The sequence below is a fragment of the Cucumis melo genome, chromosome 12 (genome assembly GCF_025177605.1).
Source record: "Cucumis melo cultivar AY chromosome 12, USDA_Cmelo_AY_1.0, whole genome shotgun sequence".
Taxonomy (NCBI): Eukaryota; Viridiplantae; Streptophyta; class Magnoliopsida; order Cucurbitales; family Cucurbitaceae; genus Cucumis; species Cucumis melo.
In genome coordinates, this window is record NC_066868.1 from 18777253 (window position 1) to 18838570 (window position 61318).

At 33.7% G+C, this 61318-nt stretch overlaps 4 protein-coding genes and 1 long non-coding RNA gene across 18 annotated transcripts; 1 reads left to right on the forward strand and 4 right to left on the reverse strand.

The window, feature by feature from the left end:
- Positions 1–15564: 15564 nt before the first annotated feature.
- On the reverse strand, positions 15565–19949 carry LOC127144516 (uncharacterized). 3 transcript variants are annotated; one of them, XR_007816271.1, is made up of 9 exons: positions 18203–19949; positions 17947–18018; positions 17703–17816; positions 17564–17625; positions 16886–16943; positions 16706–16762; positions 16464–16569; positions 16083–16131; positions 15565–15817 (listed from the first exon to the last, which is right to left on the reverse strand). It is a non-coding gene; the product is annotated as an uncharacterized LOC127144516 (long non-coding RNA). The 3 variants fall into 3 exon arrangements; XR_007816273.1 differs by having other exon boundaries at positions 16083–16159; XR_007816272.1 differs by lacking the exon at positions 16083–16131.
- Positions 19950–21485: 1536 nt separating this feature from the next.
- On the reverse strand, positions 21486–25224 carry LOC103503156 (lectin-like). Its single transcript, XM_008467308.3, has 3 exons — positions 24871–25224; positions 22790–22908; positions 21486–21932 (listed from the first exon to the last, which is right to left on the reverse strand). Exons 1-3 carry the CDS (start codon positions 25159–25161, stop codon positions 21563–21565), a joined length of 780 nt encoding a protein of 259 aa, XP_008465530.2. The 5' UTR covers positions 25162–25224; the 3' UTR covers positions 21486–21562.
- Positions 25225–34219: 8995 nt separating this feature from the next.
- LOC103504396 (protein PHLOEM PROTEIN 2-LIKE A9) lies at positions 34220–35870 on the reverse strand. Its single transcript, XM_051080618.1, has 3 exons — positions 35725–35870; positions 34886–34974; positions 34220–34744 (listed from the first exon to the last, which is right to left on the reverse strand). Exons 1-3 carry the CDS (start codon positions 35782–35784, stop codon positions 34354–34356), a joined length of 540 nt encoding a protein of 179 aa, XP_050936575.1. The 5' UTR covers positions 35785–35870; the 3' UTR covers positions 34220–34353.
- A 4638-nt stretch (positions 35871–40508) lies between these two features.
- Positions 40509–41186, forward strand: LOC127144162 (secreted RxLR effector protein 161-like). The gene has a single exon (XM_051079731.1). It carries the CDS (start codon positions 40509–40511, stop codon positions 41184–41186), a length of 678 nt encoding a protein of 225 aa, XP_050935688.1.
- Positions 41187–50053: 8867 nt separating this feature from the next.
- LOC107991641 (putative transferase At4g12130, mitochondrial) lies at positions 50054–53775 on the reverse strand. 12 transcript variants are annotated; one of them, XR_007816282.1, is made up of 6 exons: positions 53576–53755; positions 53399–53458; positions 52901–53037; positions 51659–51688; positions 51306–51358; positions 50054–50261 (listed from the first exon to the last, which is right to left on the reverse strand). XR_007816282.1 is itself a non-coding variant. In XM_051080619.1 (4 exons), exons 1-4 carry the CDS (start codon positions 53581–53583, stop codon positions 52458–52460), a joined length of 228 nt encoding a protein of 75 aa, XP_050936576.1. In that variant the 5' UTR covers positions 53584–53754; the 3' UTR covers positions 51720–52457. The 12 variants fall into 12 exon arrangements, 1 of the variants encoding a protein (XP_050936576.1); XR_007816281.1 differs by having other exon boundaries at positions 51306–51353; positions 52912–53037; positions 53576–53754; XR_001763856.2 differs by having other exon boundaries at positions 52912–53037; positions 53576–53753.
- Between the last annotated feature and the right edge of the window lie 7543 nt (positions 53776–61318).

Genomic DNA, 61318 nt, shown 5'->3' on the forward strand with positions numbered 1-61318 from the left:
TCTAAACGATCGTGTACCAAAATAATTAAAAAAATCGTGTACCAAATTAAAAAAAAATCATTTAGATTTGGGTCCCCAAATATAAACGATCGTCTAACAAAATTGAACGATGGAATTGAAAAACTCATATCTAAACGATCGTGTATAAATTGTAGCCATAAACGATCACGTTGTAGCCATATCTAAATGATCGCGTAAAAACTATAATCATATCTAAACAATCGCTTATAAATTATAGTCATATCTAAACGATCGTATTGTAGCAATGATCGCGTATAAATTGTAGCAATATCTAAATAATCAATAACCAAATCTAAACGATGGCAAATATATTAGACACGCGTTGTTGATGGTGTAGTTCAAGGACATTTTTGTTATTTTATATGGTGGGTCTCTGAACTATTTCCATTTTTGAAATTGTTCTATAGAGGATAAATATTTTGTCGCTTTTTTATATTTTTGAAAAGACCCCTTTAAATTATAAAAAAAGAGTCATAACCAAGTTTTCTTTCTTTATCTATATATATATATATATATATATACACACACACACGAAGTACTATAACATTGGAATGTCTAAGGAAATTTTTTTTTTACTAAATAATAAAAAGTTTTAGAATAAAATTTTTAAATCCACACTTTGGTGTACATTTTAGGTAAATTCATATATTGCCATGTGATTTGGTGTTTATTTGGAAATTACCAAATATCTTTTTATATTTAATTTAAAATTTTAAGCGACAATTTGCTTTTCCTTTATTTTTCATAGTCTCTCTCACTAAGTCTTATACCCCTCTTCTAAACAAAAAAGCACCTACACCATCTCTATCTCCCTCTTTCTCTCCCTCAGCTACACACCGATGAAAAAAGAGGGCAACGCCGACCAGCGACGCATCAAGTGCCAAAGAAAATGACGGATTGTTGGTCTCAGTCAACCATAGGTAGCACAATAGTCAAGATGACAAAAGAAGCTTATCTAGACGGGTGGGTCTAGGTAGTGACTTTCGATTCCGAAAAAAAGGTAAGAAAGAAAAAGAATATGCTAAAGCAACCAACGACCAACACTCCATGGCTCATGCAACGAAACCCACATGTTGTGAAAAGAGATTTGGGAGCTGAAGCCAACAAAATGAAAATGCAGAAGAAGAAAAAAAAATCTAAGACGCAACAAGTTTGAAGATGATAAAAAAATAAAATAATAAAGAATGGGACAATGGAGTCGAAATATATATGAAATTCTCAAGTCCCATTTTAAACCAAATTTTCTCAACTAAAATCTTCAGATTGTTTGGTTGCTAAATTTAAGTTGGAGGTTTGAGATTTCATTCCCGAGTGTTTGTGCAAAATTAAAAGCTTAATTGGTGAAATCCTATCGATTTTTTTTTTTTTTTTTTTAACTAAGATAGGCAACTCTTAAATTATCTCACTGGAAGTCAGAAACTCTATCACAAATGTCAAGAAAGTACTAAAAGCTAAAATTGAATTAAAGCCAATAAATTTGGTCTGAACTCTTTACCCTAAATTCTACTCTAAAGTTAAAATTTGGCATGTTTCAAATTTTATGTTAAATCAAATTTTGAATGAAAACAAAAATCATATTCCAAATTCAAGCAAAGTTTTGGGTATAAACCTGGACCCAAGGATTCCTAAATCTTTTAAGGAACTCAAGAAGTGAATAGAGACCGAGTTTACTTGGGAAAAAATTGTTTAAGTCCGGACGTCTTAAAAGAAAATTTGGAGGGAAATTTTAATAAAGTTTGGTGGTTGTTAAATGGTATGATTGTTATGTCATTGTTTTAGTGTCGTGGTTAAGATGACATGGTAGCCTTGAGTAAGGAAATGATGAAGAAAATTGACTAAGTATTATGTTAGGCGGACATCAAGAAGTGCTAGGCGTTTAAAGGTTAGACTAGGCGACAAAGGTTGTCTAAATAACCTCTAACGACAATGTTATGTGGCAATAGATATGCTAAGCGTTTTGCATGATGAAAGGCAACCAAAGGGGCTTGGAAAACCTCTTAAGAGAGTGGTGTTTAGGTGGTTTTGTTGGAACTAGGCGGTCAACAAAGGCATGACAAGAGAACCTCTAAGGTGTTGTATGCTTGGCAGCCAAGAATTGTCAAGATAACATCTAAGGAGAAGACTATGTCGCCCATTAAGGCATGTTAGGCATTATTGTGATGTGTTTCTATGTGACCAAGGTAGCATGTTAGGCGAGAAGAGGTTAGTATGAGGTGTGAAGAGGTTAGTAGGTGGTGTAAAATGACAAGTAGGAGATGTAAAGAGGTTAGTAGGAGGTGTAATTAAAGTGGCAAGTAGAAGGTGTTAAGAGTTTATCCATACAAGTAGAAGGAGTCAAGTGGTTAGCCATGCAAGTAGAAGGTGTCAATTAGAAGACATGCAAGGGTTCCTATAAATAGGTCATTTTCAATCGACTAAAGCTTCCTTCTACTTGTGCGTTTTCTCTCAAACTAGTTCCAAAAGTTTTCATTTTGAGTCTAGTTTATTGAGGAGTGCTATTAGATTAAAACGTACCAAGAAGATATTCAATCAATTTGAAGAAAAATCAAAAGGTCATTTTCAGAAGCTATATAACGCATTTCTTGGAATCTAGGGCTGAAAATTTGAGGTAGGATAGTTAGGACATTACTAAGTAAGTTTGCAGAAGGATGTATCCTGATTTGAGTTCAAGATTTTCAGTTATTAAGCTCTAAAGTCAAGATTAGATTATAGATGGGAAATAGGCAATTTGGGCAAGTTTGAGTGTAGGTCAAGCGTCAGGACATAATGGTTGTGTTGCATATAAAGAGAGGAAAATAGGCTATTTTTCAAGATTTTAACGTGCGAGGGCCATGGCTAGCACACAGCCAAGTGTCACAATCGTAACTTCTCAACACGATTGTGCGACACTTGCTTAGCTCAATCAGCAAGTCAGCCGTTCGAAAATCGGAATCCGCGGACAAACTCGCGGTATGACGTAGCCTCCCTCCCCGTTCTTGGGTAATCTGCATCCACGCTTCAAAGTCTTCGACAGGTCTTCCGCTGGTTACCTCCACGAGGGCTTCTTCCGCTTCACCAGGAATTTATGTATCTCCCTCGTGGGCCTTCTACAAGTCCTTACTCTGTCAGCAAGGGCTTCCTCGGCTTCTCCGTCTTCCTCCAGGTCCAGGTTGACAGATAATCATACGGCGCTGTTGCACCGTCAATTGGAAGCTTGGTCCTCCCCTCGAACTCGAGAGGGCATCGCTTTTGATCTCCCCTCTCCTCCATCGGCCTTGAAGCTTCTTCTAGGCACATTAGAGCGATGTTGGCCATCTGTTCACATTCTTCTCCAACTCGGTGGACTTGAGGGCGGTCCCCTAGATAAGGGCCATCAGCGACGGGCGGCAATACAGAATGCCTCTTATCTTCAATCTCAAACGGACTTCTCTTGATCAGCGAGTCGGTCTGAGCACTATAACCGAATTGGGTTACCTTCAGCAGTTGAACCCAATTCTCTTGTCTGCCATCAACACAATGATGCAGGTGTTCTGCGAGCACACAGCTGAGTTGCTCGGCTTCGACTTCAGAAGTCTTGGTCGCATCGACGACCCCAAGACTTGGCCCCTCGATCATGGCTTGCTTCGAACCATTAAAGGCGACCCGACACTCGAGGTTCTCGCTCCACTGAGTGTCTTCTTCTCTCGACGACCCACCTTGGTGGAACTCCCCCACATGAATCAGCGCGCTCACCTGACCCTGCACAGAACAACACTTTCCTCCCTTGGCATCAGTAAGACCCAGCGGCACCACGGGAAACTCGTATGCTTCATGCCTAGTGACACAATTTTTCTCGAGTCCCTTTGCCTTCGTTGTTCTTACTCGATATTGCCTCGGTCGGTCGTCTGACTTTGGGAGATGCTTCACTCCACGTCGGCAGTCCACCCGCCTCGTGAGCATGGGGAGTGGACCTTTACGCCGGACCGTGAGCTTACTCTGGGTACGACGGTCAACACACTGTTGTGGGCTTCTGTCCTTCTTCTTCAAGGAAAGGACGCGGGCTCCATACGGAGCTTGTACAGGTAGACTGCACCCTGTACTCGATAACATCTCTGATGGTTTTCGAAGTTTTGTTAACTCCGACGGCGCCATGCGATAAGCATTCTTCGCATGCGCGTTTGCCTCTGATGGCGACTCTACCCCATGGTCGGTTCTCCTCCGCATCGACGAGGACTTGGGCCATCTACTTGGCATCACACCATGGCACTTCTCTGGGACATACAGAATGTCCTTAGGGACTGTCTCCCCCGACTTTTCCAACGCCCCAAGCAGGATCTCCACAGATGGTGGTTCCTCTTGGGCGCGACTCTCGTCTAGTTGCATGGCCGATAACATTTTAAACCCGTTGGGTAGACGAATCTCTGCTGGCACTACCGTGGGGAAAGATCCGGTAATCGCTAGACAATTGGCTGAGGGCATTGGAATAACTTGATGTTCAAGGAGGAACTCCATCCCCAGTACTACATCAAAGTCGTCCATCTTTACAACCACAAGGTCTACGGGGCCTTTCCATCCTCCCAACCTTATCGTCGTTCGCTTCACTAATCCGACGATAGGTAGGGCAATGGAATTCACGGCCTTCATCTTTCCTGAATCCTTCTCCCAATGGAGCCTTAGACGTCTAGCTTCCGCCTCAGTTATGAAGTTATGGGTTGCACCAGAATCAACCATTGTGCTCTTGGTCTGTTTTTGGTTGACCCAGGTGTCAACATACATTAGGCCCTTTTTTGTTGGTACGTGTCTCTCCCCTGACTTTTTCTGAAGAGATGACATGTACCTTATGGCCCCAATCCGAGTCTTTTCGCCCCCTTCTATCGGGTCCGCTTCATCTTCGGCTTGATTTGGCTTGTCACCTGAGTCCGCGATTAAAGAGGCCTGAAATGCATGAAAGTCAACTTTATTAGGGCATTCTCTTGCCAAATGGGGCCCTTGACATATGAAACAACTGAGGGGACGCTTGGTTGGACTTCGATCATTCGGCCTCCGCCATGTATTTTCGGTGGTTGACTGGTAAGGTTTACGGTCCTTACCAGAACGTTTGTCTCCCCCGACAGCTTTGGGAGAGCTCGGGCGACTATCCCTGTTTCTTCTTGGTGAGGAACTTGGGTTACGTCTCGCATCTTGAGAGTCACTTGTCAGATCGAACAACCGTTCGGCTGCTGCATATGCTGACGTGAGGTCTTGGACCCTTTGTTCATACAACTTGGCCCTCGCCCACGGTTTCAGCCCTTCGACAAAATAGAAAACTTTGTCTTTCTCTGACATATCCCGGATGTCTAGCATTAACCCTACGAAGTGTTTCACGTACTCTCGAATCTCGCCAGTGTGTCTTAGATCGCCCAATTTTCGCCGAGCCAGGATTTCCACATTCTCGGGAAAAAATTGCGAGCGGAGTTCTCTCTTCAGGGCGTCCCACGTATCTACAGTGCAACGTCCTTCCTGTATGTCTACGTATCGGGACCTCCACCACAACTTTGCATCTTCAGACAGATGCATCGTTGCCAACGTCACTTTGGCTTCTTCGGCGACAGTGTTTGTAGCCTTGAAGTACTGTTCAAGGTCGAAAATGTAGTTCTCCAGGGCCTTTGCTCTCTTGCCCCACAGAAAGGCTTTGGTTCTGGGACTTTTACTTTGCTAACCGAAATTGCTCCTCCAGCTGGAGCTTGGCTTGCCATTGCTCGCATCGTGAGACTCAGTCTTGCGTTCACGTCTGCGATTTCATTCTTAACGACATCGAGGGTGACTCTAAAATCCTTCGACATGCCGTTTATCATCTCTAATAGTGTCTTCTGAGCGTTATCAAGCTCGCCGACACGTTCTTCCATGTGGGCAGCAAAGCCTGAGGAACTCTCCCCACGCTCGTAGTTAATAGTTCTTCTGGCGTTGGTGTTTTCTTCTAGATCGTCAACCCTTGCCAACAACTCTTGTATTGGAAACCCTTCGACACGGCCAGCTACTGCATCGATCATGTTAGCTTTCTCAGAAATTTTGTCGACACGGGACTCCAAGTAGCGGATGGAGTCGGGAACTTCGACTAGGTAGAGCATCTGCTCTTCTATCTCTACTAGTCGGTCTCTCTGGGCCTTGCCCGATGGATTCGACGACGACATGTTTCGGTATAATCGTCAATTAGCCAATTTGGCTCTGATACCACTTGTCACAATCGTAACTTCTCAACACGATTGTGCGGCACTTGCTTAGCTCAATCAGCAAGTCAGCCGTTCGAAAATCGGAATCCGCGAACAAACTCGCGGTATGACGTAGCCTCCCTCCCCGTTCTTGGAAAAATGTTTTTTTTATAAAACGGGAGAGAGAAAGTAAATAGTTGAAAACGTCATAAAGAAAGCATTGAAGACTGTCAATTGCAAGGAAAATAACTCAGCATGCAAAGAGTGCGACAAGGCTTGGGCGGGGGTCGGACTATTCATGTACCCCCTATAGTACATATTGAGAATTTTGGCCTTGGCAGGCTTGCATATGAAAAAGCCGAAATGTCACACTGTGACTCGACGACACCTAAACGAAAGAATTAACCTAAACTACTTTCAGGACATAAAAATAAAGTGATTTGGGGGTATTCGGGCATACGGCCAACGGTAAATAATACCTTGGACAATTATGCCCCTGACACCAAGCGGCGTGGGGCGCGTACCTAGGCCATACGGCAAGTCATGCGCGATGATACACCTAGCATGTGACCAACCATGCGCAAAAGGCACAGATGTGAGCGAGGCATGCGACTATGACACGCATGACACGCTTAGTTGTGAGGTTAGCATGTGGCGAGACCCTTAGGGCTCTGCACGCGCATGCCAAACCTGGCACCCATGCTCGCATGCCAACCATGCCAAAATGTCATTTTTGGGGTATTTTTATATTTTTGTAATTTTTTAGCAATGTTTGGATGTTCTCTGAACCTAAGAGGTTAATTTGGATTTAAATATCATTAGTTTAAGTGAAGAAGAGATTGAAAAAATTTATAGGTCAAGGATTTAGCTTTTATCTTTGAGTGACAAAATGAATTTCAAACATAAATTTCTACATGTATTTGCTCTAAAGCATGTAATTTATATAAAGTTTTTATTGAGCATGAATTGTTGAGGTGTATTTCTGGCTAGCAATAAGAAATGAGTTTGTAAAAGTTTTAGCAAGGCATGATTTATGGTTTGAGATTTGCTTAGTGCAAGAGGTTCATTAGCTTACTGAGATATTGTTTTCTAAGCTTGTGATTCTACAAATGTTTTAACCTATACCAAGTTATCTTTTTACAACTACAACCCTACGGAATAGGATATTAGATGCGGAGGAATTCTGAGATTAGGACATCTATCTTTAAGGATTTGACGTAGGGACGCCTATCTTTGAGGTAAAGTTGGGGATGCCCATCTCTGAGGGGCGTAGTATCAAGCTTATTATGCTATCTGAGTAGAGGATTATATTAGATTTGGTATTGATTAGCTCCGTCATCTCCTGAGGATTTGATATCTAGTATAGATGAGGAAAAACTTGAGATTTAGAAATTGTTTCTATAAACGTTTTACTGAGTTTATTTGTCTAAATGTTTTATACTACACTTATTTTCAAAATCTAGTCACTCACTGGGCTTTTTAACTCACTTTTTCAAAATTGTTTCCCACTTTCCAAATAGAGATCGTGTTTCCAAGACTTGATATGTTGCTGTCATTTATGCTAATGGATTTCGTCTCTTCTTCAGTATGTTGTTGGGTCATTTGTACTTTTATGTATATACAGTCTTGTAAATATGCCTAGGTTATATTGAATTTTAAGTTGTGGGTAGTGAGAGTTGGTTCTTGTAACTAAGGAATCTATGGTCTGCATTATTAGTTTATTTAAGACTGAGAGTATCTTATTAAATGGATTGTACTTGAGTTCTTCCATTACGTCTTTCTCTAGAGTTGTGTTATTTTCTTTCGCCTGAATCTTAAGTAAATGGGTTAAAGGTTAAGGTCATCAGGTATCGTTGAGAGAAGAACGATGTTGGTTGACTTCACGTTGCCTCTCGGATGGAGAGGAGGTGGTCAAGAAAGGGGTGTGACAATTAGTTTATATCTGAGAGATATCCAAAGATTTGTGGCAACCCTACAGGGGTATATTTCTTGTGCATAGAGGTCTTGTGATGAGGGTGTTCAGTAGATGCTTAGAGTATCCATTATTGTGACTAGGTAGAGATGAGGGACTCTATTGGATGCCTAGATTTTCCATTTCATAGTAGTCATTATGAGATAAGGCACTATTGATGGCTACATTCGTCTTGTAGAGTACAAAGGTTCAGGGTATAGTAAGTAAAAGTGAAATGTTTGAGATAACTATTTAAATTTAAGAATTATGTATTTTCTTTGCTTAAATTGTATATGATAAAGTTTTTTTGTGAGGCCCAAATTTGGAATAGAAGGGTTATTTTGGAAAGTAGGCATTTTGGGAGTTCGGTTGAAGTTAGGCGATGCGATGATAAATTTTGCAATGAAAATTAGCGACACAAGCATAGTAGGCGTTTTGGTGTTGTAACGCAAGTTGAACTCATGCAAGGAAAGTTAAGAATTTCGAGGAAATGTCGAATCTTGATTTGATAGTTAATTCCATGTTGGGTTTAGATTAAGCATTGTGTGGAAAGCTAAGTAAACTGACACTTGTAAAGTGATAAGTAGAAGCTATCGAGCTAAGACAACTTGAGAATGACTAATCGAACTTAGGATTAAAATAAATAGGATTGAAGGATCTGAAGAAAGTGTTGTTATTCAGAATTTATTGAGTGTTGACCTGCTAAGGAAGTCATTAGGTGAGAAGAAAGAAACTTGAAGTAGTCGTTTAGAGGAAGGAAGAAAGGAAGGAAATTTAGTGTTTTGTGAGTGGTTTTCTAAAAGAAAGAATAGTGTTTGGAAGTATTCTTTCTGAGTCTTTATGTTATTGTGAAACTCTTAATATGCATTGTAATATTGATGATGTTTATACTTCATTATCAAAAAGAAAGTTTGTAAACTAATGTTTGATGTTTGATGATTTTATGTTAAGTATGCGAGTAAATCATTCGCCTTATTCCTATAATGAGTTAGCTGTTATGTGAACATAATGAGTAAAGGCAACCATGGGGTGCAAGGACCACATGACATAAGAAGCTGGCTAATGTCCGTTGCAAAGAGCGTATTGAGTTAGCAGCCTGAGCAACGAGAAATGAACCGAAAAATTCTCTAAGGGATGTTAGTGAAATGAATCCCAGTAGTCTATGCATGTGAATAGTTCATGTTTTTTCGAAAGGAATAAGTAGAGGCTAATGTGTGGTTTGTATGATTTTAAATGAGACGTTGGAAGCCTGTTTATGAAAATGAATTTATTTTACTCGAAAGGATTTCTAAGATCTCACTCACTAAGTATTTGACTTATATTTTTAGTTTCCCTTTCCCAAGTTACAAGGCACTGAGGTCAAGTTAAGAAGGGTAAGGCGAGTTGCTATGCATTGAGTGTGAAGCTGTGCTAGACGTTGGAAGCTTTATTTTTATAGTTGTTTGTACTTAAGAAGGCTTGTATTATGTATTTGGAATGCATGGTGTTAAGTAATAAAGAGAAGTTGTTTGTTCTATCTTGCGTTATTAAGTTGTGTTAAGATTGATTGTTGAGTTAAATCCACTTACTAGATTTTTAGCGTGTTATCTCAAGGAGGTATGCGTTGAATGTCTAAGCGGTCATGCCTCCACAAGTATCACACGAAGTGATCTTGGGGCAAAAGGTGACTTGTTTACTACTCATTGATTTGATAAGCATGTTTGATTTAAAAGTTAGTCACTCACTAAACTTTAGCTCACTCTTTTCCAAAAACATTTTCTTACTTTCTAGGTAAAGATCGTGGACCGGACGCATGACTTCATCTACCTATCTGCTAGTGTACTTTGAGTTTCATACTAGTATGTGTTGTTCTAGTAGTACTTTTAGTCTATTCACAAGTTTAGTGTAATAATGCTAGTTGTGGGTTGTACAGGATTAAACTTGGAGTTGTATGAACTTTTGTTTGTAGATGTTGTATATATGTCTATATTAGACTTGTCATTGTTATTGTATGGTTTGGGCTACACTTCGTGTTTATATAAAGTTCATTCATATTTTCATTGTGTTGTATATTTAATGTTTAGTTTAGTCTTAGTCCTAGCAGGGCCAACAGGTATCGTTAGAAGGAGAATGCCATATGTTGGCTTCACACCATCTCTCGAGCTAAAAGGATGTGGTCTAGGAGGGGGTGCGACACTGGTGCCGCGATGCCAAGCCACCATGCTTCAGACCTGAGATAATATTTTACTACAGTACTATGGTGCTACTGACTTTCACGCACCATCAACGTGCATGGAGGCGCACGCCTCTCCAAGCAAGCCGACTTCAATTGACTATTTAAGCAATTTTTCACTTGTAAAATTCATTCCTTCACTTCATTTTCTTAAACAAATACACATTAGTTGGGCTAGTTCTCTTATAATTCTCTCTCAATTCCACCAATAAAATTCTCTTTTTCTATTCATAAAAAATTATCTCGTTTTCTTCAATTTCTTCTAGAAGCTATTTTGAGGTAAATGAAGAAGTAACATACTTTCTTTAGCACTGGAAATTTTAGCAATTCTTTCTTGAAAATCAAGTTTACATGGTTTATTGAATTATTCCAATTTTGCTTTTACATGAGTTCTTGTTTGATTGATTTGATCACCCATGATAGCATCAACTTTGTTTAATATTTAATGGCTCGCTAAGCATGATTCTTTAGGCAAGATTGATTAAGAATCGTTGAATTTATCTCAAGCATGTCTTTTCTTTTGATCTTAATTTCTTGAATTTTCAATTTAATGTCGGTTCGGTTGGCAACCAACATCTATGATAGTGTTATTAAAGGGCTTCAATGTTTGTTGGGCTTTAATATCGATTGGCAATCGACATCTATGGTAGTGTTATTAAAGGGTTTTAATGTTGGTTGAACTTTATTACAGAGACAACAATGTTGGTTTAAAATCAACATCATAGATCCCTAATAATGTCAGTTTAAAACAGACATTAAAGTCTTGTTTTCTGGGTCCGTTTTTACATATTTTTTTTATTAAATTGTTGCATTATTGTCTATCTTTTATGATGCCAAATTTTAAAGATCAACATTGTTTGTTTCGGGCTATATCAAAAAATGTTTGTCATTGTATATTGTTATAAATATAAAAACATTTTGTTTACACTCTAGCTAGAATGCCTACTACTCCATCCAACACCTGTATATTATCAATAAACACATCATCCAACACCTATATATTATCAATTAACATATTATATCCAACACTATAATATCAAATACTCCAAATCTTCCAATATATCCACCTATATATAATCACATATCAATAAACGAATGCCTATTACTCCATGGAAAACCAATAATATTACTATTTCTCACTACAAAAATTAGGTGATCACGCGATGCATAAAGGTGTCAAAATAAATAACAAAACGCATTGGGACAGGCTCACCTAACGCCATAAGCAATGTCAGAAATAGAGTCAGGAATAATGCATTGGAGGAGGCAACCCCAATGCGCAAACGAGATGACGACGACAATGACTTTCTCTCAACATGCACTTTGTCGATTGATTCAAAATGTGTCGGGAAGGATACTTTCAACATCTAGTCAATGCATCGGCAACAAATTGTTGCTGATGTCGCCCTTTACGTCGGTCGTATGGAACGTCTGATGCTATGTCGGAGGACATTTGCTCGACGCGGCGTCGGGATAGGCGATCATGCTCTACGCACCAACAATATCAGGAAAAATATTTTATTATATTTTTAAATTTTTGTTATTTAATTTTTTTTTTGTAATCTATTGGGTTCTAATTCAATTTAAATTTAATCAAATTATGAAAACTACTAACGTATAATTAATAAAAAATTATTAAAATAGAAAATCATATTTATATTAAAATTAAATCCAATACTTAAAAAGTACACATGTGTAGGTTCAGAAATTACATGAAAAATAAAAAATAAAAACTAATTCTCCTAATCACTGCGGACACCAGTTTCCCAAAGGCTCCCAACCTATAATGACATGAAAGTAAATTTAGATACATATCACCTATAAGAAATTAAAGAACTTAAAAGTTGAAAAATATGTACCGCAATGAAATCAAGGTCCTCTCTTTGCTCGGGCATTTTCTTGTTTTATCAGGGTACTTTCTTCCATTCGTTGCTTAAGCAACTCTGACGTTCTTCATTATTCTTCAATTAATTGTTGGCTGCTGTCAAGACAAGCTTTTAGTTCGCTAACCTCCCTGGCGTGCATCTCTTGCTCATATAATAAAAACGAAGAACTACCAACAGTCTTTCAGGACTTTGGCCTAAGGTTCTAACCAAGACATTTTGAGTAACCCGGTCGTCTATCCAAAATTGCCTCGTATTTCTCGTCCCCAAGAGTGGTTGAGAACCCTCTGGGGTGGGCTAGGATTGGAGTTGAGGGGTTCCAGTCGATTTGCGACCACTAGAGAGGAAAATGTAAAGAATAGGGAATCATCAAGGGTGAGTTCTCTTATCCATTTCTTCTTATTCTAAAGATCATGCTTAGGTTAGGATGAATGATTTTTATCGATTAGCTAAATGTATGTTTCGTTGGTTATTTTTGTTTGTGTGAAAACTGATTTTTGTGTTGCATGATAATCACACGCTTCCGCAAAAATTTGATTCTCTTCCCCAACTATCAATCACTTTGGGCTTCAAATTAGTGTACGAAATGAAACTTTTCCCTTTCAAACTTCGAACAAAAATTTCCAACCGCTTGGTTCCCTCCACTTTATGCACTTTTGCGTGTTTAAATAAAATGAGCAATTTTTTTGCTTTGGATTGGCTCTACCATCGAAGTGTTGAGACTTTGGAGGTAGGTACCTCAACAGGTATTCTTAGGTTGTCGATTTGTTGGTATTCAACTTGGAGTACATAAAAGAAGTTTGTGACGACTCTCTACAGTTGACTCTTATGAAGCTTGTGATAATATCCTGTAGTTATCGGATCGACAAGGAGGTGACAGAAGTGGATTATTAATTGTTGGTTTTCCTCTAACATAGTCTACCCTTTATCATTAGCCTTGACAATGGGAATTTGACTTGACTCAATAGTTTGTGGAGCCTTCACCTGATCTCTTAAAGCAATGATTTTATATGAAATCTCGCTTTTCAACAACTTTGATTAAAAGAGTTATCTTCCTCCCCATTTCTATGATGTCTGCCTTGGCTGTTGCATCTACCACCATGAAAGACTACATCAAGGTGTGATTCTTTCTTGATCAGAAGTAGGTTGTTTCTCTTATAATGATCCCACTTAAGAAGATTTTGCCAACTGTTCCTAGATTTCCATTTCAATGACAAAGTCTTGTTCACACTCATGTAGCTTTGAGTGACTATGAGGGACAAGTCCTATGTAAGTGTCGTTTGTGATAGTAGCTTTAGATGTGGCTTTCTTTGGTGTCATTTGTTAATTGGGATGATGAAACATGCCAATTTTTTCACACAAGCTTTCCAAAGAAACATGTTTTGTGGAGTTGAACTTGTGTTTTTGTTTATTTGATCTGATGTGGTTTGATGTTTAATATTAGAGCTATAGTTGACTTACTTTTTGTACCTCAACTCTTCTCCTATTTCACCACTTATTCATTAAATCTCTCATCTTATAGGAAGTAATGATCTAGACATTACAACGAGTCCACACAATGAAAATCGCATAAATTAAAGCTAAAACAAGCAAGAACGAGCCAAAACAAGGTGGAGTGGTATTTTCGTAATTTTTCAGAAGCTAGTGCTTCCCCAGCACTGCAGCCTCGAAAAGGCAATAGCTGCAAAATGGAGCAACTTTGTGGCACACAACTCAGGCTGTGGCACTTGTGTGATCAACTATCAAGCATCATGATGTTCCAAACTCCGATGGAAAATAAACGTGTCGCAACCTTTTAGCCGACCTTTTGACTCATTTAAGCCTAATTTTGCCTTGTAATCAAATAATAGCACTTATTTTTTCATTTTTTACTCAAACTACTCTCAATTGCATTTTAAATCCTCTCTACAAATTAATAAAAATTCTCTCAAATTTCTTCCTTGTTCAATTCTTTGGGGCTACATTGATGCCTATGGGCAACGACTAAGGTAACTTTTTTGGGAAATGGGTGTTTTTGTAATTTTCTTTAAGAATGCATCTTTAATTGCTTTTTAAATCGATCTTTGGGTAATTTCCTTTCTTGCTTGTGATAAAGAATTCTTTTCTTTTGTTCGTTTGATCACCGAACAATTCTAAAATTAAACTTTAATTTTAGAGGCACCAAGCACAATCTTTGAAACCTGATTGTTCAAACATTGTTGATTAAATATAATTTTTAGCATGTCTATCCTTTTAATTTGTCTTCAATTTTCAATTTGAAATTTGTCCAAATAGATTTCTCTTTAGATGGAGGCATTCTTTGCGTTAGAAAGTTTCGTCATGATGCCTTGGATCTTTATGCAATTTTAAATGACTGTGAAAATGACTTAAGATGAAAGTATGGTCTTTGAAATTACAATAAATTTTGATGTATTTCATCATTCATTGTCGCAGGACAATTGGTTCAAAAACCAATTGGGTGAGGGTTAATTTAATTAGGAAAGCATTTATTGTACAATAACACCCAATTCCCATTTTCACTAATCGAGAGAATTAATATTCTGTTGTTGTGGCAGTCTTAATTTCAAAAACATCTTTAAAAAAATCATTTAATTACTTTTCTTTACATTCTTGTTTGATTACCATCGAAATTCCCCCCCACGTTGTATGAATTTCCTTGATTCTTGAAATTTTTTCATTTTCTTTTCCTTTGTATCGAGAATAATTGTGTAAAATCTATTCTCGAAGTCGTTGTGGTTTGATCCTGTTGGAGATTTTGTCTAAAAGATTTTTGGGAATATCTTTAACTAAATATTCTTGATTAATGAATGAAATATATCTTTGATTAATTAATTAATTAAAGGATAAAAGATTTTCACTACAAGATATCTGGCCTTTAATGTCGGTTTAAAACCGACATTAAAGGCCTTTAATGTCACTTGGCGACCGACATCTTTGCGAGCGTTATTAAAGGGCTTTAATGTCGGTTTATAACCGACATTAAAGGCCTTCAATGTCGGTTATAAACCGACATTTTTGAAGGTGTTATTGAAGGCCTTTAATGTCGGTTCATCTTTAATGTCGGTGGATAACCGACATTAAATATGTCTTTAATGTCGCTTATGATACATCTTTAATGTCGTTTTTCCACCGACATTAAAGATGTCTTTAATTTTTTTTTAACCGACATTAAAGCTGTCTTTAATGTCGTTTTGAAACCGACATTAACGATGTCTTTAATGTCGTTTCTTCAAATTTATTTTTATTAAATCCTTGCATTATTGTCCATTTTGTATGACACCAAATAGTTAAAAATGAAATCTTTTACTTGTACATATACAAAATAAAATCTTAATAATGTGTACATTTATATACAACTTGCTCCAAACACAAATAAATTATGAAGTTTAATTATTACACTGATCATCATTTGGGGAAAAAAAAGAAAGAAAGAAAGAAAAAGAATATATTGAGAGAGCAATAACTAAAACTGCAACTAATAGTAAACTAGAACGCTTCACAAATGACCAACTTCAAGATCTTTGTCACAAAGATGAGGGTCTGGCTAATTGTACTCACTTGCAACTATTTCTTCTATTGCAGTCATTTGTTTAGTGATAGCTCCCTGTAAAAGACATCAAGAAGGTTCAATTAAGTAACAATGTTATGACTTAGTTGCTAGTAGAAATATTCACATTTGATTACTAATTAATAAAGTAAAGGGTTGGTTACCAAACATAACTTTTGAAACAACACCACCAAAAAAAAAATTGTTAAACCAAGTGCAACCACATAACCGTCTTACCAAGATAATATTGTAACTTGTTCATTCAAGTCTTCCTAAAAAACAAATTGAGAAACATGCTAAGATAAACTTTTTTGTATAATACCTTCAATTCCAAACAGTTGACTGAAGCTTGAACTTGAACCATCAATTTCCTACATATTATTTGGTGCTTGTGATTTGCTTGATTACATAGATAAGAGAACAATATATCTCTTGGTTAATGTTCTTATGGCTAAACAACAATTATTACAATAGAGCCATCAAAAACAAGAATCTGATTTGAACAACATAACCACATTACAAAGCAAAACAGCAAACAAAGCATACTCCTAAACTCAATGTCACGTTGCATTTGCTGAATATCCATAAGATAATCAAACAAAACATAATTTCATAAATTTCTTAGCATAGTCATACGAATTTACTCATAATTGAAGCCTTTGGTAATGTCCTACAATACATTAACGTTAGAAAATATTGTTACCTCTATCTCTGTTCATTATCAGATTTCCTAAACTCAATGTCACGCTGCCTTTGCTGAAGCAAAAAATATATACAAATATACAATTGCAAGTCCTTGCAGCCGAAACCTACATAATTCAGTAAACATCACAAACAAAACAAAAATGTAAAAAATAGAAACCAGCTTATTTAACAATTGAAAAATAAAATGAATGGGCTCAAAGAATAGGTAAAGAGATATAAAACAAAGGCGAAGGAGATTACATTGTTGAAATATTTCAAAGGATTGGGCCATAGGTCCTCTTTAATTATCTCAGCTACCTGCATTTAAGCCAAAAAACCAAGCACGTAAGTACAAACCAAAAAAACTAATAGATAAAACGTTGTTGCATTTACAAGCCAAGCGTTTATATTATTATGGGGCAGAAAGATGTTCAGACTTACTTCATCATGAAGCTCAGTGATATCCTTTTGATCGGTTTCACCAAACCAACTGAAGAAGCTGCATACATCAATATTGATGAACAATAGCGAGCAAATATGTTAAATTTAAATTAAACCAGATACCACAAAAGGAAGAGAAAAGTGGAGGACGGTGTTACTAACTTTGACTTTTCGATTTGACAAAGAAAATTCATTGAGGATATGAAAGAATAAATCATTGTAGTAGGATAAGAGCTCAACAGTGAAGCATAACATCAGCACGTATTGGAAAATCAGAAGTTTCTTCCTTAAATACCTTTTAATATCTAATTAAACTTTATGTTGAATACACGGATTTAAAAACTTTTCACATCAGAAATGTATGAGAAAAATAAATAGTACACCACCCTTTTCACATCTTTCTGCTTAGCCCTGCGGTTGAGCTGAAGAGATTATTTTTTAAAATTAATCGTAATTGTTGGCTTATTAACCATCATAGTAAATCTTTACCACACAATTGAAGAAGGTAAAGCATTAGTTGAAAGGGCAGCACGTTTTAAATGTGTTAAACGTTTACAGCTTCAATTAAGGAAATTTCAAGCACAGTTTCCTAGAAGTACCAAGGTCATTGTCAAACCTTCAGGTCCTATGACTTTGTTCAAGATGGATGGAATAAAAAAGGAAGGGGTAAGGAATTACCTGTCTTCAGTCAGCGGTCGTTTCTTCCCTTTCTTCTCACCATTAACTCCGTTTGAGGCACCCTATAAAGATTACCATCAGTCATTAATCTGATCAAATGAACACTTGGAATTATTGTTTTGATAGAAATAACAGTTACCGAGCCATCCTTCCACTTGATTGTTGTTCCAGTAATTTTAATTGCTCAATCTTCAAAGAATGTATATGTCTTCTCTAGCTTTCTATCTTCAAAATAAGGATTCTCATTGAAACTCTGTAAATTTAAGGAGTTCAGTGACAGATCATCATCACATTCTGCAATTGAAGGAGGATACCAAATAGGCCAAAAAAGTAGCATATGAATGATGAAAATGAGTAAATCAACCAAGTTAGCTGAAGCTTACAAACATGATGGAATAGCCCATCTTTACATCCTTTTGATCCTCCACTCCAAGAGAATCTAAATGCCTAAAGATCTGTGCCAAGAATAAGAGACCATCAGGCAACGGTTAAGTGAGTATATACTTGCACGCATTTGATTCTTACAACATCAAAAGTCTCTTTAAATTAGGATTTCAATATAAACTAAGTATAAAAAACTTGCAGAAATATCCATTTTTCAACCCACAATTAGAATTCAAATATATTAAAGCAAAATACCTTCTGATCTTCTTCAGTCAAGAGATCAGAGCAAAGGGAAACTGAGAGAGAGAGAGATGGAGAGGCTAATTTTCTTTTTGCAAGTTACTCTCCTTTTGAAAAGATTCTTCCCAAGTAGATCCAATGAGGAGGGCTCCTGTTCTTTTTGCTAATAACTTTCTTAATTTTGACAAGGTTCTTATCAATTCCCAAATAGCTGCAGCATTCAATCAACCAGTGGAAAAGAAAAAAATAGAAAGAGAGAGAGATGAGTGAGCTTCTTTTTCTTTTTGCAAATAACTTCCAAGTAGATAAGGTTCCTCCCATAATCTCAAGTAGATTCAGCTCCAAAAGTAAAGGGGAAAGATAAGAGAGAGGCCTCTTTTCTTTTAGCAAATAACATCCATTTTGAACAACAAAAAAGTAAGATTTCGATCAATCAAGTTATGCCTCAACGAAAACCCAGAAACCACACTTCAATTAGCAACAAGAATTAAATCTATTCCAAATACATCAACGAAACATGATTCAAGTTAGTTCCAAACGAAGGAAATGAAAAGAAAATACTGATGAAATGTGAGAACAACCTTCTTGGAAATCTTTTGACAGAAAATGATGCATTCCTAACGTCCAAATGATTGATCATAGGATGCTTGGATATGGATACTTCCTCATCCATGCCAATAGTTTTGTGGAAACTACAATAGCAGGCATTTGATAAGCTGTCAAGAAGTGATATATCATAAATGAACCATATTAGAAAAATTATTTAAAAATGAAATATCATAAGTGAACAATATTTTTTACTAAATGATACAAAAATTTCATCGATAAATAAATTAAATTAAAAATTGAAAGTCCATAAAAGCCGAGAAGCTAGCAAAATCCCACTAATTCATATGATACAGTTTCTTGTCCTTCCACCTTTGGCATTAAGCATTTAAAGGACGAAGGATGAAAACCATAAGTCAATCGGCCAGAGAGATTAAGCAAAAATCACGAGTCATCTGATGTAATGGCATTCCGAAATTAAACGGGCAAGCAGATTCCACAGACTGGTGCGCTAAAAGCCAAGAACTCAATAAAGAAAATCCCTAAAACTAGACACATCCGGATACATATCTACATAACAATTTTGCAACTCCCAGTAGCTTTAGCTATAAGAAATCAGTATTAACTCACCTTCAACCCAAAAGTAAAATTAGAAATGTTCTTATTTATGTTCTCCGTGTGCCATAAAATCACAGTAGTCAAAGATCCCCATCACATATCTTTAGCTCTTGATGTTTACACGGAAAGGTTTTGCCACACAGCTAAGCAGACCTTGTTTTATGAGTTGCCCCAGCTAGTAAAGCAGGCCAAGGCCTCAGAGAAGCAGACCTCGGGAGAGCTTTTTCTAGGACACGCCCATGAACATGACCTTTGAGGAGGAATGAAAAGTTAGGCTTCTTTCTCTTGGTCGTGGAGCAGGCCACGAGGAAGGCTTACGGTGCGTGCGACTTCAATAAATTACAAGATTGAGAATAAATCGATAAAGGGGTACAGATGTCCCGACTGGCGTCGGGGCTGATCTTACGACAAGGTAGCGATGTTTCGACAAGGTAGCGATGTTCCGACGGGTTTTTGTGCAAGATCGGTCCCAAATCTCTTGGTTTGTGAGCACTTCAGTTTTCCCATTAAAAAGAGGTTAGGGATGCGGACGACAAATAGATCCAAAGCAAAAGAAACACAAACAAACACATTACATATTCAAAAAAGGATGGAAGAAACTGACGACAACGACAGGGATGGAAGAATCTGATGTATGCTGGTGGTGGTGGCGGCAGCTGTCGAAGAAGAGAGGGAAGAAAGTGATGAGATTGAGAAGGGTGAAAGAAATTTGAGAAAGATGAAAAATAGTGTGTAGGAGGGTTTGAGAAAACAGTAAAGTAAGAGAGAGAAAGTTGAATTTTTACAAAATTAAAAAATAAAAATAAAATAAAAATGGGCTTTAATGTCAGTTCAAAAAAAGCAGGGTGTTTAATGTCGGTTTTAAACCGATATTAAAGATAGATCTTTAATGTCGGTTTAAAACCGACATTAAACATCCGCCTTTTGAAAAACGACATTAAAGCCCATTTTTCACTTTTTTCACCCGACATTAAAGACTAGATTTCTTCTAGTGTTTCCATTATTTTAAGAATCTTGTTATTTATCTTCAAAAGAAAAGGTATATGTATAAATAGGTTATCGTGACGATGTGCACTGTGTGAAAAATATAGAGAAAAGATAAGTTGAAGAAGATTGGTTACGTTAGAGGTGGTCTGCAGAAGCTACCGATTTTCCAAAGGTATAATGATCTTATATCTATTGGATCGACTTTTTGATCTAAGCTAGCTGTGTTTGTAGATGAGTAACGAAAAAACGAGACAGTAAGATATGAAGCTACTGCAATCTTTAGTAAAGAATAAAGATATCGTCGGAGATATTCACTCTTATATTCAGGGAGAGCCTGAAGTTAGACATTATGAAAAAAAGTGATTCATGCATTCAGGGGAAGCCTGGAGTCTGAAGCTGAGACACCTCTTATTATGACATATATTTAAACTGAGTTTACATGTTGTATTAATATATATTGACTTAAGTGAATATTAATAAAAGTTTCTCATCAGGGATGTGCGCAGCTCTCCAGATGTAGGCAACATTGGCCAAACGGGTTACCAACGTTTTGTGTGTTATTCTCTTCTACTGTCCCTCAAGCTGTTATGAAAGTTATTAGCTTTAGTATTAACTAAAGATTAATTAATTATCACTCACACTACTTTTTCAGATCCCTTTCTTGCATTACTTTACTAATTTTTTTTAAACATTGGATAATTTTTTCAAGGATTTGAGGAAGAGGAATTTTCACTACCCAATTGATAGAAATTATTTGATTTATATTATTTTTCTCGCACTATTGCATGATTCTTTTATTGATATAATTATTTTTATACAATTGTATCGATTTTTGTTTTGAATGACCCATTCTCATTTTCAATTTGTACACATGTCAACCTTTAATCTTTTTAACAAATTTGATGACTTGTAATTATCAATAATTTGATAATTTGTATTTGGTCCAAAATTTTTGATTTAATAGATCCTACTTATCTTTTCTAATCATTAAGTTTTTTTTTGAAAAATATAGGATTTTGGGTTAGTAGATGAATCTTTTCTAATAATTAATTAAAGTTGATCTTCTCCTAAATTTTAGGATTTTAAGAAAGATGACGGTATTGGTCCTTTGCATGCATAAGAGAAGTAACAACCACAATCAAATCAATTATTTAAGAATGAGTCTTTTGAATTTGATAGTTTTAGAGTTTGTGTGCAACATAAAGCTTATAGTGCAATCCATATTTACCCCTTTGATCGAATCACAACACCTTTTAGGACCATCCCTTTCTTCCACATCCCTCCTTCATATTCAAACATGCAGAACTCAATCTCCCCTCCCCTCTCATGATCACGAACAATGAAATTGCCTATTGGAATCTCGAACCACCGCCCTCGAGGCCTCTGCTCTAAATTTTCTTGATGCTCTTGCTTGCTCCCATCTGGCTTTTTAACTCGAACGTTGACCGGAATATCCCATCCATAGGCTGGGTCTTTTATCATTACTTCAAATGCTGCTTCATAACAAATTCCGGGTGAGAGCTCACATGTCTTCATCTTCCCATGGATTTCGAGCCAGCATACATTCATAAGCTCCACGACTTCAATCGTATTACTGTAAGTTTTTTTTATCGTAACATGGTGAGAGACCAGATCAATATATAGAGACTTTCATTTTTTGTTGGAAAATTTTGGTTCCTTCTACATTTTCTATATTTTTTCAAACTAAAAGGCACATTGAGTTTTCTCCACATTTAATGTAGGCAAGAATCAAGACTACAATACATGCTATGGTTGTTGCAATCTTATTCTAATATTCTTCTTTGTTCAAGTGTAATTATCTTGTAGAAGTTGCCATTAACTCACACTTGGACTACTACGATAAATGTAGTTTTGAAATAGATATTTACCAATTAATTTAATCATTCTTTGTGTCCTCGCAGTTTTATCATTTTGATATTAGATTAAGAGATCATTCTTACCCATTAAATTTGATTTTTTACTTGCGGGATGTTTTGCAAAATTTTTAAGTTAAAAAAGCGAAGAAAATTGTTAAAAATGTTGCTGCACAATTAAATTTATCATTGCGCCCTATCAACTTAAGCGTGTGATAATTAAATCAATGAGTTTAACCAAAAAAGTATTAGAACAGATGTTTTACTATTAAAAAGATTTATAAAACATGGGAGTATAGAACTTTTTCAAAAAATCATATAACTCCCCTCATTTTTGTTTTTAGGAAATACTCTACAAGGTCAGTTTCATGCTGTACTAATGCCAATTGTTCAAATTCTTATTTTTTTCGAATGAAAATTGGATTTCATGTCAAGTATCGATAAAAGATTAAATTTACCCTAATCCAATTTGATTTAATATTTACCAATTAAAATTGTTTTTCATTAATTAGAAGATGGAAATGAGGGAATTTAATTTAGAAGGAAGAAGAAAATGTTGGTTGAATTAGGATTATACCTGGAGTCTTGCAAGGGTCTCCATCTCCAATACTTATTCTCTTCAGCCCAAGTTATTGAGAGAGCTCTTGGAAATAGCATGAAACAGTTACTCTTCAAATTCTTATCTAACCAATATTTCTACATTCAAAAAGTAATGAAATTCAATATAATCTCTCTGCCTCTGAGAGGAAGCAGATATCCAAGTATATTCTGCTGCATGCAATAAAATAATGTAGCTGATAAAATATTTGTGCATGAGGCAAACAAAATATATATTATGTAGTAACCAATTTCCAGGTTTTTAGAATAGACCCATTTAGTCCCACAGCAGTTAACTGAATCTCTTTAGTATATCAATTTGGAGTTTCTGTAAGGATGAATGACGCTCTCATAAGTTTGTTTATGTGATGACTGATAGTCCCATTTCTCACAAAGGTATGTATTATAATCTTTTTGCTTATGTTGTAATCTACTATCCCACATTTTGTTAAAACAATTATTGTTTTAGAGAAGGTCATGTATATGATCATATCGCAATGGGACCATCCTTTTCACGATCTTTATCTTTTTCGAAAAGAAAATCCAATAAAGTGGGAAAAAAATAAGTAAACACAAACAACATTTTAGGTATGCGTTAGGGATAATCATGCAACCCTTTCAAGATGACCATCCTTTTCATAATATTCATTTTTCTGAAAAAAAAAAACCTAACTGTGAAAAGAAAAGAAAATAGGAAGCCCCGTCGCGTTAGGATGATACAAATGGTCATCCATAACGTGATATATTAAAATAATAGGATCGGATAGTAGAATTTATGAAGTAAACAAAATGTTATAAACATAAACAATCTCCACAAAGGATCATTTGTATAAAAACCCCATACCAAGTTTGAGAATGAGTTTACACGATTCCTTAGTGCTATTTTCCTATATTCTTCCTCCGCAACTTTTTAAGTGTGTAATTTTAAATAGCAATGGAAAGTAACTTTAAAATTTATTTTAAATAGGTTTTTCTTTTTTTTAAATCAAAAGCCATTAGGTGTGAAATTGTGATATAAATGTCAGTCAAAACAGGTATCCGATATTTTCAAATATAATCCAATAAACCAAAACATTTATAAAATATAATAAATTTCAGTTTATTAGTGCATTTAATAGACATTGATAGATTTCTATCGATATCTATCACAATTTTATTATATTTTGTAAATATTTAGAACAAATTCGATATTTTTAATAATTTATCTGAGCAGCAGATATTGAAGAATGTGTTATTAAAAGATTCCAATTTCAACTATTACTTTCCGTTATTTTATTTTTGTGCGCTCAATAGAAACAAAGCCTTTATCCTTGTCTGTTTAGTTTACGTTAAATTTGATCTTTAACAGTTCTCTAATATTTGAAGTTCTCATATGTTTTGAGTGTTAGATTTCCCAAGTAATCCCTAGAATTGGGTTTCACACTCTTCAAATACATATCTATTTTTATTTTCATTTTTTAGTCAATCGTAAACCCTAATAGAAAAATTAATACACAATTAGTAAAACTATAAAACTACGAGCAATTTCTTTCAATTATGCTAACAGGAAGGGTTTGCAAAAGTTGACTACTAGTTAAAACAAAATTAAAATCTTTAGAAATTAAACTATCAGCACAAGAAGTCTTACATGATCAAAGCTAATCAACTTATGTTTTGTTCATCTTTAACTGATCTGTCAGATATTTATTTATTGTTCAAAAGCCATGTATGATCAACTAATCACTTTGTTTATCTAAATCAATGTTATTTTGATCCACTTTCTACTTATTAATGATTAGTATTAGGTAAGAATTCAGAGTAACACTTGTCTCTATTCATCTTCTTCCATTCCATAGCGTAAAAAAATTTGAGAGTTCATCGAATAGGATCTTTGAATGGGACGAAACTGTTAACTGACTAAAGATAAGTGCAACTTGAGGTATATTTGACTACGTTTCTGCCAAAATTATTCAACTAATAACGAAAACATATAAAATAATATCAATTCCAAAGTTCATTATATTCGAATTTCATTATAGTACTCTTGAAAGAAAATATTTGTAAATGGGTTATTAAACTTGCCTTAGTTCGTTTGTTCAAGAAGATACCAACATAGAGTTGTTCATGAAGCTTTTCCAGGGAGGATCTATCCACTGGCAAGTCTGCATATTTCAAAATATCTTCAAAGCCATGACCCAACTTCATTTCTTCTTCTAATTTCCCTTTCACCACCTTCTCTTTTTCTTCCTTCAAATTATTATCACTCGAGTTGCCACTGCTGTGCTCGTTGCTTCTTACAGCGGCATTGGCAGCGGCTGACTGCTGCTGCGGCTGCGGCTGCGCAGCCTGCTCTTCCGACCACCCCGATCCCATTTCGTAATTTTAAAGTCAATGTTAAAATGGTTGGGGTTTTCGCATTGGCTTTATAGGACATCATTATTAGCATTCTTTATGTTATTTTATATGAATTAAATACGATATGATAATGCATGATTATTTAAAGTGAATATGTTCTCTTTGTTTTGTTTGAAAGATATTTGAGAAAAGAAAAGGTAAGAATAAATCTGCAAAATGTAAAAGGTCAAGAATCTTGAATTTCAACCATCCATATATTATCAAAAGATTATTGAATTGAAGTCCATATTCTTATTAATATTGTAAATTAAATGAGCAATGAAAAACTGTGTTCTTCATTTCTTTTAAATAATAATAATAATATATGCTTTTAAGTTATTTCAATCTGATTCATATTGTAGTTTTCTTATATATAAAAAACAATATATTTGTTTTTCAGTGGTTGAGAATTAACTTTAAATTTTATGTAAAAAAAAAAGAAAAAGAAAAAAAAAAGTTAGTTGAACTTTATTCCATTATTCTTTCAAAGACAAGATAAAACCAAACATCACTCAGTGCTTTACTGCAATATGTTGAGATACGATTCTGATCAGAAATCATGCTCTTCTACCTCTTAGATTTGTACATTTGTCTATGAACTTAATTATTGTTTTCAAAGATAAAAGTTCCAAATTCAGTTTCCAATCGTGTCAGTTTTAAATAACGATGGTAATTTAGTTAAAGAAAACCAATAACATTTGATTCTATGACAAATGCGTGTGTATTATTTTAATTGTTTTTGTTTCTATTTGCAAATTGGTTTGATTTACTCCCATGTGCATGTCCCATGTTAGAGACTCTAATCTTTTGTCTTTTGATCTTGAGATTGAATAGACCTTCAGGAAAAATCTAAAGAGCAGAGAAGAAACAAATGAAGAGAAGGCCGAAGAGGCGGAAAAGGTAAGTAGGAAGTACTTCCAACCATATCTCCCAACAGCTCAATCTGGGGTAGCAAATGCTCCTATTAATACAAATAACTTAAAATTAAAGTCAGAGATAATCCAAATGGCGAGGGAGAGAGAATGCTTTTAGAGGACACTTCACTGAAAATCCTCACAACCATCTTATATTTTTCTTTGAAAAATGTGTGGAACGGTAGAACTTTTGATAAGCTTACTAGTGATCAATTATTATTTCATAGCCTACCAGGTCCAAGAACAAATGAAATTCGTGAACTGCTCTCAACAGCTTGTAGCAAGTGGGAACAAGTGGTTTCCATAGGAAATCTATTGTTTATTTAGCGTAATTGTTGAATTCAATGGTAATGGAGAGGAGGGTTGTTTATGATTAAACAAGAAATTGATATCGTGCTTAATAAAATTGCAAGAAATTCAAAAGAGATTGAATGCTTTAGGAAAATTCTATTAGAGAAATACAATCCTGGGATAAGAACTAGCTACACGTACTTTTCATTGAACACAAAAGACTTTAAAACTTCTCCATAAACATATCAAATGAATCAATAAACGTCTCTGAGTGTTAATAAAGAAGACTCTAATTAAACAAATTATATGCTTTTATCAAAATTACATTGGGATCAAGCTCTCAAGGTAATCATCCAAGTTTGCATTAAGCGTTGTGAGAAATTGTTGTGATGTAAATGTTAGGCTACATAGCTTACTTCTAATTACATGTGGTTAACTTCCCTTTTTACTTAGTTCATGGTTATACAATCAAAAGAAATAGTCTAACATCATTCATCCAATTCCTATTTATGCTTCTAAATCCATTGTTTGAAGGCAAAGCGTCAAATAAATTGAACAAACAAGAACTATCCATCAAAATGTGTCAAATTCATCTAGACAAATTTCATTAGGTAGGAGCAAAAATAAGAAGAGGATTGAGAGAGAGAGATGTGAATGGTTAAGAACAGAAAAAGAACAAAGAACAGAAAATGAACTCAGTGGAAGCTGGAAAATCGAATGACTTTTTACCTAGAAATCATGCCAGTATTTAGAAGCAACTGTCGAGGGCAGCGACACCATAGGAGTTATCATAGAACTAGTCTTGTGTGCCACTATGCCTCGTTAGGTTCTTTCCATTGAACTAGAAGTGCGTACGAGGCATGATCTCCATGAACTTTCAGAGCGTCGCGATGCGACAAGAAGTGATCCTCTTGATCTTTAAGCATCGCGCACAGTGCAGAGCATAATGCAACGGTTGTCTGCAAAAGGAAACTACTACCTATCAAGAGCCAAGAAAAGCGACAAGCAGAGGGCAACTACGCTCGATATGCCTGCCAATCTTGTAAGTGTTGCCTCTTCACTTGTTTGATGCGTCCAAAGCTTTGTTTGGACGTGTTTCAGCGTCAATTAAACTCTTATGTTCTGGTCTATGTTTCTAATGCTTAGACCTGTACAAAAGTCAAAGAACAGAGCAATAAAACCATGTAACAAGTATGAATTGAGCCAGGATATGTCGGTATTTTCAGAAGTCATCATCATAATTAGACTAAGATTGTTTCCTTTCTCTTTGCCAAGACCATCAGGAAAATTTCATAAATTAACCTAAAAAGTAAAAGGCTTTTCTATCACTTACCCTATTTCTAACAACTTTATTACAACTAACATTTTTCTGAATTTACATTCTCATTCTTATCTATTCAACTCTACACACTTAACTTTATGTTTTCTTTCTCTCTCCAACTAACTTCTTCAATGCACCAACATTTTATTTACTTTTAGATTTTTATAAGTTATTCAAAACTTGTTATCAATCACTTATTAACACACGTCATCTAGTTAATACGAAGCGATCGGCTAATATTTACCAAATGATCGCTTAGTTTCAAGTGTGTGACAATCACATAGTATTTTTCAAACGATTGTTTAGTATTAACAAAATGATCCTATGGTATCAAGTACGCAATTGCACAATAAATAATTCATCGATTGTGTAGAATCTTTGTTCGTTAAAATACGTTGAACGACTAAATAACATGTGAAATACCTTTTTATCAACGTGATTCAAAGCGGTGAAATGATGGTTTCACGACTGAAGGGATGATGGGGTGGTGATGCAAGATGGTAACAAGGTCATCTCGACTAACCATACTGCCCATATGGCCCTATAGGATCAATCACACTACCGATACTTCCTCGATTACATTCTTGTGAACCACGAGGAGTACAAAAAGAGTAGGTAGATGTAGACTTTGTGTTTGGCCAGAAAACATTAAATAACAATTAATGGTTGCAACTGATGTGCGACAGTGCAAGTTCCTAATGTTCAACTCTATGCCTAACTATGTTGATCAAGCCATTATGGACGAAATTCCAATATGCCCAACTTATGATATCAGTTGTAGAACACTGGGATCACATAAAATTCTATACTACGTTGATTGTTTAGATCTTCATACACGATCGTTTAATATTATATACACAATATTTTTGACTTTTTTACACGATTATTGTCATACCTCGCCCTGCATATGCCCTTGCTTGTCATGTGAGAGAGGCAGTGTGACTTTGAGTATCTTTGATGCGTTAATGCCAAAGACACTCAATCTTGAGGTTTTTAAGTTTTGCTTAATCGCCTAACCTCTTAAACTTAACTTAGAAAATATGCCTTAAGTGATATAAACAACTCAACACAAGGAATGAGATATAAACATTCCTTTTATTAACTAAAGTCATGTGATTACAACGCTTTAAGCCAAAAATACATAAACAAAACTTAAACTTAAGATCTAAACGCCTAGCAACTCTTCTCGCCTAGCAAACCTTTCACCCTTCTTCACTTGGCCTTAACACTTGTTCACCTAGAAGTAAAGCATTAAAACATAAGTCAACAGACTTCGTGACATTTTAAGAAATCCTTTTTGCAAATTATCTTTTGTAAACATTATTTCATGAAACAACGAATCGCATAAATTCACCTTTTTATTTAGACACGCATTAGTCAACAATCATTCCTTTCGCGAAGAATCCCGAATCATTCTCCACGCTAAGTTTCATTACTTCGCGTTTAGACTTCTGTGACAATAGTGTCCGAGAATATTCTGATTCGATCTCGTTGCTCAGGCCGCTAAACACAATGCAATCAGTTTCTAGATTGGCCAGCTTCACTCCAACATGTACTCCTTTTCTACATGACTACATTTACTTCTTATTTGCACATAACAGTTGGCACATCGATAGGAAATAGACTAATGGTTTGAACACCTTATAATCCTCAATCATAATTGAAATTACATAAAACATGCTTTCTACATAACATAAACTTTTCATGGAAATCTCTTTGGAAACATACATATTAAAATCATTATTTCAAATCCGTACACACTTTATAAAAGAAGCCTGTAATCATGTAAATCTTTTTGAAGAAACACTCACGCTACTTAGCTACTTAAACTTCAAAGGCTTCTCTTCTTCTTTTTCTTCTCACGTAGACAGTTTGACAAGTACATTTTAACACTTAATCTTTTCTTCTCAAAATTCCAGAATAATAATCCTTAAAATTCTGATCTCATCCTCTCTATTTATACTACTCCTTAAACAAGCTTAGTCACCCTTAAACTCTTGGTAAATCGTCTCCTCCTACTTCTTAGTGGTACACGTGTGATCTTAAGGTTTAACGTAATCATGCTTAACTTAAATTTCACACGTCTCCCATTAAGTAAACTTAGAAAATTTCTGAGAATCTTCCTTGCTTCTTCTCACTATGTTCCATTTCACAAAAAATGTACTCTAATTGCCTAACCTTTCAAAATTCTTGTCATATAAATTTTCTTGTGGACTAACCAAGCTCTTCTCGTGTAGACCACCCAAAACTCCTCTTTCAGGACACTTAGTAAATATTATTGAGCTCCCTAACGATAAGCTCCTAATATTCTGATTGCTTCTCTTGTAAACTATAGATCCTAATTCCCTTGGCAGTCAGCATCGATCAATTGGTATTAGAGCCTTTCAATAAAGGTTCAACTTCACTTCAATTTGTTTTCAAATTTTATTTTTGGGGGAGAAGAGTTGGATAATTTTAGTTTTTTTCAATAAATTTTATTATTCAAATTTTTTATTATTTCAAGAGATTGAATTTCAAAGATCCAGACTCTATATCTACCTGTAGGTCCAAGTCTAAGTTTGTGGTCTCGACAGTAAGACGCAAGGAAGCGCGGTGAGACCATTGGCTAGTAGTAATCCATCTTAGCACATACATGTATAGATTCTTGATCCAAGAAATTTTATTTCTAGAATTAATAGAATTTTTGAAAAATAATTATTTATAGTATGAGAATTTAAAATTTTTCAAATGTCTAATTTCTTGAAGAAAAATTTATCTTCTAAATCTTCTTCAAAAGATCTTTCTCAAAAAAAAAAAATTGAGGAGCAACATACTGCTTCCTCTAATATAATCATGTTACAAATGAATCAATTCGGATTGGAAGAATAGAAAATGATTTTCTAAATTTGGAAAATCCCAAATTTGACTAAAAAACAATTTACTTTCAAAATACTTTTAATTTCAAAGAAACTCTTTGCATAAAATTTGTTGAAAGAAGAATTCCAGCTTATGGAAAAATTGGTTCCATACATATTTTCCAAGAAATGATATTGAAAAGCATTAAAAATAATTTTCATTTCTCCACATAGGTGTTGTCCAAGTAGTCTTAATTCCAATGTTTAGATCCGGACTGAATACACCAATCTTAGCAATTTTATGTGATAAACGTCACAAAGATTTTTCAAATTCTTTATTTGGAATAATTGAATCAAATTTGTACAATGACCCTATCTATTTTAATTGTTTTCCAAGTTTTATGGTGTCTCTTGATGATCCACATATTCTCAAAACCTTGAGTCTAGATATTATTGGCCAGGGTAAATTTTGAAAAAGGGGTTAAAAATTTAACCCTTGGTTTTCAAAGTCACTTATAAAGTTTTGACTACGACCATGCATCCAAAAGCTTCATTTTCGTCAACTAAAGAAAAAACCATGTTGATTGAAACAAATCTCAATAAATCATCTGTTAGTGTTCCAAAACTCCTTTCTTAGGAAGAATTTACAAAACATCCTCGCTGGATGTTGAACAACGCTTTTATCCCTCAAAAGAAAGAAAAAGAGGTTTCCCATATCATTGAATATCCTGATGGGAAAGTAGAGATCAAATTTGAAAACCAACCGCCTAGGTTCCCTGTAGTTAAATAAAACATGAGTTCAAGACCAAGTACATCCAGTATTAGAAGTGAGTCAATACCTAATCTACAAATCAAATATTTTAGACTAGATCAAGGAATACCAAATATTATTTAGGAAGAAAATCTCCCAAATTCTCCAACACAAATAGAGATGGATACTAGTTCTTCAATTAAATGTAATTATTTAAAAATCAAAGTTTGAGCTTGACAAACAATCCCTACAAAAGGAATTTATGTCTAAAGCAAACCGTATGAAAGAATTGTCTTTTTCAAAAATTACTCTGTAACGGAAAGAAAGCTGTTTAGAGAAGAGTATTTCAAAATCCTTCAAATACTTTAAGAACATATTGCATTTTTAGATGGTAGTCAAAGGGAAGAGTTTGACCATCTTTGTAAAATCAGAGAAAATGAATTGTGGAAAACTCAAAGAGGAGATACCAATGCTGATTATCCTTTAATGGAAGATGTTGATTTCAAAAGCTTTTATAACGAAAACGTTATAGTAAAACCTTTTCAAATTATCAAAGAATCTAAAGAAGATCACAAGGCTCCTACAAATAAGGAAATAAAGAGTATTCGAGTTTAAAATAATTATTCTAACATAATATTTTCTTCAATTGCAAGCCAAGTTTTTAAACTAGAAGAAATTATCGATTCTCATACTCAAGAAGAAACTCCTAACCTTTTCCAACCCTTAGAAAAGGTTAGGATAAAAACTTAGAAACAAAAACTTCATGATGAAATAAATAAACTCCTAAGCAACCTAAAGGGTGAGAGTTCGATCAATGTTCTTAATGAAGAAGATTCAGCTTAATTCATGGAAGATTTTGAGAATCTCTTTGTCAATAAAGAGGAGAAACAATCCAATAAAATAAACTTTGGAAGGATTTGTTAACAAAAGGGATCAAATTAATTTTCATTCTCGACCCTCATTTTCAGGAGAAGGTCTAGAGCAAAGATAAAGATATTCCATAAATATAAGTTTCAATGGAGAGTTCATATATGTATGGAACATTGATGGAACTCCGAAATATCAAATTAATGACTTATGAGATAATATGTTAACTTGTGCCATAGCCTATGAATCCAACGATCATTGAAATGGATAAGCTACTATGCTTCTAACCAATGAATTTAATGGAAGTCTCAAATTGTGGTGGGATCATGCCCTAACCAATGAACAAAAGGAAGCAATTAAAAATCGTAGGACAAGAGTTAAAAGGACAATCAAAGTTGAAAATGGAATGTCAGCAACTCAAAAGTAGAAGAAGAACTAGAGAACGCTGTAGAAGTTCTTTTCTACACAATCAACAGATACTTCAGTCTAGGAAATGACTAAGGTAGACAACAAAAAAAAATTAATAAAAAATCTAAAATGTTTCTCTATGGGAAACTTTAGATGGTACAAAGATATGTTTTTATTAATGATTTATATCTTTAAGGATTGAAATGCTAGGCCTCGGAAAGAAATGTTCATTGATGAACATCGAAGCTTTACGGCAGAATGAGTGTACAACTCTCTCAACAAAGCTTACCCTAAGCAAATACCTTGGGAAAGCCTTACTTATGCTCAATTAACTGCTAAAATTATAGAGTGTGGTCTAGATATCTACAATGAGATAAAAATTCAAACCAAGGTTTAAAACTAAAAGCATTCAAATTTTCATAAGATCACACAACAAGGATAAGTCATCCAGTACTAGATCACGTAGCAAGTATGAGGCATCCTATTCAAGATCACACAACATGAACAAGGCATTCTAATCGCATAGAGTACAAAAGACCATCACGTTTTTAGCTTATCAAATCTCATATACTATTCCGAATATGTACATCATTTCAACAACAAAGTTCAATATAGATATATGTATCATATATATTTTAAGGGTTTGGAAGCATAAAAGAAACCATATGGATCATGAATTCGATATATAAATTCACTTGCTCTTTCACCTAGCTTCCTCAGTTAAGAATCTCCTTGCATTTCTTGAATTCTTTGCTGGAATCAAGCTCATTCTGCGTTTGTAAAATCTCAGGTATTTTCCTCGATCCTTTCTTAGGTAAGCTTAAGATCTAAGCAGCTTCAAACTAATATGAATTCCTTTTATTTATAGACCTTCGCGCGTCGGTGAATTTTCCCAAGACGGAATGATTACCTTTTTCGACAACGAGGAGTGGCCCAATCTCTAAAGCACCACGTGTCCCTGTCTAACCCTTATCCTAAACTACTCTGACTGGGCGTTAGGGTCCAATCAATCGCCGACCTACTGACATTAGGGTCACATCATAGTTTCTACGTGAAGTAGCTCAGACTGCTCTTTTGTTCACCGCGTAACTCTTTTCATGAAACACGGTTTATCAACAAAAGTCTTTTCGCATATTAATCTTACCGTAGAGCCTTTATCGCGTTGGTGGTATGCAATCAGGGCCTTACACCTTCGAAGTTTGATGAGTGACGATTATCGGAAAGAGATCGTCGAATGTCGGCTAGAGGGGGTTGTGGAAAAAACGATAGACAAAAATTGGTTGTCGACGATAGTGTGAAAAATGATGCTTTGAGATTCACAAGCACGATCGTCAAATGTTGGCCGACGACAGTTGGTAGAGACAGTTGTCGATGGTTGACTAGCATAGATATAGCTGAAGGTCTTGTGACCAAAGTTTTCCATACAAATTAGGGAAATTAACCATTAAACACTCAAAAAATCATTTTTCTAAAAGTTGGTTTAAAATATTTATCCTAAACCACGTTATTTTATAAATTCATTTTTTGAAAATTCAATTTAGGTGGTTGACAAATACATGAATTATTTTTAAAAGAACTAATTTTTTAATCTAATCACTTGAAAATGCAATCTAAACACATTCTATCTTAGAACGTCACGACACAGCTGAACTAAAAGGACCAAAGTTGAAACTTTGGATACAAAATCACACATCTATTTAAAAATATTAAGAGAGAAAAAAAGAACAATTTAATTCAATATTTAATAATACAATAACTCAAACAAGTATCGAATCAAATTGGAGTCTAAACTTTCTCAACAAAAGCATCATGAATCTGCAGGCCTCCCTTCCATTTGCCACTCCAAACTTCATAAAGTCCAAAATAGAGACCGCAATCTCCTGGGGAGCTTTGTGGTGCTACTATTTCGATTTCCAAATTACCCTCATCAGGAACACTAAACTTTTTAGTGGTTGTGGACCTTTTCCCAAGATTAGTCTTCTTGAAAAAGTAGTTTCCCTTTTTTCCAACTTTTGCCATTATGAAAACTTCAACATCGTCCCACCCAAATGCATCTGGTTGAAGTGATACATTAAACCCCACTTTATAGGTCTTGCCAGCTTCCACTTTGTCCGTTGAACATGTGACTTCTAGCCAACTCACTTGCAATAGTTGCACAGCCGACTTCGGGTCCTTCCTATGTAATGTTATAAGGATGAACTTGGTAAACATTTCCAAAATATAGATCATATAAAATATACTCTAACTAGTAAACATCTCATCAACAAAAGCTTTTACATTAAATGATTCATGGTAACGTAACAGAAGATTTACTTACAAGTTAGTACTTGGAAGAAAACGCCAATAACGGTTGTCGTTGCCCCATGTGATGGTCAATGCTCTTGGATAAAATATAATTTTTCCTCCCTAAACATTTTCCATCACATATATCATATGGAGATTAGTATCATTTTTATAGTCACTATCCAATAATAATAAAATATACTTTTTACACTATCTGTATCATGTTAGAAATACTTGGAAAAATCAAATATTTTATAAGCCCTTCAAATAGATTAAAACGAAAATAAATTCATAAAATAAGTTGGTTTAAGATAAATAATGTACGTGAAACAAACTCATACAAAAATGAATTGAGTGATCTTAATAGTAGTTTATAAGTGAAACACGAACTCCAGCTAGCCTATCTTTATTTTAGATTATTAGTGTATAGTATTTTACATTCGTTTTTATAGTAATTCGGCGTTAAAATTATTTTTAAAATATAATAAACTGAACAATTTCGTATATAAAAGCAATCTTGATAAAGTAGCCAAACAACATGGGTAGAAGTTTAAAAAAAAAAGTTAATTTTTTGTAAAACCATTTCTTTTTCTAAATCATCCCATCACATGCATCCTTTAATCTTTAAACTTTTACAAAAACTTTAAAACGAAAATTACATCACTCACTAATTTGTGGATCAATGTTTCGTAACAGTACATCACATCTAGTTAATTAGTTTTAGAAGTATAGGTACTTTAAATCATAATAGAAACTTCAAAATTTATAAAAAAAAATTATGTAAAAAATTATGTAATTGAATAAATGAAAGGAAAAGAATTTTGGAAAAGAAACTTAAGAGAGATGAAATTAGTATAGTTAGTTTGAATATACCTTGGTAATTTCTATGGCCCTTGGATCAGCATCAGAATGGGGTTTTGAAGCCCTCGCCATTCAACTAAATTATAAAAAGAAAAATTTAATTACTTAACTCAAACTTAGTTCTTTCTCTGAATCTCTTAGGGAAATGATAGGTATGTATATATTATGAAGAAAGCTTAGGGTTTTATACATGAAGAAAAAGAAAAAAGAGATTGTAAATAATAATGTGTAAAAAGAACATATGCTACACACACATTGGAATACTGGCTTCCATAATCAAATAAAAGATAGTTTAATTTGTAGTCATCAAAGTTTGTGTAAAGTAACCCTTATGGAACCGGAAAGTTCTAATGTTTGAGTATGTTGAAATTAAATAATTAGAAGTTGGCAAAAGAATTAGTTCTTTTCCGTAGATTCTTCACCCCCCCCCCCCCCCCTAGAATCGTGATTATATGGGGATGAGGGTGTCTTTCTTTAACAAGTGCGTTTCACCTCAACTTTTCTGCCGACCTCGTCAAGATGTTATATACCTTTTTTAATTTTTCTAAACCAGTTATTTAGTTTAGTTTATATTTGATATGAAAATGTTAGAGACATTTACAGATATCTTCCGTGTTTAGACTTCAGTCTGAAAATTGATAAATTATTTAAGAGGTTTGAAATTGGGTTTTTTAATATTGAGGGCAGAATGATAATTATGCTTAATGGCATTTTTGCAATCATATCAATCTTCTTCTTTTCTTTTAGGTTAATGTGTGAAGAACAAAAAGAAGGGGCAAAAAGGAGAGGGGCGGCTGACAGTTATACAGAGAGAGAGAGTCGGTCAGTGAGTGACGACGACACAGCGACAGACAACGTCGGCATGGTGTTTTGGTCAACTTAACAATGGGCAGCGTCGGTGGGAGTTGGGCAGTGTTGGGGCATCGTTTTCGAAAAAGAGTTTATGGGTAATGATCGACGACGATGGCGTTAACAGCATACTCCGACGATCCTTGCAGCGCTGAGTTTCGGGCAGTGTGAGTTTCGTTTTTGGGTCAGTTTGGCAAGTTTTGGTTCTCAATTCAGAGGGCACTCGCGGGTCTCTCATACTCTTAGCGTTTGGGTTGACGTTATAGTTGGTTTTGCATTGATTGATTACAAATTGTTGATCTTGTTGTTGTATGTAATTGTTCCTCGAATTTTATCCTCAATAAAATCCTTCCAAGCTGGTTCTCAAAGTGGATGTTGACCAAATCTGTCGAACCACTATATATCGTTGTGTTCTCTTGCTCCTTTAATGCTTTGTGGATTTTGTCTGAATTGTGCATTATGGATTATTATGTTTTAGCTTTTAGTGCAGAAAATATAACAAGTGGTATCAGAGCTCCATTCGATCCAAAGGAGATTTGAGTTTTGAGTAGTAGTTCGCAGTCAGCATATCTTGGTTAAATCTTTTCTGTAAAGATGGCTTCGACACGATTTGAAGTGTCTAAGTTTAATAAGAATGGAGATTTCGCTATTTGGAGAAAAAAGATTAGAGCTATTTTGGTTCAACATAAAGTAGAAAAGATCTTAGATGAAGAGAGACTTCCAGAAAATATTACAGAAAGTGAAAAAAAAAGATATGGATGAAATGGCCTATTCAACTATTCTTCTGTATTTGTCAGATGAAGTTCTAGGCTAGTGGATGAGGCTACTACTATAGGGGAGTTGTGGAAAAAGGTAGAGAGCCTTTACTTGACAAAGTCCTTGCCAAATAACATATATATAAAGGAGAAATTCTTTTAGATATAAGATGGACCAAAGTAAAAGTTTAGAAGAGAATCTGGATGAATTTCAGAAGATTATAATTGATCTCAATAACATTAGTGAGAAGATGTCGGATGAGAATCAAGCAGTGATTCTTTTAAATTCATTACCAGAAACATATCGAGAGGTTAAGGCTGCGATTAAATATGGTCGGGATTCATTGACCATGAGTATAGTGTTGGATGCCTTGAAGACTAGAAATCTCGAAATGAAGAAAGAACACAAAGCTGGTGAGTTACTCATGGCCAGAGGGAGGAGTGAGAAAAAAAGCTGGAAAGGTAAAGAGAGGAGTTCCAGGTCGAAATCAAAGGGGAAATCTAGAAAGTGCTTCCTTTGTCATAAAGGATACTTTAAGAAAAATTGCCCCTTGAATAAGAGCAGAGAAGTATCAACTAGTGAAGCGAATGTTACTGATGGGTATAAGAGATTACTGATGGGTACGTATGATTCATCAGAGACCGGGTATGAGTCTGCAGAGGTCTTGATGGTGTCTTATAGAGATATACAGGATGCTTGGATCATGGATTCAGGGTGCACATTTCACATGACCCCTTATCGGGATTTTCTGACTAACTTTCAGAAAGGTGATGGAGGAAAGGTCTTATTGGGTGGCAATGTTACATGCGATGTAAAGGGGACTGGTTCAGTTCAAATTGCAACACATGATGGGATAGTTAGAATACTTACTAATGCAACATATGTTCCAAAACTCAAACGTAACCTAATATCCCTTAGTGAATTAGATAGATCAGGTTGTACCATAAAATCTGAAAATGGAGTTATGAAAGTTACCAAAGGTTCTTTGGTTAAACTGAGGGGAACTTGGAGGCATGGTCTATATGTGTTGGAAGGTACTACAGTTTCAGGTAGTGCTGCTATTGCATCAGGAAAAGTTATAGATATGTCTATGTTATGGCACAAAAGGCTAGCTCATGTGAGTGAAAGAGGCTTACAAGCACTTTCTTAACAAGGTTTGCTGGGAGGAGTTAAAAATGCTGAACTCCTATTTTGTGAAAATTGTATAATGGAAAAGTCTACCAGAGTAAAGTTTGGGAAAGGGAAGCACACAACCAAAGGTATTTTGGATTATGTTCATTTAGATTTGTGGGATCCTACAAAAAAGGCTTCTATGGGAGGTTTGAGATACTTTATTTCTATCATTGATGGTTTTTCAAGAAAAGCGTGGATGTATCCATTGAAACAAAAGGATGAAGCTTTTGGAAAATTTCTTGAATAGAAGAAGCAGGTTGAGAATCAAACAGGTAGAAAGGTTAAGTATCTGAGGACAGATAATGGTTTAGAGTTTGTAAATAACAAATTCAACAACTTTTGCAAATCTGAGGGAATCACGAGGCACTTCACTGTTACGTACACTCCACAACAAAACGGTTTGGCTGAGAGGTTTAACAGAACTATCATGGAACGTACAAGGTGTCTCTTAACCAATGCTTCATTGCCCTTGAAATTTTGGGGGGAAGCTACCCAAACAGCGTGTTATCTCATTAATAGGAGTCCTTCTACAGCTTTAAACTTAAAGACTCCTCAAGAGATTTGGACAGGTAAAGCTCTAAGTTTAAACCATCTCAGAGTGTTTGGATGCACAACTTATGCTCATGTTAAATATGGAAAATTGAATAAGAGGGCACTAAAATGAATGTTTATTGGTTATCCTCAGGGTGTCAAAGGTTATAAACTTTGGTGCTTGGAAAGGGGGATGAATAAATGCATTATCAGTAGAGATGTAACTTTTAATGAGACAGAAATGCCTTATTGTGTCAAAGAGCAGCAGAAACAATAGAAAGATGATCATGTTGTGACAGAAGTCAAAATTGCTTCAGAGGTACAACCATCAGTTGGCTTAGATGTATCTAGTGATCAGCCACCACAAATTTCAGATATAGAAGATACACAATAGTCTGAATTTGATGGTATACAGTCTCAACAGGAGAGGATTTTGATTGATGAGGGAGCTTTTATTGAAGAAAGCTCAAGTAACAATGACCTACAGAATTATCAGCTTACCTATGTCAGAGCTCAGAGGGAAAGACATGCTCCTATAAGGTATGGTTATGCTGACTTAGTTGCTTACGCTCTTACTTGTGCAGCTGACAGTATTAAAGTAGAGCCTCTTACTTTTGAAGAGGCAATTGTATCTGATTCAAAGAAACAATGGAAGGATGCCATGGAAGCAGAGTTTTTCTCTTTACATAAGAATCAGATATGGTCGTTGGTTCCAAAGCCTCCTAATCAGAAACTCATTCAATCAAAATTTATTTATAAAATTAAGCCAAGTACAGGAGGTAACAGTAAGCCTAGATATAAGGCTAGGTTGGTAGCCAAGGGCTACACTCAGAAGGAGGGAGTTGACTTTCATGAGATTTTCTCTCCGGTGGTGAGGCATTCGTCTATTAGATTAATCTTATCTATTGCTTTTCACTTTGATATGTTTATTGAATAGATGGACGTCACCATAACATTCCTTCATGAAGAACTGGAGGAAGTGATTTACATGGCTCAACCTAAGGGCTATGAGGTGAAGTGTAAGGAAGACATGGTTTGTCGTCTTTATAAGTCCCTCTATGGACTAAAACAATCTCCAAGACAGTGGTATATAGGTTTGATACTTTCATTCTAATGCAGGAATTCCACAGGAACTCATATGATGCTTGTGTTTATTGGAAACTATCTCAGAAAGGTACGTACATCTATCTACTGTTATATGTAGATGATATGATACTAGTATGTAAGGATTATGCTGAAATATGTGAACTCAAGAGACAATTGAGTAATGAGTTTGAAATGAAAGATTTAGATGAACTAAAAAGGATCCTAGGCATGGATGTAAAGAGAGATAGAAAGAAAGGTTTGTTAACTATTTCGCAGCAGAGTTATGTGATTAAACTGCTTGAAAAGTATAATATGTCTGGTAGGAAGGCAGTTTCAACACCCTTAGCATCTCACTTTAGACTTTCTTTGTCTCAATGTCCTGTTACTAAACAAGGTTAGAGATGTCTAATATTCCATATTGTAATGCTGTTGGAAGTATTATGTATCTGGTGATTTGTACTAGGCCTGACTTGGGTTATGCTATGGGTATGATTAGTAGGTTTATGTCAAATCCTGGGAAGCAACATTGGAAAGCTGTTAAATGGGTGTTACGATATTTGAAAGGTAGTGCCAATGTGTCATTGTGTTATAGTAGGGATTGTGATAAATCAACATTGTTAGGAGGTTTCACAGATGCAGATTATGCTGCAGATCTTGATAAAAAAAGATCCTTATCAGGTCACATTTATCGCTTGTATGGTAATGTTGTCAGTTGGAAAGTTAACCTACAGCCAGTTGTTGCTTTGTCTACTACTGAATCAGAATATATTTCTCTTGGTGAAGCAATTAAGGAAGCAGTGTGGTTGAAAAGGATTGTTGGTGAGTTGTTATCGCAGGAGTTTATTCCTATCATCCATTGTGATAGCCAGAGTGATATTCATCTTATGAAGAATCCATCTCATCATGAACGATCTAAGCATATCGATGTCAAATTTCATTACATCAGAAACGTTATAGCTCAGAAAGATGTTGAACTGGTTAAAGTTCATATAGTTGAGAATTTGTTGGATATGTTAACTAAAGCTCTTTCAGCTCATAGGTTTAAATACCTATTAGATGAGCTGAATGTTAAATCTTGATAATAGGGAGTTTGGAGAATCAATTTGGTGTCTTAAATAGTTTGTCAAGAGGGAGATTTGTGAAAATTGACAAATTATTTAAGAGGTTTGAAATTTGGTTTTTTAATATTAAGGGCAGAATGGTAATTATGCCTAATAGCATTTTTGCAATTATATCAATCTTCTTCTTTTCTTTTAGGTTAATGTGTGAAGAACAAAAAGAAGGGGGAAAAAGGAGATGGGTGGCCGACAGTCATACACACAGAGAGAAAGAGAGTTGGTCAGTGAGTGACGGCGGATCTCGACGACGACACAACGACGAACAGCGTCGGTGTGGTGTTTTGGTCAACTCAACGACGGGCAGCATCGACAGAAGTTGGGCAGTACTGTGCATCATTTTCGAAAGAGAGTTTATGGGTAACGGTCGATGACGATGTCGTTGATAGCATACTCCGATGGTCCTTGCAGCGCTAAGTTTCGGGCAGTGTGAGTTTCGTTTTTGGGTCACTTCAGCAGGTTTTGGTTCTCAATTCAGAGGGCATCTGCAAGTCTCTCATACTCTTAGCGTTTGGGTTGACGATATAGTTTGTTTTGCATTGATTGATTGCGGATTGTTGATCTTGTTGTTGTCTATAATTGCCCAAATTTTATCCTTAATAAAATCCTTCCAAGCTGGTTTCAAAGTGGATGTAGACCAAATCGGTCGAACCACTATATATCGTTGTGTTCTTTTGCTCCTTTAATGCTTTGTGGATTTTGTCTGAATTATGCATTTTGGAATATTATGTTTTAGCTTTTGGTGGAGAAAATATAACATTCATCTACTAATAGTTTTGATTTTGTGAGAAAATGAAGCAATTAATGCAAAATTAAAACTACTTTCAAAACATCAGGTTTTTAGAACAGTAGTCCAAACACTAGAGGGTATCAAACTTATGGAATTTAAATGGGTATTTGTGAAAAAAAAAAATGAAAATAATGAGATCACAAGATATAAAGTAAGAGTAGTTGCACAAGTTTTTTCAAAAAGACCTGGTATTATGAGGAGACATATTTTTCAATGGTGGATGCAATCACATTAAGATTTTTAATCGGCTTGATGGCGTATGAAATTCTTGACATGCATCTTATGGATGTAGTCACAACATATTCATATGGATCTCTTTATATGATATTTACACAAAAAGTCCCAAAAGGATTTAAAGTATCTGAAACATTTAAATCAAGTTCGCAAGAACTATGTTCAATAAAGTTATAGAGATCATTATAAGGATTGAAACAATCAAGATAAATGTGGTACAATCGCCTAAGTGAATGTTTTTTAAAGAAGGATATCGAAATAATCAAATATGTCCATGCGTTTTTTTAAATAAATCACAGGCAAGATTTGCTATAATAACTATGCATGTTGATGATTTAAATATAATTGAAACTCCGGAAGAGTTTTCAAAGGCAATAAAATATTTTAACAAAGAATTCGAGATGTGCATTTTTTCTCTATATTTTTCTCTTCATGATTTGAAGAACATTAATTTATGATTTTGATTTGGATACATGATTTGGACTGATTATAAGTTACTTTTGGTGACTACTTTAGTTTACACGTTTGCTGTTTCTTTATTGGTGCAAGATATCTACATGACAATCTAAGTGTCCCTTTGTTTTTTTCTTTTTATCTATTTACAAAAAAAAATGAGAATTTTGACTATTTTTATGCTTTATGTGTTGTGTATTAGTGTTTTGTTTTTGTATGAAGGTGATTTTATAATTAATCCAAACGACCCCTTTCAACTTTTGCCAACATCATACTTTTATTACTCCTTTTTTACTTTTCTGTTTCTTGGTTTATTATCCTCTTTCAAATTGGAATAAGTGAATTCCAGAGAGTGATATTTCATGGTGTTATTACTTTAAGTGTGTCCTTATTCTGTCCCGGTATGCCATGAAAATGGAGTATCTGTAGGGATCTGAAACCTGAGAAATTCTTGTTCGCAGACAAAGTGAAAACTATCAACCAAAGGCAATTGATTTTGGTCTTTCCATATTTTTTGAACCTAGTATACTATTACTTACAGTTTTCTACGGTTTTCTTTACAGTTTTCAAGTCTCTAAACTTATAATTACCAACAATGAAGGAACAGACTCTCCATCTCCCAGTCTTTGATCTTAAGACAGGTAATCCTTTGAAACTCACAGTTGCATCTTCCGTATAATCATCTCTTCCATTTTTCGAGCCTTTCTCCTCCACTTGTGCCATTATAGTAAACAACAGAGAGGCAGAGTACTAATAAATGAACTTTCTATAAGAAAATCATTGAAATTCATGTAACTTCTATTACCTATTTTATATAATCTTAAGGTAGCTATGCATCTTTAAACAACCTCCCTCCTCCCCCAATAAAAATAAATAAATAAATGAAATCACCACCACAAACTTATTTAGTGTGAAATTTTAATAACATTAATTTAAAGCAAGTAAATTAGGCATGCTCATGCTGACTGTGAATTAGTTTTCGTTTTGTATTGTCATTGTCTGAATGTGATGCTTTGTTTAATTTCATCATCCTATCAACTAAATTCGCTGGTGAGGCCTTAAGCTTATTGATCGATATGTTGAATGATGATTCAGTTTCTGTTCGCTTGCAAGCTTGGCAGTCTAAGGTATAAATGATCGTATATGTATATAACTTTTGTATCTGTAGTAGTTTACTATTGAAAGTTTCAAATGTACGATATCATACTAAGCTATTCACCACGCCATACGTTAAGTCATCCAATGAATCAATTTGTTTTGTGTTAATACTTAAGATGGGAGTATAAAGAACAAGGTCTATATTCGGTTCACATTATTCTTATCATTGTTGGGGTTTGCTTTGCAGTTTCTTAATGCTTTAAAAGACAACGATGGTCACGTAAGATTTGCTTTAAGGAAACTGAATTCTGTTTATAGACCTTTTCATTAGTTAATTTAGAAAATGAATTCTGACATATACTTCTCATATGTGTCATACTTATGATTTTTTTTTTGTTTGGATCACTAATCATGTGATGCTTGTTGTTTTCGTAAAAGCTTCTCTATTTTCATCGGCTTGTTCTTCATTGACATTTTACCTGAAATGGGATTACTGGAAATAAAACATGGTTTGCTTCAACTAGCAGAGTCTTTAAACTTTCTTCATAGCAATGCACATCTCATTCACCTTGCTATATCTTTGGAGGTATCAATTTTATTTCAACATTTTTTTTGGTATTTTAAAACTTTTTATTAAGTTTCTTGGGAGTATTTGGAGTTTTTTCTAGTGTTTCATTTGAGAACTGAAGTGTTGAATGATACAAACACCATACAAATGGAAAGAGAAATTACCCCCACCCTCTACTCTAAAATAACAAAGAAGATTGATTAGTTTAATTCCTCTCTCATCCAACTTAAAATTAGGGTCTTATCTTCTTATGGGGTGGATTGTTGAGAATTATATATATGTTTGTGTATTGTAGGTCAGGCTCGGTTCGTTTGGATGCTAACAACTAAACATGGAGTCCTATCTTTGGTAGGAAACTTCTTTGTGGAATTATATATAATATTATATAGTGATAATTTGGTTTATTTTTAGTGGATTTATAATAAGGAAATTGTGATCAAGGAATTGTGATCTAATTTGTGTATTTCTCATTGCAGAGACCTTGTAAATGTTTTTGGAGAGTTTCTTCTGAAAGTTAGTGCTTATAAAGTATAGCGAGTAATTCTTCCTCGTACTTCATTATATGTATCAAGGTGTGTTGGGCATAAAACTTTTTAGTGCACATCAATAAGCTTTTAAATCCTTTGCAAATGTACGTACCTCTCACTGTGTTATAGTTTTATTGCCTCATAATGTTGTTTAGTTTTATTGCCTTACCCAAGTCTCTGTTGCATAATCCTTTTGTGAAAAATATGGTGTGACACTCAAATTTTCATCTCTAGCGGCTATCGTAATTATGCAAAGCCCATTTTTAGCATTGAGTTTTGTTATTTGTTGTTGGTTTTGGACTTTGTGTGAAGTTCTGTACTTAATTTAGCTGAGTTTGTGGGCTGAATTTGGTATATGGATGAATTTGTAGATTTTATTTTTAGTGATGAAATTGTGCATTTTGTACTGAAACAATAGCATAATTTTGTGACTCGTATATGTAAGGCTTTCCATTTGAATACCCTCTACATTTCCAATACCAAGCTTAGAAGTTATAGAAAAGAATAATTTACTACCAAGCTTAGAAGTTACTATTCTTGAAGTGTATATGCTGTGTTGTTGAATTAAACATGTATTGTGTTGTTGAAGTGAATGTGTTGTATTGTTGACTCAATTTTGTTTCCTTTTATTTTCTTACTAGGTTTTGCCAGAATCCATTGGAGCAGCGAAGCCATATTTGCGACAATTCATTGATGTATAGGCATTTTTGTAGGTTTGGTAGGAAAATTTCTAGTTTAAATGTAGTTATTTAAATAGCTTGTTCATAACAAACCATATATGTACCAACACTTAAAGCGATATTATAAAGTGTATGTTTCTTTATATTAAAGCGTTCACTGTTTCTTTTCATATGTGATTGTATTGGTATGTGTAATGGTAGGGCAATATGAAAAACAGGATTCAATAAAAAATAGTGCAAGAAAAACAGTGACTAAAAACAAAATTATGACATTTAAATGTAAAAAAAACTGTCATCGAAAAAGTTTTATTGACAGTTAATTAATGTCATGGAAACTGAAATGATGACAGTTAATAAGTGGCGTAAAAGATAAATAATGACATTTAATATTTGTCATACAATATTAACACTGATAGTTATTCGCTGACATAAAATGTAAACAATGATAGTTATTTGATGTCATAAAATATAAACAATGATAGTTATTAACTATCATCGAAAATAAATAATGACAGTTATAATTTGTCATCAGATATTGAATTCGTGACATTTATTCTATGTCATAAAAAACCACATTTCGTGACAGTTTTGGAGAATTGTCATAAAATATTTTTCATGACTGCCGCATCAATGACTGCAAAAAACTGTCACGAAAGCTTTTAATGACAACATTTAACTGTTATCGTAGGCCATTTTTCTACTAGTGGTTATCCAAAACATTAATAATAATATTAATAATAATGTGTATAATAGGTCTTTAAAGCATTCATTTTTCATCTATTTAATAAGTCAATAAATTGAAATTCGGTAGGTTTCGTTATTTGCAAAGATAGATCCAAGAGGACCTTTAATTTTAATTTTGTGCCACATAAAAAATTGATTAATTGGATGTTTTTTAAAATTGGTGGATTAGGTATACAGTTAATTGAAAGTTTATAGTTAAAGATATAAAATGAAAGTTTGAATTAAATACATTAGATATAATAATTTAAAAGAAATTGAATATGTCATAGATATGTATTGTGAACAAATTTGAAAAAGTTGAAAGTAGGTGATTAAATACTTTCAAAATTCAACCATCTTTTAGATAAAAATGGAAGGTTGAATAACCTAATAAAAAACATCAAATAGTTCAAAAGACCTTTTAATATTTAAAAGTATAATAGGAGACGAAGGTTGTCTCATTCAATGAACTTGTTTTGTGAACTAAGAATCCATTGACTTTCCAGAAGAAAATTAGAAAAAGAAAAGAAGAATATCATTAAATGGCCTCTTTTATCCACTAGTTCTAAAACATATATAATTTAAAATGAAACCGAGGGCCAAGAGAAAGGATTCGTGAGAATAGATTTTCACTATCCATTTTCATATCTTCTACAATTGGAAGAGAAAAACAAAACAAAACAAAACAAAGATTATCTTGAGGACGAATATTGGTCGGGTTGTCAACTGCCGTCTAAAATAAATATTACTTTCTACTATAAGAAAACACAAAAAGTGAATTTGATCAAGCTAGGTGAATCGCCTACTACTCTTGATCAATTAACTATATTCCTGATCCTGATTTTAAATGGTATGAATCGAAGCCAGAAGGAACAAGTCTGTTAACAACCCCAGGGGGAGGTTGTGATTGGAGTTAATTGTGGGAAAGTAAATTATATAATGTGATAAAACTCGTATGATTCAAATATCCAGCCTAGGACTTTCGAGTCATTATTCCTCAAATTGTTACTTGATCATAGCTAGGTCGATCATATTAGATTTTTGTATAGCTTAAGTCTATTCAACAAGAAACGTATTAGTCGAAACCCAAAGTATCTAACTAGCCAATAAAATTAATTCAATTATGTTTAAGGTTAATTTTTAATATAAAAAACCTAATTCAACATTCTCTTATTCTTTTCTAAGTTGATAAAACGATTTGTCACGTACTACAAACTATTATATTTAAAATAATATCAAATGATAAAAAACAATATTAATGTTATAATGTACTGACATTGTTAGACTATATTCAATTGATAGAATTATAATAGTGGTTATATGAACTTATCAATTATAGAGACTTGTGAATGACAATGTGGGACTAATGATAGACTCTATAAAAACGAGTTTATTAGTAATACACTTAAAAAAACATGGAATTTCGTGCATTCGTTGTTCTTTTTGGGCATTTTTAGTGGTTGAAGGATAATTTTTTTGTATTTGTAAATAGTTTTGAAAAATAACAACAGTCAATGATAAACTTATATCACAGATAATAATATCATAATAGAAATAGATTTCTATCTCTGATAGAAGTATCTATGACGGTCTAATACTAATACAGAGTATCTCATCGTTAGACTTGAAAAAAGAAATTTCATGCCTCCAACGAAGTTTTAAAGCTTTAAGGAGCATTTGAAACATTTTTTGAATTGAAAGTAAATTTTGCTATATATAAAATTAGTTTAAGGTGTCTGTTAAATTTTTTAAAAAAATATTATGACCTTATTATGTTATAAATGCAAGCAGCCTTCAAAATAATTTAAACCCAACCAACAAAATGAGAGGTTCAAATTAATGTTTTTGATATCTGCATAGCGTAGTTCAAGAGTGTCGTCCTTCCTTAAAACGGGACCGTTCAATAGTCTCATGGAGGTTAAAAGTAGCATCCTTGTTTGTTTGAGAAATTCAAACTCTTTCTCATTGTTCTTTTATTGCTTAATTTTCATAAGTGTAACAACATATCAAAATATTTACGATCCGTGTAACAAAATCAAATAGTCCATAAAACCGGTAGAAATTTTTCATAAATTCTAGATTTGTCCTAGGACGATTCGTCATTTCTCTTTCTTTTTCTTCTTTGCGATTTATTCATCTTCTCTTCTAGACTTCTTCAACTTCTTTTCCATATTTTCTTTCTTCCATTTTTAGATGTTTTATCCTTTTGTTTAAATCTCAAGAATATTCAAAATTGTTTAAAAAGAATATTGAACTTCATCTTCTTCATATTCAAGAGTTATTTACTATTGGCAACACGATCATTTTAGAATGAAGCCATTTTTCCACTGTTTAAAAAGAACTATACGATCGTGTTGATATGATCTAAACAATTGTTTATCATAGCAAAATGTTTATTTAGCATGGTCAGCATGATCGTTTAGATTCGAAACTCTTTTTTTGTTGTCAAAAAAAGAACTATACAATTAGGTGAATATGATCTAAACTCGTCTACCATAGTAAAATGATCCTTTAGTATGATCAACACGATCAACTTCATAATTAGCAAAGAATACATTAAAAATTGGGACAGAAAATACATAGGTTTTATCTTTTCACTGTTGAGATTCTATGGATAGCATGGGGAATTAGCTTGTCGTCCTTCATGTCTCCTGACTTAGTAGTTATTTTCAACCGAACCAATGTTAGGAGATATATTTAATTGAAGGTCGTAAAAACTTGTAATGTTGTTCTCATAATTTGATTTATTATGAGGCTGTATATGTTTGACTTCAATTTAAAAATTTAGAGAATATCTCGTTGGTAATGGAAGTCGAGCTAAAGAGAGGAAAGTAAAAGATAGAGAAAGCAACTCTGAGCTGGAAATAAGTGTGAAACCATTTTGCGGTCCATTCCTTAATGACATATAGAATGTATTTCCTATCATTGTATATTACAAAGTTTGGGTACCAGCAAGAGAATATTATGATGCACTATATTTTGGAATATGAGAGTGTTTATTAAGCTGTAGAGTTTAATAACCCTTTCACTAAACAGAAAATGGAGTTAACACTACACTAAACTCTGATCATAATATTATTTGCAAATCAACATTCTCTGTTTACTTCAGTGACATAGTAATTTTGAATAACTTTCCTTTTTATTGATTTGGTATGCTCTAAGTTCTGATGCCAAAACATCGTTCGGAGTTTCGTCTTCAATGCTTAAATATTAACGATTGAGAGTTAATGATAACTCCAGATGCCTACACTAGTAGAACAAAGACCTACAACGACAGCTAAATACTATCATACAAAACTTTCGTGATAGTTATTTGCAATCATTAATGCGGCAGTCATAAACTTTTTATGACAGTCATACAAAACTGCCACGAAATGTGTTTTTCATGACAGAGAGTAAATGCCACGAATTCATTATTTTATGACAGATTTTAACTGTCATTATTTATTTTCGATGACAGATAATAACTATCATTGTTTATATTTTATGACAGCGAATAATTGTCATTGTTAATATTGTTTGACAGATATTAAATGTCATTATTTATCATTTATGACACTTATTAATTGTCATCATTTCACTTACCATGACTTTAATTAACTGTCAAAAAAAAATTTCGATGATAGTTTTTTTTTAGATTTAAATGCCATAATTATGCTTTCAGTCCCTGTTTTTCTTGCCCTAGTTTTTATTGAATCCTGTTTTTCTTATGGTCCTGCCATTACACATACCATTACACAGACCAATACAACCACATATGGGAAGAAACGGTGAATACTTTAATAAAAAGAAACATACACTTTCTAATATCTGTATAATTGTTGGTACATATATGTTTTGCTACGAACAAACTATTTAAATAAGTACATTTGAACAAAAAATATTCCTACGAAACCTACAAAAATGTCTATACATCAATGTATTGCCGCAAATATGACTTCACTGCTCGAATGGATTCTGACAAAACTAGTAAGAAAAGAAAAGGAAAAAAAAAATGATTCAACAAGACAACACATTCATTTCAACAACACAACACAACACATTCACTTCAACAACACAGTACATACGCACTTCAACAATAGTAACTTTGTCTAAGCTTGACATTGAATTATTCTTTTCTATAATTTCAATTCTAAGCTTGGTATTGGAAATGTAGAGGGTATTCAAATGGAAAGCCTTACATATACGAGTCACAAAATCATGCTAATGTTTAAGTACAGAATGCACAATTTCATCACAAAAAATGAAATCTACAAAATTCATCCATATGAAAAAAAAAATAACAGAATCACAAACACTAAATTCAGCCCACAAACTCAGCTGAATTAATTATAGAACTTCACACAAAGTCCAAAACCAACAACAAATAACAAAACTCAAAGCTAAAAATAGGCTATGCATAATTATGAGCATGTATAGCCGGTAGAGATGAAAAATTGAGTGCCACACCATATTACTCACAAAAGTATTATGCAACAGAGACTCGGGTTTTCTAACCATCAAGAGTAAACCTAAAAATAAACTAAGAATAGAAATAAATTTAAAAAGTCAAAACAAAAGTATCATTCATTCCTTGCTAGCCACTTCAAGTTGAAACTATAACACAAATAGTTTTAATTTTATAGCTTCTTCAAAGTCTTCTTTCTCAACAACATTTCCATTAAGAGGCAATAAAATTGAACTACATTGTGAGGCAATAAAACTCTAACACAATGAGAGGTACGTACATGTGCAAAGGATTTAAAAGTTCATTGATCTGCACTAAAAAGTTTTATGCCCAACACACCTTGATACATATAATGAAGTATGCGGAAGAATTACTCGCTATACTTTACAAGCACTAACGTTTGGAAGAAACTCTCCAAAAATATTTACAAGGTCTATGCAATGAGAAATACCCAAATTAGATCACAATTCCTTGATCACAATTTCCTTATTATAAATCCACTAAAAATAAACCAAATTATCACTATATAATATTATATATAATTCCACAAAGAAGTTCCCTACCAAAGATAGGACTCCATGTTTAGTTGATAGCATCCAAACGAACCGAGCCTGACCTACAATACATAAACATATATATAAATCTCAACAATCCACCCCATAAGAAGATAAGGCCTTATCCATATTAAGAACTAATGTAATAGGTGTTGAAATTTAGCAACTCATATTATATTTAACATCACTCCTTATTGCAAGAATAATTATGACTATCTTAAAGTTAAAAAGTTAATACTATATCGCAGTAACCTATTAATACAAACTTTAGCTACTTAAAATTAAGAAAAAAAATATAAAACATCACCAATAATCTAAAAAACAAAACCATACCATTTACAAGAGCAAAGAGTACAACATACCTTTCAATCTTTAAAGTGATCTAATCTTTCCTGCAAAGAGATTGTTTTACCAAATTAGAACAAAACATTCACGTTAGATAATTTTATGTTTAATTAAAAGCTACACAAGAAACTGCATAAAAGTTGTAGTGACATTAGATATAGCTAATACTATTACAAACACCATTTCCATGGTTTGTGTGCAAGTTGATTTTTAAATTAAAGAAATGTGTATATGTTTGATTTATGTAATGTTATATGACCCTAGAAAACTCTCAAAAATCTATCAAGACAATTTACAAATAGGTGGTATCTTTATTTTGGACGAATCTTCCTTCCAAGTAGTGTCCAAATGAAGTTTGTAAAACTTGTTTCTCATAGCCACTTTTTTCCAAATGAAAATTCATCCATTTGAGTAAGAGTTTCTCTGGTGCTAGCCCTGTGACTTCTTCCACTTCTTGCAAGGTTATTGATAATATTTGTAAGAATTGTTACAAATCATCAACCATCCTATGATAATAGCTTCTAAGAAGGTTTATTTATTTTCTCCAACAGCCAAACAAATCAACTCTTATCATGAAGACATTAACTAGAAAAAAAAAATAAAAACCTTGGTATCAACCTGTAAAGCATAAGTAATCACAAAAATAGGCATGAAAAAGTATTGAAGCGATATCTGTAAAGAATAATGAAAGTTAAACATGGGTTTTTATAGGACGATAAGTTGTTAAATTATAGGACTAAACCTATTAAATTTTCTTGCTTACATTTATCTTGTTTTGGCCATGAATCTCAGATGCCTATGGTTCAGCCTTCAACTTTAAGACATTTTCAGTCCCATTACAAAAGAGAAGCTGTTATAGTCATGTTAATCTTTCATTAGTTATTTTCCAAGAACCTAAATCTATTTGAAAAGTCAATACCCGACCTAAATTGTATGATTTGAATTCTCAAACAAACCATTTCCAACCTAAGAAAGTACTAGAGAACCAGTGCATCTAACTACAAATTCTTCAACTTAAAGGATATCTAGCATGAAGGTTAACGATCATTATCTAAGAAATTTTAATGTAACAAAATCACTCAAACTAGACCAGAAACTTAGAAATTTTATCATAGTTCAACATTTATAAAAGGGTATCATTCAACTTATCTAAACCCAATCAAACCACCAAACTCAAAAAAAATTCATTACTTCACCAAAGAATCAAACAAACAGTTTTAACCAAAACAAGAAAGAACAGTTTAAGTAGAGGAACTAACAAAGAACTCACTTCTTCAGCGTCACCAAAAGCTCATCCAACATAGAAGAATCCACATCAGCAAACTCAATCGAATCATCCGAGGTCGGACCAGGTCCAAACCCAATCCAATTAAGCTTCTCATCAGGCTTAGGCGGCCTATACAAAAACAACACAAAACAATTATTATTCATCAATTAAACTACGAATGAATCTATTCGCAAGTTTTTTCAGAAATAAGTATTAGTAGAATATTTCAAGGCACATTTCCCTAGAATATAAACAATTAAAACTAGTAGAATTCAACTTCTAGAACAATGTAATTGTGGAGCGAAAAAAATTCTACAAGAAATGACTGAATTCAAAAAAAAAAAAAGACTAAAATTCCTTTCAATTGGATAGGAGCAGGACCAAACAATCAATTGAAATAAAACAAAATAATAGCAATAGCACTATACCAAATTGTCAAAAAAAATGCGTAGCAATACAATCAAAGATAAATAAGAAATAGGAAAGAAACCTTTTCTTCCTTCTTTTTCTTCTCAGGTTCTTCCATTTCAAGTTTTTTGTTCGGTTCCATCTAAAAATCAAATGAAGCAATCACTAACTAGTGTTTGTAAGAAGAAATAGATTGTGAGACAGACAGTTGGCGGAACACGAATCGTGGGTCAAAGAGAAATCGGGGAGAAACTCATACCTGGGCATGCGGAAATCAGATCGTGGGCGGAAGAGAAATCAGGGATGAAGTTGAACCTGGGCAGAAGTCGAACGGTGGTCGAACATCAAAGAGTCAACTTTGATGAGTCATCGGACGAAGATGAAAAACGAATGGCAGCGACGCAAATGGAAGAAGACCAACGGGCGCAAATAGGAGGGGTTGAGAAATTAGGGATTTTCTATTTTAATCAATTTGGAAATTTTTATTTTAATAAATTATTTTAATAAACCCTAAATCCTTTTATGACACCAAATAACTGTCACGAAAAATAATTTCTGAAAACGTCTTTTCCCGCCAAAAAAGCGCATTTTGACATATTATGACAATTGTTTCTTCTCTCCTCTCAATTTTTCTTGTAATGAAGTGTCATAGAAGGTCACTTTTCTTGTAGTGATATGACGTCAGGGATTAGGGATCTCTCGACGGCTAATATACACTTCTTGAGAGTTCTTTGATCTCCCGACGATGACAAAAGTTGTCAGGAGTTAGGTAAATTTTTTTTAATAATTACACTATAAGAAATGGAGGCTCTTCCAACGTAGCAAATCGTCGAGGTATATATCAAAATGCATCGGGAAAGGATCCCTCAGTGCATAAAGGCTTGTCGAGTGACGGGTCGGGAGAAATGCGCCAGGAAAAGCTTTCTCGATGCAAGAATGAAGCACATTGGGAGTTATAAACTTCTGATGTGCATTATTCAGTACGAGGTCCGAAGTTCGTAATTAATTTCTGACGCTGTTACGAATGCATTAAACATTCCCTCTCTCCCGATGCTTACTAGATACGTCCGGAGTGAGTAACAACTCTCGACGACCTTGTGCGTCGGAAGTTGTTTTTTTATTTTTTTCAATTATTATCTTCATTTTTTTGTAACATGTTGTAACTTTTTAAGTTCCAATTCAATTTAAATTCAATAAAATTTTCAAACAAAACATTTACAAAATTAATAACTACATTGAAATACCAAAGTTCAATTTACAAAATTAGAAAATATTTCATAAAAAAAAAAAAGAAGAGTCACACATGTTCGTTTGAAACAAATATATAAAAAAGAAAAATACATCATCTCCCATTGCCAAACGTCATCTTCGAACAACTGCATACATACAATCACATGAAAGTAAAATACATTATTTAAACTTCAAATAAACCAAAATAAATGCCAAAAACTAAAACTTTTTCACTAACAATAATCAAACTAACTCCATGATAAACCTACCACTCCATAACAACCCAACAAACTCGCTCCAACATCAACCTACCCCATAAAAAATCAAACATCTTTGACTCTTCGTACAAATGTAACAACAATAGAATACAAACTCCTTACACAAAAACACACTTCGATGTGACCCACCGAAAGTGACGTTTAAGCCCCCCCTCCCCCTCCAAACTCACTCCATGATCAAAATACCTGATAACAACCCAACCTGATCTCAACTTTCACTTTTCTACAAATGTAACAACAATATAATCGCGAGACGTTTACTCCTTGCACAAAAACTCACTTCGACGTGCCACCCAAGTTAACAGTGACATTGAGATCTTCAAAGTGATGTTTAGCCCCCCTTCCCCCACTCTCAAACTCCTTTCATGATTAAACTACCTCATAACAACCTAACCTTTTAGCTTTGACTCTTTCTACAAATGTAATAACATTAGAATCGCTAAACTTTGACTCCTTACACAAAAACTCACTTCGACGTAGCACCCGATGTAACAATTACGTACATTGAAACCTTTAAAGTGACGTTCAAGCCCCATCTCCCTCCCCCCTTCGCTCCCCCCTCAAACTCACTCCATGATCAAACTACCCCATAACAACCAAACCTCTAAAAATGTAAAAGTAAGTTCAACTAAACGCTACCATAACTACAGGATAGCTATAACAAATAATCACCAAAATACAAAAATTAGGTTTAGCTAGAGGCTATAATAACTGCATGATAGCCATAATCAATAATCAAAATGCAAAAGCTAAGTTTAACTAAAGGCTACCATACTTTTAGGATAGCCAAGTGTCGCAAAAGAATAAGCAGTGCAAGGCATTGTTGAATTACATCCACGCGGCAATTATTAGCCTCGTGCCCGCACTTCGGCTACCATTTAACTCTTCTTGTTGCAAGTTTAGCTTTATGTGTTTAAGTACTTTAATTTTTTTTGCCTCGCAAGGATGACTTCAATAAGTGTGCAAGCTAAGTTTTATTTGTTACCTAGGTAGATAACTTATTAAGGAAACCTTCTTAGGAAATATTTCGAGAAAGTTCACTAGGCGAGCAAACTTTAACTCAAACTTCTTTTGTAAGAATTTTCTACGATAAATCTTATCCTTCACTTTCCAGCAATGGGGACCTTGTTGTATTCTAAATTTTAGGGTGTGCGAGGTCCAAGCTAAAGCTTTTGATTTTTTTTTTTTTTTTTTTTTTGAAAGATCCAATCAAGGAGTTTCAAATAAGGTGTTTCAACAAAAGTTAAAACAAAGCAAAAAATAAATCAATTTAAAAAATAAAATCATGTATCCTTTCATTTAATTGAAATAAAAGCTCCAATTTTGCCTCTTCTCATCAAAAATAAGAAGCAAAGCTTCAATAAAAACCTGAGAATAAAAGTAAAAGTGGCGATAAGAGTTATAGCTAAGAAGAGGAACAAACTCATAGAGTGCCTATGATTTCCCACTCAATGTCAAATCCCATTAAATAAACAAAAGTCTCTTTGCCGAAAAGTAAGCAAAATTCTTCGAAAATTTTAGCCATTTCTAAAAATTGGAAATTAGTTTTTCTAGGCAATGAACAAAGGTATTTTGAGACTTAAGCTTGTCGGGTTTTAAACCTGGAAATATTTTTATAGTGGGAAGTACGCGACGAGAGTAAGCCCTAATGACGAGTAAAACTAACATGCATTGTCAGAAGTTTAATGGATGCAAAGTGAAAGGTAAGTTTTGAGAGCGAAATTGTGCTTGGGGATAAACAATGATATGGAGCTATGCTTGTGCACAAGCATTATTTTAAATTTCGGGTCTGATAACTTGTAGAAATACAAGTTATTATAAATTTTTAGGTAAAACAATATAGTATAAACAAAAGATAAAATGTCAAGACGCATTATTTTGTTGCAAATTCAAGGGCAAAAGATAAAATGTCAAGACGCATTATTTAGACTATGGAAACTACAAATCCTATTTATACTATTTAAAAATATTAAATACCCTTTCAACTACTATAATATAAACGAAAACACATGACATTAAATAAATACACATAATTCATTAAAAATATGAATGAATGTAAATTATGATTCTTGGAGGTTAAAATAATTTTTAAAATTATAAGTGTTGCAACTATTCAACTTCATTTCATTCGATTAAATTGTAATTTCCATGCATGAAGTTGCGGCAGCAAATTACAAATAAACATGAGGAAGATTGGAACATTTTGAGTAAAAGGAAGTAGAACAGGTAAACTTATTTTGTCTTCTTTTGTACTCCAAATTTACCCTATTCTTTGGGGACATTTCTTCCTAACTTTTCCAAGTCTTTCTTCATGATTTCCTTTCATATTTTCTCTACAACTAATCAAATTTTGGAAAAATTTAAATTTCACCCGTGAGAGAATGGAAGAAGTTCACCTTTTATTTTTCTCTTTTTGTTTTTATCATGGACTTACTTCATCCTTATTATCTTTACTTCATCCTTATTATCTTATTATGCTTGTTATTGTTTTAAACTTTTTAAACTTAAGTCTACCTCTTAACTTAACTTTGTAATCATTCTAAAACAACAACCAACAATCATTATCAAATAATAATTATTACATGTCAATCAACATTATTAACAATCAATATCAAACTGCATGCAATCACAAAAATAATCATTATTATTAATAATTATCATCATCAAATGGTAGTCGAACAACAATCAATATGATTGATATTTAGAATTAGATAATAATCAAATAACAATTAGATTAACAATATTGATAACTCGTTTTCGATGTTAGCCAAACAACAATTAGACAACAGTCTATATAATTGTCAATTAGTATCATATGATAATCATACAACAATCAAATAATAATTGATATTATTGACTTCCAATATTATATAGTGATTAAACAACAATTATATAATAACTGATATCACATTACAATCAATATCAAATAACAATCAAACAACAATCAATATCATTAGTAATTAAAAAACAATTAGTTTCAAGTAATAATCAAACAAAAATATTGGTATAATTGACAATTAGATAATAATCAATCGACAATAAAATAGTAATAGTGGACGATCAACCACACGTTTTTAAATATAAAATATATATATATATATATTGGTTATTAGAATATTTTAATTTTGGCGGGCTTAAGAATTTTGTGATTTTTTCGAAATCATATAAAATATGATATATATATATATATATATATGTATATGGGTCTAAATTTCAATTTGACAATTCTCTCATTGCTCTTTAAGATATGTATAGAATTTAAACATACGATAGGAACAAAAAACAATCTCATTCAATGAACATCATATGCGAACAAGAATCTCAAGATGAAAAAGAAAACAAAGAATGTTGAATTAGTTTAATTTCAAGGTTGTCTGCTAGTAATGTAATATTTCCAAATGTCGGCTGATTCGATTTTATGATGAGCTATGTATATATCTGACTTTAATTTAAAAAGTCTAAAAGAAAAACCTCTCTATCGTAAAAAAAGAAATAAAATCTTGTATATATTAATGAATTGTGTGAGAATCTAATTATATTCCTATTCTATATTGAAAAGGTTTAACTGAAATGAGTAATGATAAATGGAATAAAGTGGAGGGAGGAAAATAAAATGTCGGAATTAATTAGGGTAAAAGGTTAGGTTTCACTTTTTGGGGTGGAGAGTGATGAAGCATATGACGTTTCAATGACACAATACGTGTTTTTTCTTGTAAATATGTAGTCTTTGGGTTCCAATATCATAGAATAAAATGATACTAAGGTTAATAAAAACATGAAAGAAGAAAATTATTAAATGATCGATATTAAGGTTAAAAAGGAGATTTAACAAAACAAATAAAAATCTAGTTACGTACAAATTAAAAATCACTTCACAAATTTGGCAACTTGAAAGAGTAATTAAAAATTTGGTTTAATTCAAATGTACAAAATTTGGATAGATAAGATACCAAGAATGATAAAATGAGTTAGGATTAGACTACATGGAAATTACACGGGGGGATAAGTTAATTATGATTAGTAGAAATAAAAACGATAATTTGATCAGTTAGGAATTGCACAGCTAAACGAGTTGTTAATAAAATATACTACTACAATACAAATGCAATCTTTGCATCCAAATGTTTACTACTCATAAAAAGCCATAAAATAAATAAATAAATAAAAAAAAATCATCGAATTTAAGATCGTGTGAAGTTTCAATGAAGAATGTATTATTATATGCATGTACCAATAAATACATAATACAAACAATGTATATACACGTGTTAATTACTATTCTATAAATGTATCAATGATTAGGGTGAAGTAATGTATATCTATCCCTTTATTTAAAAGAACTTTTATAAATGTATATCAATTAAGTTTTATAAACTATAAAACCAAGAAACGGATCTAACCCATGTATTTAAAAGAGCTTTTTTTTAAATAATGTGTTTTTTAAAAATAATGTCAAAAATAGGCTAAAAGAAAAACTATTGACAAAAATATGATAGTTAGTGTAAAGTCGTATACGGGGTACGCTTAACTTTGCTTGAAAATCATGGATCCCAATGAGATGGCATGTAGACCCCACAACGTTTTCTTTTTTTATTATATATATATATATATTAAATATTTAAATCTTCAAATTCTAATTTTCAAAAATATCTTTCCAAATTCCAATTTTCAATTTTAAAAATATCTTCTCAAATTCTAAATTCCAATCTCTAAAAATATATTTCTAAATTCCAAATTCTAGTCTACGTTTCTTTTGAAAAAGAGATATATGTTAACAAAATAGGTTATTAAAAATATATTAAACAATTATTTGCAATCCACCGATATTAACATAATATCTAACTTTTTAGTCATCAAAATGAAAAAAGCATGACAAGAATAATTCTATTGTATGGAAATTAGAATATCTAATTTTTTTTTAGAATCAAAATGAAAAGAGTTATAGGAACAAATCATTTTTAGTATTGGTGGATTGCAAATATTTTTTAATAACATATTTTAGTAATATATATCTTTTAAAAAAATTGGAGATTGAAATTTGAAATTCGAGAAAATATTTAATAAAGAAACGTATTTTTGAAAATTGAAAATTGAAAATTGGAATTTAGAAAGATATTTAATAAGAAAAATATTTTTAAAAATTTAAATTCAAAGATTTGAATACTTAATAAATATACATACACACACATATATATATTAAATATCTTTAAAAAAAGTGTGGAGTCCACATGCCATCTCATTGAAGTCGTAGCAAAGTCGTGTACCTTGTACACCACTTTGCCTAAACTACCATATTTTTGTCCATAGGTGTTTAGTAATTTTAAGGTAGAACATGGTGCTAAAGTCATTTTGGAGCTAATTTGGACTAATACATAGTTAAGCAACGTTAACCAAAGCGAATCAAGGCAATACGTAGCAAAATATTGAGGTTGGCATGTTGAAGTCTCAGTGCCCCTATGCTCCACGATGCTAGGCATGGCACTGAAAGGTAGAGGCTATTGCCTTGTTGTGGAAAGGTCCAAGCCTTGTGGCGCTTCCCTTAGGCACCGTGGCACCTCAACATTTATTATATATATTTAGTATGTCGCCACATTTAACCTAACTCAGATTACGACCTTTTTTGTAAACCTTAAACCTAAAATTTATTAAGAATTTTAAGTTATAAAGAAAGCCAAAGTTAGTACAGAGAGTTGTGTTTGTTGTTTAGGTTTCTTAGTAGAAGGGAGAGTTGAAGTTAGATCTGCCAATGTGTTGAAAGTTTGAAGGGTTTGCAGCCAAGTGAAGGAAAGAAGGAAAAACTAGGTTGGTTTTTGGTTAAGTTTTGAAGGTTAGGCATTTTGACATGCTAGACGGCTAAAGGAGTGTCAAATTAAATAACCTATAAAGGCATGTCCAAGGTGCCAAGACAAACTTTGTGAGCATGTGATGCGACCATGCTAGATAAGAAGGAGCAACATGAGATGAGCAACCCTTTGTGCCATAGCTAGGTAACAAGACAAGTAAACAAAGCAAGCTAGGCGAAATGTCAAGGGAAATGCACGTTTGATGATCCATGCGGCCAATAGTAAGAGGCTTTGACGTTAGCTAAGCGGCATGACCTTGTTCCAATGTTATGTGAGATGAGTAAGAAATCTAGGCATTTCGGAAGACCCTTAGGCATTCAAGGGGTCGAAGTACATGAAGTGGAAAACAAGTGTCCATAGCATGAAAAACTCAAAATTACATGAAGTAGGTAGTGACAAAACGATTCGTCCAAGCTCTATAAATAGGTCAGTTTTAAATTAAGGATGCTCTCAAACTACTCGTATGTTTTCTCTTGAATTTGTCTCAAAAGAACTCTAAAAGAGTGTAGTTTTTAGGGTTGTCGGACAAAGGGGATGCGAGGAAGGGGTTCATCAAGTTGAAGGAAGGAGGAAATGTCATTTTCAAAGAATTTCTGAGCAATATGAACTTCTTGAAGGCTACATAACACAACACTCCAAATTAGAAGCTAA

Bases quoted from the DNA above. Each gene is read 5' to 3' on its own strand.
- LOC103503156 (XM_008467308.3), bottom strand. From the start codon at position 25,161: ATGGGATCGGGGTGGTCGGAAGAGCAGGCTGCGCAGCCGCAGCCGCAG. The intron at 22,909-24,870 runs GCAAGTTTAATA...TTTTGAATGTAG, and splicing joins TCTTGAACAAACGAACTAAG to AAATATTGGTTAGATAAGAA. The intron at 21,933-22,789 runs GTATAATCCTAA...AAAAACTTACAG, and splicing joins AGACCCTTGCAAGACTCCAG to TAATACGATTGAAGTCGTGG.
- LOC103504396 (XM_051080618.1), bottom strand. From the start codon at position 35,784: ATGGCGAGGGCTTCAAAACCCCATTCTGATGCTGATCCAAGGGCCATA. The intron at 34,975-35,724 runs GTATATTCAAAC...GAAAATGTTTAG, and splicing joins GGGCCATAGAAATTACCAAG to GGAGGAAAAATTATATTTTA. The intron at 34,745-34,885 runs GTAAGTAAATCT...AACATTACATAG, and splicing joins TTTCTTCCAAGTACTAACTT to GAAGGACCCGAAGTCGGCTG.
- LOC127144162 (XM_051079731.1), top strand. From the start codon at position 40,509: ATGTCTAATATTCCATATTGTAATGCTGTTGGAAGTATTATGTATCTG.
- LOC107991641 (XM_051080619.1), bottom strand. The intron at 53,038-53,398 runs GTTTCTTTCCTA...GTTTTTGTATAG, and splicing joins AGAAAAAGAAGGAAGAAAAG to GCCGCCTAAGCCTGATGAGA. The intron at 52,492-52,911 runs GTGAGTTCTTTG...TGACTATAACAG, and splicing joins CTTTTGGTGACGCTGAAGAA to CTTCTCTTTTGTAATGGGAC.